Raw genomic sequence first — 72,089 nt, 5'->3', positions numbered from 1 at the left:
TGGAAACACCATCCCTATCATGACCAAGTCCAATATATATGTGTGTATTTAAAACTTGTATTTTTTAATTTACTAAAACAGTATCATAAGACAATATAACCTTAAAAACACAGTTTATGCTATAAAACATTACACCTCCACACAAGCAGGGTGAGGTACACTCGGACCCTCACCATGATGGATGTCACCCTAGCAAAATGGCTACCATCTTACCAAATGACCTATGACCTTACAAATGGTAACAAAATGGCTCCCATCTTACCAGATGACCTATGACCTTACAAATGGCTGACATCCAATATGGCCGATATCATCCAAGATGGCTGACAAGGGAGGGTAAAAGGGTAACCCTGGGGGTGATGGGAAGGAGAGAGAAGTTCCGGTTCAAAGGTGGGGGTAACCGGAAGGTGAGGTGGGCCTTCCGGTCTATGGTACGTAGGGAGGGCGGGACTTCCGGCTGTCAAAATTGTAAGTGATGCTGCCATCATACCGTTTGACATTGTCTCCAAGGTTCTCATCGTGAATAACAAACAAAATTCAAACTACCTTCTGGCCTGACCTTCTAGCTTGACCTAATCTTTCTTAAGTATACAAGAGAGAAAAACAGGTGTGAGAAAAGAATTTCTAACTTTCCTTCCATACATACATACATACATACATACATACATACATACATACATACGGAAAATAAATAATAGAATTTTGAATCACAATAAGATGTTATCAAGTACAGAAAAAGAAAATGTAATAAAATGTGATCTTAAATACATACAAATAAAGAAAATTGGTTTACTATTTCCAGATTCCTTTTTTGAAATACAATGACATGCATTACAAATGAGTATTTACATTATATTTACAGCCGGTGCTCGTGTGTCACTGTGTCCCTCAGGCTGTGGTAGGCGCTGACATATTGGGCAGCCAGGGTGGCTGTGTGTCCCTCCCCCAGGAGGACTGACCGTTTTTCTTTTTTCTAAGTTTTGTCACAGGTTGGGTGGGCATCCATTATGTTGTTACAGAATGTGTCCCTTATTTTGGGCTAAAGCTTTCCGTGGAGGGGAACGTGGATCAGTTTGTACCATTTTTGGGAAGATCTGCCTTGTTGGGGCGGAGCTGTGATCCAGGTGAACAGCAGATCGGGCATAGGTGGGCATGTGGGCAGAGGAGTAGGAAGGCCGGTCAAGCAAATAAGCTTGCTAAGGTACGCAGCAGCAGCAAGCAGCCCCCCCACCCAGCCAGCCAGCCAGTCTGGCTAGCAGTGACTGAGTGGTTGACAGACGGCAAGCAACGGAATGTACGTGCTCTGTGATGTCATAGCAGTCAGCTGAGAGAGGCTCGTGATGTCATCGCTGAGCTGTCTGTCTGTCTGTCTGTCTCTCTCTCTCTCTCTCTCTCTCTCTCTCTCTTCCTCTCAATTCAATTCATTTGTATTGTCAAAGCAATTGGACATACATACATACATACATATATATATATATATATATATATATATATATATATATATATATACATACATACATACATCCATACATGCTAGAAAGTCATTACTATGTTATCTTAAAGGCTAACTAAGCAGAACATATATCATTATAGAACAGAGTTCATAGGTCAACACATGGTTTTAGGGAACAGGCTCGTAGGTCATACCGTTTGACATTGTCTCCAAGGTTCTCATCGTAAATAACAAACAGAAATCAAACTATCTTCTGGGCTGACCTTCTAGTTTGACCGTATCTTTCTTAAGTATACAAGAGAGAAAAACAGGTGTAAGAAAATAATTTCTAATTTTCCTTCTACACATATATACATACATACATACATATGTAGCGTTATGTTGGGTGTATTTGGATAAGAGCATTTGGGCTCTGAGCTGAAGCACGGATCTTAAGAAGACCTCTCCCCCCCCCAAAGTTATCAGATTTCCTTAGCTCATCAGCTTGGAACTGGTTTGCATCAAAGTGACAGTTTTGGGGAGGATGGCACCGAGAAGAGGCCAAATAGTTTGGAATTCTGCTATGAGATGTCTGGAGAAAGGGGCCTGTAGGTGATAAAAACTCTTTGAAGTGGACGAGAGCCGAAATCCCGACATAGAGCTACGAACCCGGGCCAACCGGCATTTCCAAAAGATGGCATGGATTGACATCAGTCATAAATCAAGCCCCCCTCCAATAGGACACTGGGGGCTGAAACCGAAATCCAATCTCAAGAACTCAGGGACCAATCACCTACTGATCTGACAGACTTTAAGGAACAGCGGACAGTCTTTCTCTCTCTCTTTCTCTCACCTGAACCAGAAACTCGCTGCCACAGCTCAACCTGTAGCTCTGTTGCCAGAACCGGAATCAGAAACCAACCAAGTCTTTGCCGGCAACAGAAGAGTTAAACTGGGAGAAGGAGATTGAGCCGTACGAAGAATTCTTTTAAAGGACTTTATTAAATAAATAACTTTACAGACCCACCTGATCAGTGGAGTTTTACAGCTGGACAATTGACTAAGTCGACTGAATACGAAAGTGTCAGTCACTTAAATAGCTATTTGAGTCTTAAGAAACTTGACCCTTGGAATAAACAGGGCCCTGCTTTCCTCAAAGACTTTGTCTTCAAGTAACTACGGTGGAACCCTGCTTACAAAGAAGATTTTGTGCACAACCTTGGAGCATTCAAACCAGTGGAAAATCTGTTTGGAAAAGACTCTACATTCGCGAAACCCCAACTTCCAGGTGCATCGACTGAGTGGAAGTTCTTGGACAAAGCCGAACCAGACTGCCTTTGTTCCAAACCACACAGACCTCGTGCCGAGTGCTGTTATCTGAGCCCGAAGCCAGAGAGGCCTCTCTGCGACGAAGTTCACATAAGTTTAACAGTTTGGAGTTTGTGATTCATGACATTTGAGAAATCAATTAGAAATGTTAATCTGTGATTCATAACTCTAGAATGTGTAATATCATTTAGTTTTCTTAAATATAAATGTGTGTTGCATTAAACTGTTTTGTTGATAATTTTAGAAATAAAATCTGTCAACCCCGAGAAATATCTTCTCATTCCTGTTTAACTGTTTAGTCTGAAATTGACACAAGTGAATAGACATTAGATTATTGGTGGCCCTGCCTATCCTTAATCATTGAATAATAATCAGTTAAGGGAAATTGTGGTAACAAATAGGATCTTTCTCGGCACCTAAACGTAAATGAGACTGATATATATATAACGAGAAGTTACCCGACATAAATACTAACCTGCGTAGTTATTTAATGTCTGACTAATAATACTAACAATAGACTCACCTTCGTCTTACTAACCGGTATTGTAGTCAATGTGTTTATAACCTTTTTTGTTTAACGATTTGTTAAACGGAATGTATGTGCTCTGTGCTGTCATAGCAGTAAGCTGAGAGAGGCTCGTCATGTCATCGCTGAGCTGGCTGGCTGGCTGGCTGGCTCTCTGTGTGTGTGTGTGTGTGTGTGTGTGTATGTGTGTCTCTCTGTCTGTCTGTCTGTCTGTCTCTCTCTCTCTCTCTCTCTCTCCCTCTCAATTCAATTCATTTGTATTGTCAAAGCAATTGGACATGCATACATACATACATACATATATATGGAAAATAAACAATATGTGTACATCTCTTTCGGCATTAGTGGTGCCCTCACAGATGTGCAAGTTACATGACAGACAGACAGACAGACACACACACACTTTCACACACAGACAGACAGACAGACAGACAGACACACGCATATTATGGGTCTTTGTTGGGTAGTGAAATGGGTAGCATCAGTCGCAGTGTGGGTTATGTCAGGGAGCCAATCATAGTCCCCGTTATTTGCATATCGTGGCGCAAAGCATTCTGGGAAAAGCAACTAAACACGTTTAGTCATGTATTTGTCCATAGTTTACACATGAGATGAAAGAGACAGTATGACGTGTTGAGCACCTAGGATTCCTCATGTGTATGTGAGGGGCAGAGGAACCGGATCCCAAGTTTGCGTCCCAGGTGCTATAGGTTTCAAAGCATGCAGGGGAATAGGCACCCCACCCTGACACCTATAGAAGACTGGATAGGGAGATATAAATAGCAATGGGGAGACTCTTGACTTGGTGTGGCTCTATCCATATAGTGGGGCCAGCAGGTGCAGCAATAGAAGCTCAGCCTGGGGAGACTGGATTTAGCATTTCCTCTCCATTTTGATAACTATCCATAATCATTTCTGCAAAATACTTCTATGATACCTATGTATGTTTTTTACTTGTACTATATTATACTATCAAGTATCAGTGTACACATACAATGTGACCTGTTACATTAATACAGAGGCCACGGAAGGCCAGATCACTAATAGCCACTGTCCCCTGATATTACACTTTTTCACAATCACTTTGGCACTCATTTCAGAACCTTGATGTCATTTTTCAAAACTCTAGACACTAAACTCACACCCGATGATCAAAATGCACATTTTTCAAAACTCTAACACTTTTTTACAATTGCTTGGATACAATACACATCAACCTCAGATCATTTGTTCATTGAACTAAAATGACACAACTTAACATCAAAGTATTACCATTTCAAAATGCAATTCACACATTACATCTGAGATCACTGTCTATTCATTTCATTACAAAGATCTAATTATCAATTGATACAGCTGCTCAAAATGATAAGTGACTGTTGCATTACTCTTAATGCATAATTTTATGGAAACTGACAAACAATATTCCATGTTTCGATCATGAAAGTTTCAGGATAATGAGATCCATTGACACCAATAACCGAGGAGCATGAACCAGTTGGACTACATTATCTATGGATGTAATATTTCATCATCATTCATCATCATGTAGCACTTTTCCACACCATGTTTTCAGTGTGGAAGGAAAGTTAGAAATTCTTTCTCTAATACCTGTTTTTCTCTCTTGTATACTTAAGAAAGATAAGGTCAAGCTAGAAGGTCAGGCCAGAAGGTAGTTTGATTTCTGTTTGTTATTTACGATGAGAATCTTGGAGACAATGTCAAACAGTATGATTGAAGTGCCTGCTCCCTAATCCATGTGTTGATCTATGAACTCTGTCCTATAATGATATAAATTCTGCTTAGCTAACTTTTAAGATAACATAGTAATGACTTTCTGATTATAACCAGCTCTTTGATTTTTGTGTATAAAAGCTCTGACTGTTAAAATGAAGGCAGAGCGACTTTGGGATCTACTTGAGTCACTGTTCCTCTCCACGCTGCGTGTATTAAAGGCATTGCAACTAACGCTCCAACCTGGTTGAAGATGATTGTTCTTCCACATCAGATTTGACATTACTGTATGTATGCAGGCCCTTGTAATTGCTTTTCCAATACTGCCAACTGGTTATTGATGATTGATTTCACATTGTGGTACGAGTATCGAGTGAAATGAGTGCTATCCACCCCAGCAACACAGTGATAACATGGAGCCGGCAAGTCATCCAGGTCACAATAGAGGTCAAGCAGTGGGAGGAGGAAGACGTGGTGGTCAAAGGAATGGAAGGGGACATGCACCCCTTCTGAGAGGTGGTCGTGGGCCTCGTCATAGAGGAGGGCTTAGGCCTCACCAGAGAGGCAGCCATGGGCCTCATTTGAGAGGTGTTGGGGGAACGTGGTAGAGGACAAGGCCACGGACCAGACAGCGGCAGCAACAGCAAATAGTGTCCAGTGAAATCCGAGAAATAGTTGTAGAGCATGTTGTAAATCATGGCATGACCATGACTGAGGCAGCTACAATGATTCAATCAAACCTCAGAATCAACTCAGGATCAACTGTGGCCTCAATCATCAGAAATTTCCGTACTGAGAAGCGGCAAGTCTTCAGCATGCACTAAACATTAGGCTACTCTCAATTGTCAAATGACTGTATACTGCATACCAATGTGTAGCACAGAGTATAGTGTGCCTTTTGAAAGAAATGCAGACAGAGTGAAGCAGCTGATGACTGAGTATGTTCAGGTATGTTCAGTTTCAAGATGCCTCTTGTGAAAAATGGTTGTGAGAACCTGAACCTGAACACAGGGCTGATGGAAATTCAGAAGTACAGTAATCAATCCTTTGTTTTACACTAAGCCAGGTGAGGAACACTGCAGTTGACATTTTACTGTAGTTTTGTTCTTTTTTGTAGCTAATTATTGTTGCATGGCTTCAAAGAAACCTATGGTGTGATTTGATTGTATTGCATCAATACATTTCAGATTTTGTTCAATGATTCCACTGTGTCTGTAGTATTCTCTCTACTAGTCCTTTTACAGTGATGTATTTATGTGTAGTACCATAATGAAACATGTATCACATATTTTGTACTACAATATTTAATGATTGTACGAACAACTACACAGTGAAACTATCGGTATCTTCTGTGTGGGTGATCTAAATAAATTTTACTATGGTATTTCATGATAAATGAATTATTTGAACCAACAAGTCTGCAAGTGCTAGGTTTCTTTAAAGATATGAATGCACAATGCAATGTTTTGAACATTGGACAGCCTGTGTTACAAGTGATGACCGTTTTGAGTTTTGTGTCTAGTTTTGAAAAATGACATCAAGGTTCTGAAATTAGTGACAAAGTGATTGTAAAAAACTGTATATTCATCCTATTTAATGTGCTCTTTTAAAATGTACTTTTCTTTTTTATGTTGCCATTTCTGTTCTACCAATGTTTCAGTTGTTAGCCAAAGATTGACAGAGTACATCTCATACACACAGGCCAGACAGCAAGGATTTCTTTTTGAAATTCAATTACAAATGCTGCATGAATTCATCAATACGATTAGAGCTCCTGAAAACTCACTCTACAGCATCTCATTAGCAGTGAAAAGAAACCAAGAAAGTTGGGACAGTCGACTGTTTACCACTATGTAACATCACCTTTTCTTTTAATAACACTTATTAAGCACTTGGGCACTGAAGACACCACTTGGTTAAGTTTAGCAAGCGGGATTTTCCCCCATTCATCCATTATGCATTTCCTCAGCTGCGCAACTGCACAGGGCCTTCGTTGTCTTAATTTGCACTTCATAGTGCGCCACACATTCTCAATTCGGAGACAGGTCAGGACTGCAGGCAGGCCATGCTAGCACCCGCACTCTCTGCCTACGCAACCATGCGCTTGAAATCTGAGCAGAATGTGGTTTGGCGTTATCCTGCTGAAAAATGCAGGGACGTCCCTGGAAAAGATGATGTCTGGATGGCAGCATATGTTGCTCCAAAATGTGTACATCTCTTTCTGCAAAAATGGTGCCCTCACAGATGTGCGAGTTACATGACAGACAGACACTCATACACACTGTCACACCCACACACACACACACACTTTCACAGACAGGCACACACACACACACACACACACACACTTTCACAGACAGACACACGCACACACACACACACACACACACACACACACACACACACACACTTTCACACAGAGACAGACACACACACACTTACATACATACATACATACATACATACAGTGAGGGAAAAAAGTATTTGATCCCCTGCTGATTTTGTACGTTTGCCCACTGACAAAGAAATGATCAGTCTATAATTTTAATGGTAGGTGTATTTTAGCAGTGAGAGACAGAATAACAACAAGAAAATCCAGAAAAACGCATTTCAAAAAAGTTATAAATTGATTTGCATGTTAATGAGGGAAATAAGTATTTGATCCCCTATCAATCAGCAAGATTTCTGGCTCCCAGGTGTCTTTCATACAGGTAACGAGCTGAGATTAGGAGCACTCTCTTAAAGGGAGTGCTCCTAATCTCAGCTCATTACCTGTATAAAAGACACCTGTCCACAGAAGCAATCAATCAATCAGATTCCAAACTCTCCACCATGGCCAAGACCAAAGAGCTGTCCAAGGATGTCAGGGACAAGATTGTAGACCTACACAAGGCTGGAATGGGCTACAAGACCATCACCAAGCAGCTTGGTGAGAAGGTGACAACAGTTGGTGCGATTATTCGCAAATGGAAGAAACACAAAATAACTGTCAGTCTCCCTCAGTCTGGGGCTCCATGCAAGATCTCACCTCGTGGAGTTTCAATGATCATGAGAACGGTGAGGAATCAGCCCAGAACTACATGGGAGGATCTTGTTAATGATCTCAAGGTAGCTGGGACCATAGTCACCAAGAAAACAATTGGTAACACACTACGCCATGAAGGACTGAAATCCTGCAGCGCCCCCGCAAGGTCCCCCTGCTCAAGAAAGCACATGTACAGGCCCGTCTGAAGTTTGCCAATGAACATCTGAATGATTCAGAGGAGAACTGGGTGAAAGTGGTCTCAGATGAGACCAAAATCAAGCTGTTTGCCATCAACTCAACTCGCCGTGTTTGGAGGAGGAGGAATGACCCCAAGAACACCATTCCCACCATCAAACAAGGAGGTGGAAACATTATGCTTTGGGGCTGTTTTTCTGCTAAGGGGACAGGACAACTGCACCGCATCAAAGGGACGATGGACGGGGCCATGTACCGTCAAATCATGGGTGAGAACCTCCTTCCCTAAGCCAGGGCATTGAAAATGGGTCAAATACTTATTTCCCTCATTAACATGCAAATCAATGTATAACTTTTTTGAAATGCATTTTTCTGGATTTTTTGGCTGTTATTCTGTCTCTCACTGTTAAAATACACCTACCATTAAAATTATAGACTGATCATTTCTTTGTCAGTGGGCAAACGTACAAAATCAGCAGGGGATCAAATACTTTTTTCCCCCACTGTACATACATATATATGGAAAAGAAACATTACAAGTATAAATCACAATAAGATGTAATAAAGTACAGATAAACAAAATGTAATAAAATGTGATCTTTTTGAAAATGCAGGGACGTCACTGGAAAAGATGATGTCTGGATGGCAGCATATGTTGCTCCAAAATGTGTACATCTCTTCTGCAAAAATGGTGCCCTCACAGATGTGCGAGTTACATGACAGACAGACAGACAGACACTCACACCCACACACACACACTTTCACAGACAGACATACACACACACACACACACACACTCACTTTCACACAGAGACAGGCACACACACGTACAGACACACACACTCACTTTCACACAGAGACAGACACACACACACACACATACATACATACATACATATGGAAAAGAAACAATACATTTATAAATCACAATAAGATGTAATAAAGTACAGAAAAACTAAATGTAAGAAAATGTGATCTTTAATACACACAAATATGTATGGCTGGTCGGATGCGTCTTGGACTCGGGTTCCTCTTCATTACGTATAACGCTTTTGCCTTTTGCTAAAGCTTTCCGTGGAGGGGATCGTGGGTGAGTTTGTACCATTTTTGGGAGGATCTGCCTTGTTGGGGCGGAGCTGTGATCCAGGTGAACAGCAGATCGGGCATAGGTGGGCATGTGGGCAGAGGAGTAGGAAGGCCGGTCAAGCAAATAAGCTTGCTAAGGTACGCAGCAGCAGCAAGCAGCCCCCCCATCCAGCCAGCCAGCCAGTCTGGCTGGCAGTGACTGAGTGGTTGACAGACGGCAAGCAACGGAATGTACGTGCTCTGTGATGTCATAGCAGTCAGCTGAGAGAGGCTCGTGATGTCATCGCTGAGCTGGCTGGCTGGCTGGCTCTGTGTGTGTGTGTGTGTGTGTGTCTATGTCTGTCTGTTTTTCTGTTTGTCAGTCTGTCTGTCTGTCTCTCTCTCTCTCTCTCCCTCTCAATTCTATTCATTTGTATTGTCAAAGCAATTGGACATACATACATACATACATACATATATATATATATATATATATATATATATGTATGTAGCGTAAGGTACACTTTTAAATTTCAATTAAAGAAGTGAATTCATAGTATCACCTTATCACGAATCCTGGAGTCTTGTAGAACTCAATTTCTGTAATAATTGGACGCAGACACCAATTCCAAAGATATAAATTGTCAAATTTATTTAAAAACAAAGACTAAATGTAGCACTACACTAATTATACAAAAGGGAAAAACTAATTAAAATTCAACTCTAGATCAACAAATCAAAGACAAATCACTTCCGTGACCAAATCAAAGACCATGGGATCCCATAGGATAACACACAAATCGTTAAACAAAAAAGGTTATAAACACATTGACTACAATACCGGTTAGTAATTCTAGGAATCACTAAGAAACAGTTGAAAGTGCTAAATTGCAGTTTCAGAAGATGAAAAAAAACAGTAACTGATGGGATATGTAGTACTTTATACTCGAGTGGTCTATGCGATTACACCCTGTTGGTGTTATTAAGAACGCCAAGTACCAGAATGCAGAGCGGGACTGTTTTTTGTGCCGTGACTTGTCGGGGGAAAAACGCGCAGAAAAAACGGACGAGAAGGTGAAGGTAGTATGGCGGTGATGCACGCGTTGGTGAAGTGGGAAAGCGGGGTCGACAAAGACTCTTACAGCGTGATTCCCACTGCTTGCTTTCGCAATTTTGATTTATTCAGCATTGCTGATGATGACGAAGAGACGACTCGAAACTTCAGAGCAGAGTGGAGAGACACGAACAAACCTCCAAAAGGTGGATGGCCTGTCCATGAAGCGCAGATCATTATGACTGGTAACAATGTTTATTTAAAAAAAAAAAACATTAAAGTCTTTACATGCTATTTGATATATACAATCACAGTATATTTGAAATGAATGTTTAAGTTATTAATGTGTTGTACTTCTAACATACTCTTATAACATGGTAGGTGGTGGTGAGGGCGCTAAAACTCGTCATACTTGACTGGCATTTGTAAGAACGATTTATTGTGTGTTGTGCTTTACAATAAAATCCCCCAAATCACAAAATAAATTAAACCAGATATAATTTAACTTCAGTTTTGATTCAGTGTTGGCTGTTCATCTTAATTTGTATGGTCAAAGCACAGTATTTTTATGACAAATAAATATAATCCCCAAATATCTGTGGACATAATGCAGGGTTTTATTTATTTTATTTTTATTTTAGGAAAAGAAGGCGAACTAAGAAGAAAACTTAATGACCTAACAAAAATGCCCTGTCCTAAAATGAAGAGAGTACCTAAACCAAACAAAAAACTTCAAATTTCAGATGATAGTGACCTTGATGAACCACAGTTACCGGTGAGATAATTACTGCAAATATAAAATAAATGTATTGCAGGATTGTTTTTTTTAAATCATTTTCATTATATATATATATATATTCATTTTAAACTCTTTTTCTCTCTGAATACAGCACAAAATAAGAGAAAACCGATGGAGCTTCAAGAATTAGATCCCGTCATATTCTACAGACATTTAAAGAGTCCAGTGAAGTTGAGCTACAGCAAAAAGTTAAGCAGTTCGAAAAGGAAAACACAAGACTTAAAAATGAAAACCAATGTCTTCGAAACCGTATGATTGATGGTAAGTTTTTTTATTTATAGCAAATAATTCCTTACCTTGATAAATGTTATTCTTCAGTAATTTAGATTCCAGAGTAATGTATTATAGTTGATCATACTGAAGTAATCTAGAACCACAATACAGACTCTTAATGTGCACTGTCTAATAGTTTAATAATACTGATTATTAAATAAAGTTTTTCAACATAACTTCATAATCCTACATTAATGACTATATGCATTACATTAGACCTGGTAATTCTTGTATTTTATCTTTTTTATTTTTTTCGTAGCTAATGTTAATGACCCACAAAAAGGTCAGTTTGCCAATAACATAGAGCAAGTCTCTCAAGTATAATTGCAGGCATTGATGGTTTTGTTTTCACTTTGTATTAAATATATTACTAGAAATGATTATCATTTAATACTAAGGTTTTTTTCTCCAGAGATTCCAGACCTTTTGGACAATCTGAAAAAAATTGTAACAAAAGCCACATTTATCAGCAATGAAGACAAAAGTGTGTCACCATCAAGTGGTTCTGACAGCCCCACAGCAAATTGTTCTGAATCTGACAAAGAATCACCAAAACAGGTATAACACTCTTGGTCTACAATATTACAAAGACAAGGTAAAAATATATATATTGAAAACAAATATTGGTTGTAAACAATCTAATGATGCTACATTATCAGTTATATTCATAGTTATAGTTGATAATAAGAATGTAATTGAATTATGGGTGTCACAGATTCACTGACTTTATTATGTGTGTAAATTAATAAACTTAGAATTGAGACATACTGTGGTCTTTAATAACACATTTCTGTAACAAAATCACAGCCTTACTGATAATGTATTCCACTTAACATAATATAAGAATAGTTTGGGGATAAACTTGTTTTTTATTTACCATTGTCTTTTAGGTGGAAAAGTTCCCAGGCACTGGAGTTTACATTGACAAACTGTCCTGGATCCTTGCAGAGAGGTGCAGTACGAATACGTCATATGCAAGAACCCTGACGGTTGCTGTCTTTGACTTTCCAACATTACTAAAGAGCAATCTTCGTGGTGGTGGCAGCAAGAGAGATCCAACTTCGGAGACATTAAGATCCTCATTGATGTTATTGAGGATCATATACAGCTGCCTTCGGAAGGACACGACGTGTTTCAGTTGCGGGGCTTTGCAGCCCAGCGGGACCCTCTTAATGCCGGACATCAGCTGCCCGAGCCGGTGCGGATGAACGGAGGGACGTTAGACAGCGTTACCTTCCGGGCAGGAGCAGCGAGCGGCAACACCGGGGTGAAAGTGTCGTCTAACACTGTGCCATTAGCCACTAGCTGATTGAGCAGATCAGTGGTTTTTAAGAAGATAACAATGGCAGCAGACTTGATATTTTCACACCCTGCTACCTCCCCAAACGCTAACACACACTGCTCTAGGGGGCAGAACTGCACCGGAGCGATCTTGACTCCATGGCGTCGGGTCAGTTTTTCAAAAGACGCATTCAGGGGGTCCGACCCCCCGACCCGGGAAGAACTACCGGTACTCCCCCCTCCCCTCCCCTGTTCCCCCACAATAAGAAAAGCACTGAAAACAGAAGACAAAATAAACAAACTGAAAAAAGTAAAGCAACAAAAAAACGCAGCCAAAGGACAGAGCTCTCAGCAGCACTCCCGCTCACTGCAGACCCCTCCCACACACTCCCAGCTGAGAGAGAGAGAGAGAGAGAGAGAGTTAGTGTCTGTCTGTCTCTCTCTCTCTGTAGATGCATCATAGGGAACATATGTAACAATCTCTCTTTTTGTTTACCAAAAATGAGAATGAACGTATTTCAAGTGGGTGTTGCCTTGGTTGGAAACGTTTTAAGATTATTTATGAAGTGTAAAGTGGATTAGTCTCAGTTCTCCGTAGTTTTCAATGTATGTGCCATTCAGTAGCGTTCATGTTACAGATGTGCCCTATGCAGTGGTAGGGTCAATAAAATGTCAGTAAAACTTTATTTTACCAATTATGGAGGGGAAGAACTGCAAATAGAGGGTCCCCACTAATTATCTAACTTACCAACAACGTTTCAAATTAGGTCTTGCGAAGCTGCCAAATAATGCTGTATAATCGTATGTGTCTTCATACACCGGCTGCTATAGTCTGATAGCTTTGATTATATATATATATATATTTTCTCGTGAACCACAAATGCTATTTGCTTGATTTTTACAGAGTATGTTATAAATACCATTCTTATGAAGCCTGACAAATTGTATGCTGTAATTATGAATATTTTCAAATCATTTGTTTGTTTTTCCTAACATGTTACAAATGTTCCCTATGTGAAAGATGCATTATATCTTAATAACGTCTAAACAATTAAAGATATACAGATTATTATTTTTGGTAAAGTTATAATACATTGCTATTAACTATGTGTGTCAGTAAAAGTTTAAATTTCCTAAAGGATTTTTATTGATCTTGCAAAATAAGTGTTTAGGGAACATTTGTAACATAGAGGTGGGTTAGCCACCGGCTAAGGGCAGCGGCTCCGGCTCCAGCACCGTCACCATGTCGCTGGAAAAGCGCTAAGTGAGCTCACAGTGAGCTCAGTGTAATGTCTGCTCTGGTGAGCTCACAGTGTGACCTAGTCGTGAGTTCACGTCTTCACTGGGTAGTCCTTGACAACTTAATTGACTCAAATCTTGGGCTTAATTGGTCAAAATGACCATTGGTTGAAGGTACTCAGGGACTGATGTGTAGAGAGACTTATTAAACCTGCAGGATTGTGGTTTTCCCAGATCAGAATTAACCAGATCACCACAAAGGAACATGGTAGGTGCTATTGCAACACAGATTACACAAATACATTGAAATCCAAGTTTGCAGTGGTCCTTGGGCCATTGGGTGGTGATCCAGATCACTTCAGCAGGAATTTTGCAGTGGTCTGGACTACAACTCTCTCTCTCTCTCTCTCTCTCTCTCTCTCTCTCTCTCTCTCTCTCTCTCTCTCTCTCAATTCAGTGCATTTGAATTGTCAAAGCAATTGGACATGCATACATACATACATACATACATATACACTCACCTAAAGGATTATTAGGAACACCTGTTCAATTTCTCATTAATGCAATTATCTAACCAACCAATCACATGGCAGTTGCTTCAATGCATTTAGGGGTGTGGTCCTGGTCAAGACAATCTCCTGAACTCCAAACTGAATGTCTGAATGGGAATGAAAGGTGATTTAAGCAATTTTGAGCGTGGCATGGTTGTTGGTGCCAGACGGGCCGGTCTGAGTATTTCACAATCTGCTCAGTTACTGGGATTTTCACGCACAACCATTTCTAGGGTTTACAAAGAATGGTGTGAAAAGGGAAAAACATCCAGTATGCGGCAGTCCTGTGGGCGAAAATGCCTTGTTGATGCTAGAGCTCAGAGGAGAATGGGCCGACTCGATTCAAGCTGATAGAAGAGCAACTTTGACTGAAATAACCACTCGTTACAACCGAGGTATGCAGCAAAGCATTTGTGATGCCACAACACGTACAACCTTGAGGCGGATGGGCTACAACAGCAGAAGACCCCACTGGGTACCACTCATCTCCACTACAAATAGGAAAAAGAGGCTACAATTTGCACAAGCTCACCAAAATTGGACAGTTGAAGACTGGAAAAATGTTGCCTGGTCTGATGAGTCTCGATTTCAGAGTCAGAATTTGGCGTAAACAGAATGAGAACATGGATCCATCATGCCTTGTTACCACTGTGCAGGCTGGTGGTAGTGGATGTAATGGTGTGGGGGATGTTTTCTTGGCACACTTTAGGCCCCTTAGTGCCAATTGGGCATCGTTTAAATGCCACGGCCCGTTGTTTCTGACCATGTCCATCCCTTTATGACCACCATGTACCCATCCTCTGATGGCTACTTCCAGCAGGATAATGTACCATGTCACAAAGGTCGAATCATTTCAAATTGGTTTCTTGAACATGACAATGAGTTCACTGTACTAAACTGGCCCCCACAGTCACCAGATCTCAACCCAATAGAAAATCTTTGGGATGTGGTGTGTAGCGTTATGTTGGGTGTATTTGGATAAGAGTATTTGGGCTCTGAGCTGAAGCACGGATCTAAAGAAGACCTCTCCCCCCCAAAGTTATCAGATTTCCTTAGCTCATCAGCTTGGAACTGGTTTGCATCAAAGTGACAGTTTTGGGGAGGATGGCACCGAGAAGAGGCCAAATAGTTTGTTATTCTGCTATGAGATGTCTGGAGAAAGGGGCCTGTGGGTGATAAAAACTCTTTGAAGTGGATGAGAGCCGAAATCCCGACATAGAGCTACGAACCCAGGCCAACCGGCATTTCCAAAAGATGGCATGGATTGACATCAGTCATAAATCCAAAGTCACAAAAGATTAAGTCTGTTTTAGTTACTTGTGATAAATTGTTGATATCCTAAGCGTTGGCATTAGAGTCATTAGGTGATTAATCGAGTACTGTTCTGTTGGGTTGTTACTGAATAGCCAAAACAATGATTACCCAAATGTCCCCATGTGAAGCATTGATTGTTAAGGTACCAGGAACAGAGATTCCTGAATTCCTTGGACAACTAGGCAGTTTGGACTTTGAAGTAGAGTCGCGTCGAACTCAGTTGGTAAACGACACTACGACGCAACTCGAAAAAGAGTCGATAGAGGTGATGAAAGTTATGGCTAGCTTAGCACTTGCGAGCTCAAGGGTAGTGAACTGGATCATAAGCAAGTTTGAAAAACTGAAAAAGCTAGGAGAAAAGTATGCTAAAGCGAAAGAAGAAAGAGCCAAACGGCATGGAATGGTTTTAGAATTTGAAGGAAAGCTAGATACTTGTGGAAAACAAGTCATTGTGTTGAATGCTGAAAAAGAGGACTTAATTGAACAGAGAGAGCAATTAGGAAATGATTTAAGACAATGTCAAGTTGAATTGGAAACAACTCTGATCCAAGTAAAAGGTCTGCAAAATGACAGATGTAAAGCGGTTGAAAATGAAAGGATAGTTTTGAAGGACCGGGATGTTTTGGAAATGTGTCTTTGCAAAACAGTCAGGGAGAAAGATTTGGGCACTGTAAAAATGGAGATACTCGAAGGCGAGGTCATACATTTAAAAAGGGACAGTGAAGAAATGAGGAGAGTAAATCAGGTGCTTAGGGGAGAACTCAAATCAACTGAAGTTGAAAATGAGCGTCTCAAGCAACAAATAGGGGCCCTGAAAGCTGCCTCTTGGTGGGCTGCAAAGCTGACACCTGACAGCATAAAGGAACAGCCGGAACCGGCCAATGCACGGAGTCGCACACCGTCTCCACATTTAGGCCCCGGGTTGCCTCGTCCTGATCGTACCCCTCCCTGTAGTCTTTCTCCATCCAGGGTAAGAAGCTCGTCGCACAGACGAACTTCCTCTCCCGAGAGTCCAGACCGAAAGGTTAACATGCGCCAGTTGAGAGAACTGGCTAAAGATTGTGAAACCTTTAACCCAGCAGACAAGGAAGGAAATGTGGAAGCGTATATTAAGGACATTAAGTATGCTTTGAGTTTCTATCCTGAGGCTACGGAGAAGGAAAAGGTTCTCCTAATCCGCAAAACTACCTCTCGCCAAGTCCATTCTTGGATGGAGAGGCAAGGGTCCATGGTCTGCGATAGGTTTCAACGCTTGTGCAGAGCATTAGTTAGGGACTATTCCAGGTTCATTGATCCAGTGGCAGCAGTGACTGCCGCACACCAGATCAAACAGGGTAAGCATGAGTCCCCCCGTGATTACTATGAAAAGCTTAGGAAAACCTATTTTGCGGGTCAAGATCGACCCGGGGCCGAGGAAGAGGTGAGCTTTAAAGGGTTGTTTGTTGCTAATTTGTTCCCAACGATTAAGGAAATGATCATATTACATGCAGACGCAACGTATATGAACATAGCTGAAATTCGAAAAAATGGCACAGAAAGCTTGGGAAAGCAAGTACAATAGCACTTCTGATCGTAAAGATTCAAGCACCCAAGTACTGGCAAGGCGCTCTGAGAGCCCTATTTCTCCACTGGAGTTAGAGGGGACAGAGATTCAAAGAAGGAAAGAACCTCCCAAGGATGGAATCCAAGACACCCAGGCTTACAATAAAAAAAAGAAATCTGCTCCTAGCCTAGGTGGGTTAACTCAGTCTCTGAGCAATGTTGCAGTTTCTGAGCTACTGCTACGCTTAGCTCTGCTCCCTTTGCCCCCTCTTCCCAAACTGGAAGTTAGTAGCCAGGGTAAAGGGCCGGACTCGCCACCTAAGGAATGACTAGCTCTGGAACCACCCCCTGTCCCCGCCTCTGTGTTTTTGATTGGATGTGAGGAACAGCAGGGGGGTTTCTCTGACACATCAGCCCACTGGGACCTCCCAGTGGGGGAAGTTGCCTGCAGGCAAGCTGAACCTTTGGTGATGTTACTGGGTGATCTGACACAGAGAGGCAGAGCCAAGCAAGTTTACATAGAAGTGACCATTGAGAATGTGTGGGAGTGAGGAGCCTTGTTGGACACTGGGGCTGAAATTTGTTTAATGTCTGCCACCACAATGGGCAACCTGAAACAAATTATGGAAACCTCAGACCAACGACTGAAAGTGGAAGCTTGTAGTGTGAACATTACAAGTTACACAGAGACTAAGGCACAGCTCACTCAAAAGGCATTGTTAGAGTTCACCTTTGGGAAGATTAAGTTGGTTCATCCAGTTTATATTTCCAAATTTGAAACAGAGAAGTTGATCATTGGTCAGGATCTATTGAACAGGTTGTGGGCTCAAGTTGAATCACCAAAGCCTGTGGAATTGAATGACAGATATGATACAGCCACCAAGGTACAACTTCCCAATGAGACCATTTTTTGTGCATGTCCCTAAAGGGGGCACCGGCTTACCATGTAAGCCAACCATTCGAACCCAGGTCCCTACCAACTATTATAGACATAGTGAAGGTCAGGTGCCTGAATAACACCTGAATTCCCAGTCACCTCCCTCTGTTAATCAACTTCCACCTATTGGTTACCGTCAGTAACCATACTCAATACTGAGTAATACCAATTGTTTTTTTGTTTTAATGTACTTGTGTTTTAATATGTAACCTGTATATGTGCTAGTATAGGATTGTCAATTTGATTGGAATACATTCTGCTTAAATAATGAACTATTAGTTTGTTTTCTTTGATTTCTCGGGGTCATGAATGGTGAAGTCCACTGTTGAATTCTGTTACATAACTTTGAGATAAATGCTTAACGTCTTATTTTGTCTTGAAGGGGATAACGCCCTAGTCGACCTCAGTCCCATTCAAGAAAGGGGGTATGTAGCGTTATGTTGGGTGTATTCTGATAAGAGCATTTTAGCTCTGAGCTGAAGCACTGATCTAAAGAAGACCTCTCCCCCCCAAATTTATCAGATTTCCTTAACTCATCAGCATGTGAACTGGTTTACATCAAAGTGACAGTCTTGGGAGGATGGCACCAAGAATGGGCCAAATAGCTTGGAATCCCTGCTGTGAGATGTCTGGGGAAGGGGGCCTGTAGGAAATAAAAACTCTTTGAAATGGACGAGAGCCGAAATCCCGACACAGAGCTACGAACCCGTGCCAACCGGCATTTCCAAAAGATGGCATGGATTGACATCAGTCATAAATCAAGCCCCCCTCCAATAGGACACTGGGGGCTGAAGCCGAAATCCAATCTCACAAACTAAAGAACCAATCACCTATTGATCTGACAGGCGTATAAAGGGTAACGCACGGCATCTCTCTCTCTCTCTCACCTAAACCAGTAACTCGCTGCCACAGCTCAACTTGTATCTCTGTTGCCAGAACCGGAACCAGAAACCAACTAAGTCTTTACCAGCAACAGAAGGGTTAAACTGGGAGAAGGAGATTGAGCCGTACGAAGAATTCTTTTAAAGGACTTTATTAAATAAAGAACTTTACAGACTGCGCTGCCCGCCTGTGCCCAGCCATCCAGCTGGACAATTGACTAAGTCGACTGAATACGAAAGTCATTTAAATAGCTATTTGAGTCTTAAGAAACTTGACCCTTGGAACGAACAGGGCCCTGCTTTCCTCAAAGACTTTGTCTTCAAGTAACTACGGTGGAACCCTGCTTACAAAGAAGATTTTGTGCACAACCTTGGAGCCTTCAAACCAGTGGAAAATCTGTTTGGAAAAGACTCTACATTCGCGAAACCCCAACTTCCAGGTGCATCGACTGAGTGGAAGTTCTTGGACAAAGCCGAACCGGACTGCCTTTGTTCCAAACCACACGGACCTCGTGCCGTGTGCTGTTATCTGAGCCCGAAGCCAGAGAGGCCTCTCTGCGACGAAGTTCACATAAGTTTAACAGTTTGGAGTTTGTGATTCATGACATTTGAGAAATCAATTAGAAATGTTAATCTGTGATTCATAACTCTAGAATGTGTAATATCATTTAGTTTTCTTAAATATAAATGTGTGTTGCATTCAACTGTTTTGTTGATAATTTTAGAAATAAAATCTGTCAACGCCGAGAAATATCTTCTCATTCCTGTTTAACTGTTTAGTCTGAAATTGACACAAGTTAATAGACACCAGATTATAGGTGGCCCTGCCTATCCTTAATCATTGAATAATAATCAGTTAAGGGAAATTGTGGTAACAAGTAATGATAGGATCTTTCTCTCCACCTAAACGTTAATGAGACTGATATATATATAACGAGAAGTTACCTGACATAAATACTAACCTGCATAGTTATTGAATGTCTGACTAACAATACTAATGAGAGACTCACCTTCGTCTTACTAACCGGTATTGTAGTCAATGTGTTTATAACCTTTTTTGTTTAATGATTTGTGTGTTATCATATGCGATCCCATGGTCTTTGATTTGGTCACGGAAGTGATTTGTCTTTGATTTGTTGATCTAGAGTTGAATTTTAATTAGTTTTTCCCTTTTGTATAATTAGTGTAGTGCTACATTTAGTCTTTGTTTTTGAATAAATTTGACAATTTATATCTTTGGAATTGGTGTCTGCATCCAATTATTACAGAAAATGAGTTCTACAAGATTCCAGGATTCGTGATAAGGTGATACTATAAATTCACTTCTTTAATTGAATTTTATAAGTGTACCTTACGCTACACCTTTGACCACCACGTCTTCCTCCTCCCACTGCTTGACCTCTATTGTGACCTGGATCACCTGCCGGCTCCATGTTATCGCTGTGTTGTTGAGGTGGATAGCACGCATTTCACTCGATACTCGTACCACAATGTGAAATCAATCATCAATAACCTGTTGGCAGTATTGGAAAAGCAATTACAAGGGCCTGCATACATACAGTAATGTCAAATCTGATGTGGAAGAACAATTCCTTTATCCCTCTGTTCTCCACCAGGGTTGTGCTGATCGCCTCGATTGGCAAGTTTGCAGTGTGAGGAGTGGATCCATGTCGTCGTTCCTAGGCACTTCACAGCTGTGTGGGTGGTCAGGAGCACCTGGTAGGGCCCTGTCCACCTGGGCTGTTGGGAGGACTTTCTCTTGTGTGCTTTGATATACACAGTCATCTTGCTGGAAGGGGTGGTAAACCTGCTGGGATGGTTCAGTCTGGGCGGCTTTCATCTGTGAATGGACAGCTTCGAAAGCACGTGTTAGTCCCATACAAAAAGACAACATAGCATCATCCATCAAGTGGATGTCCATTTCCCTTACAGACAATGGAGGAGTGATGGAGAGTCTCATAAGTCATCCCATAATAATCTCACACGGAGAAAGACCTGTTTTTCTCAATTTGCTGACGATTTCATTGTCATTAGGACTATAGGAAGGGGATCTGGACGTTTGAGTCCTGTTTGTTTGCATATATTAGACAGCTTATTCTTTAATATCCCATTTTGTTTCTCCACTGCTCCAGCTGACTGAGCCTGATGGGGCAGTGAAAATGTTGTTTACCTCGCAGGGCTTTGCATAGTTCCTGCACTATTGTCCCAGTGAAGTGAGTGTTCCTATCACTGGAAATTTCCCTGGAATGCGAAATCTACATATAACATCCCTTAACTGTATTTTTGCTACTTTTACTACTTCAGCCTCAGTTTTGATTTATAAACATTATACATTGTACAAATCTTAAGTGAAGGGCAATGGACTGATTCTGACTTCATGGCTGTCATTCTATTCATTTGAATAATGTGACATCTCCACTAATAGTACATTATAAATTAAACTATCAATAGAAGAATATGTGCTACTGCGGACGTCATCTGAGCAGTTTCACAATATATTGTAGATTCCTATAATCTGGAAAACCTTTAATTATAGTATTTTAACTTATTTCTCCACTGAGTCAAGCATCACTTCAGCGTAGTGGACCTCAGCATTGGTCTGTTCAAGTTGCTGTGAGGCTGTCTTTAAAGCCGCGCCCTCGGCCTACTGTGTCTCAACAAGAACACCAGCATCTTCTCCATATGGGTCAGACATCGGTTCCTTCAGGACACGATTCATAATATGCATATCTGCCATGTGGAATAAATCAGTCTGAAGACACAATGTGTGGTTCACACAACATCAGAGATCGTCCTTATAAAAGGCATCTCTATCACATTAGTTGACATTCGCACAATCTATAAGGTTTCTAGTAAAGGGACAATTCAAAATAATAATAATCTTGATTCCAATTTATCTCATTTATCAAATTATTTCAGTACAGCACTCAGCTGTCGTCAGCAGCATCATATCTTCTGTGTTTATTGAATCAGCTTTACTTCCTAGTGTAGATACTCTTTTTGTGTGGAGTTGTCAAAGTTTCAAAACAATGTGCTTATCTTTGTCCTTTTATCTAACTTAAATACCTGAGAACATTACAATAACTATTACAGCAGCTCCTTCAACACCATAGTTAATAGTAGTTGGGTAAATGATGGCAGTTATTAATCTTTGTTTCTCAATTCATTTTTTACCAATAAACCATAATTTGAAATTATTTCCATACTCCTATTATTCCTATTTTCATTATTATTAGTTTTATGCGGTTGTCATCTAGTATGTGACGTATTCGTCTGTATCAACATCAATATTATTATCATTATTAATACAAGCAGTGTAAATTACCATTCATTACACTCTTGCTCTGTTTGTAATAAGTTATGAACCCTTACACGTACTTACAGTCTCTGCCTTGTCTCTGACTTCTCTCTCTCTCTCTCTCTCTCTCTCTCTCTCTCTCTCTCTCTCTCTCTCTCTCTCTCTCTCTCTCTCTCTCTCTCTCTCTCTCTCTCTCTCTCTCTCTCTCATCTCAGGCTGCTTGTCTGCTCAGGCGAACAGGGGGAGCAGAGGAGCACATACGGCCCTTGCCCCCTGCCCCCCTCTTCCTAATTGATAGGGTATTTCTGTTTGTGAAAGGACTATTTCCAAACAGTTTTATAACTTGCCATGACTATGTTTCATTAAATTAGTTATGTTACACCTTTAGTTATACCTGTAGTAACTTCATTATTTTCCCTCATATTCCAGTCAATCACCATCAGAGTCTCTCGTGGCAGTACATTTGTCTCACACAGAACAAACTCTCCTTTCTCAACCGCTTTCAATTTTGGATAACATCGCACTGCATCCCAACAGCTGTTCTTTCTCCTATTCCTAATTTCTTACAAGAAAATGCAAGTTATATTTGATCGATTTGTATTATTACTATTTATATACATTTCACTACATTATTGTAGTTAATGAATGTATTTAATCTTTGGAAAATAAGCCTTTTCATTGATCTGAATAATGATGTCCAGGTACTTCAGGAAAGCACATTTTCAAAAAATGTGTCCAGTCAATGATTTCCCCAACTAAGAACCTGCGTGGGCACTAAGACTGTCCTCCTGCGCGGCTCATGTCTTTATTGTGTCACTTCCTCCTATTGAAGTCCAATCTACACCAGTACAGGTTCAGAAGAACTGTTCCCGAATCCAGATTGAACTGATCAATAGTTAATTTCTTACCTACACATTGTATTTAGGGATCTATTACTAGGGATTTAAAAACTCTTCATTGTGGAACTCATAGCTTCCAAATGAGCACATCGTTAATTTCCTGGAGTATCTGGTTATCTATTTATCAATATGTAAGAAACCTTCACCGAATGTTTGTGGTTGCCTCGGATTCCTATTTCTAAATTTGGCTCTAATTCCATTTCTAACATGTTACTTTTAACTTCTGTATTCGTAAGACCTATTTAAATAACTTAATTTTGTATTATTATTTCTGTTTGCAATAGCATTCTGTGTACAGTTAAATGCTGACTTTCTTGTAGGTCTGTTATTACAACATATTTAACTGGCGTTTTTTAGCTATCATTCTGTAACTATTTGTGACTTATGACTCTCTTAGTCATATTCTGGACTATACAGTACATGAAAAAGTCAAAATATGGACATTTACCTTGCGCAAACTGAAAACGTACAAACATACAAAGAGACACATATTAATTTGTATCCATAGTAAATTCAGATACCATGGTTTTGGTTGGCATGTTATATTGACCTGCAGTGTCTCAAACTACCCTTATTTATTACTTATCTAGTAATTTTCCTTCAGTATCTTGAGGACTGTCATTTATACTGAAAAACATATATATATATTTTTAATTTGTCTTCGGGGCATTCAGATTGAATTATGCCTGTTGTCTTTTCTTTCTTTTCTCTAACAAATGTTTTAAGATAGCTAGCTTTGGTTTCTCATTTCTTAATGCTTTGTATTCCTATTTTGCAAAACCGTTTTTAGGTGCTCAAGTCTATCTGAATCAAAAGTCCCATCTTCTGGAAACCTTAATTTTCTGTCACCTATTGTCCAGTCAAACGCACCGCTTCACTCCATAGTTATCATACATGTACCTTACATGTGTACCTTTAAGTGGCGGGTCGCCCGTCTTACTAGAGCTGTTCCCACACAGTAACACGTTTTCCCATTTTCTATGTATCGTTTTGTACACAACAACCAAGGCGTGCAAGCCCGCAAAATAACAATAAACGACAGGGGAGAAAACATAGCAAAAAACAAGAAAACACAAATAATACTAAATCCTATATAGGAATAACAACAAACATGCTTTTCAATGTTTGCATTTATAGAACTTGTATATAACTTAATGACTTTTCTTCATTTACCATAAACACTATAAACTTCTATAAACTATAAACACGTTATTTTATATTATCACCGGCGTATCAGATATTGAACAATTAATTAGCGCTCCTTTTTTTTTTTTTTTCTAATAGTAGGTCAAACCCACTTAAGCCTGCGGGAACCCAGACAGGAAAACACAGTCCTGTTCCTTCACAAACAAGAAGACACAGTCAAGTCTATGGTAACCCTAAGAAACCATGCTCCTCGGTTATTGGTGTCAATGGATCTCATTATCCTGAAACTTTCATGATCGAAACATGGAATACTGTTTGTCAGTTTCCATAAAACTATGCATTAAGAGTAATGCAACAGTCACTTATCATTTTGAGCAGCTGTATCAATTGATAGTTAGATCTTTGTAATGAAATGAATAGACAGTGATCTCAGATGTAATGTGTGAATTGCATTTTGAAATGGTAATACTTTGATGTTAAGTTGTGTCATTTTAGTTCAATGAACAAATGATCTGAGGTTGATGTGTATTGTATCCAAGCAATTGTAAAAAAGTGTTAGAGTTTTGAAAAATGTGCATTTTGATCATCGGGTGTGAGTTTAGTGTCTAGAGTTTTGAAAAATGACATCAAGGTTCTGAAATGAGTGCCAAAGTGATTGTAAAAAAGTGTAATATCAGGGGACAGTGGCTATTAGTGATCTGGCCTTCCGTGGCCTCTGTATTAATGTAACAGGTCACATTGTATGTGTACACTGATACTTGATAGTATAATATAGTACAAGTAAAAAACATACATAGGTATCATAGAAGTATTTTGCAGAAATGATTATGGATAGTTATCAAAATGGAGAGGAAATGCTAAATCCAGTCTCCCCAGGCTGAGCTTCTATTGCTGCACCTGCTGGCCCCACTATATGGATAGAGCCACACCAAGTACAAGAGTCTCCCCATTGCTATTTATATCTCCCTATCCAATCTTATATACGTGTCAGGGTGGGGTGCCTATTCCCCTGCATGCTTTGAAACCTATAGCACCTGGGACGCACACTTGGGATCCGGTTCCTCTGCCCCTCACATACACATGAGGAATCCCAGGTGCTCAATACGTCATACTGTCTCGTTCATCTCATGTGTAAACTATGGACAAATACATGACTAAACGTGTTTAGTTGCTTTTCCCAGAATGCTTTGCGCCACGATATGCAAATAACGGGGACTATGATTGGCTCCCTGACATTACCCACACTGCGACTGATGCTACCCATTTCACTACCCAACAAAGACCCATAATATGCGTGTGTCTGTCTGTCTGTCTGTCTGTCAAAGTATGTGTCTGTGTCTGTTTGTGTGTGTTTGTGTGTCTGTCTCTGTGTGAAAATGTGCCTGTCTCTGTGTGAAAGTGAGTGTGTCTGTGTCTGTGTCTGTCTGTCTGTGAAAGTGAGTGTGTGAAAGTGTGTGTGAGTGTCTGTCTGTCTGTCTGTCTTTGAAAGTGTGTGTGAGTGTCTGTCTGTCATGTAACTTGCACATCTGTTAGGGCACCATATGCAGAGATGTACACATATTGTTCCTTTTCCATATACACTCACCTAAAGGATTATTAGGAACACCATACTAATACTGTGTTTGACCCCCTTTCGCCTTCAGAACTGCCTTAATTCTACGTGGCATTGATTCAACAAGGTGCTGAAAGCATTCTTTAGAAATGTTGGCCCATATTGATAGGATAGCATCTTGCAGTTGATGGAGATTTGTGGGATGCACATCCAGGGCACGAAGCTCCCGTTCCACCTGTAGCGTAAGGTACACTTATAAATTTCAATTAAAGAAGTGAATTTATAGTATCACCTTATCACGAATCCTGGAATCTTGTAGAACTCAATTTCTGTAATAATTGGACGCAGACACCAATTCCAAAGATATAAATTGTCAAATTTATTCAAAACAAAGACTAAATGTAGCACTACACTAATTATACAAAAGGGAAAAACTAATTAAAATTCAACTCTATATCAACAAATCAAAGACAAATCACTTCCGTGACCAAATCAAAGACCATGGGATCGCATATGATAACACAAATCGTTAAACAAAAGAGGTTATAAACACATTGACTACAATACCAGTTAGTAAGATGAAGGTGAGTCTCTTGTTAGTATTATTAGTCAGACATTAAATAACTACGCAGGTTAGTATTTATGTCAGGTAACTTCTCGTTATATATATATATCAGTCTCATTAACGTTTAGGTGGAGAGAAAGATCCTATCATTACTTGTTACCACAATTTCCCTTAACTGATTATTATTCAATGATTAAGGATAGGCAGGGCCACCTATAATCTGGTGTCTATTAACTTGTGTCAATTTCAGACTAAACAGTTAAACAGGAATGAGAAGATATTTCTCGGCGTAGACAGATTTTATTTCTAAAATTATCAACAAAACAGTTGAATGCAACACACATTTATATTTAAGAAAACTAAATGATATTACACATTCTAGAGTTATGAATCACAGATTAACATTTCTAATTGATTTCTCAAATGTCATGAATCATGAACTCCAAACTGTTAAACTTATCTGAACTTCGTCGCAGAGAGGCCTCTCTGCCTTCGGGCTCAGATAACAGCACACGGCACGAGGTCCGTGTGGTTTGGAACAAAGGCAGTCCGGTTCGGCTTTGTCCAAGAACTTCCACTCAGTCGATGCACCTGGAAGTTGGGGTTTCGCGAAAGTAGAGTCGTTTCCAAACAGATTTTCCACTGGTTTGAAGGCTCCAAGGTTGTGCACAAAATCTTCTTTGTAAGCAGGGTTCCACCGTAGTTACTTGAAGACAAAGTCTTTGAGGAAAGCAGGGCCCTGTTTGTTCCAAGGGTCAAGTTTCTTAAAACTCAAATAGCTATTTAAATGACTGACACTTTCGTATTCAGTCGACTTAGTCATTTGTCCAGCTGTAAAACTCCACTGATCAGGTGGGCACAGGCGGGCAGCGCAGTCTGTAAAGTTCTTTATTTAATAAAGTCCTTTAAAAGAATTCTTTGTACGGCTCAATCTCCTTCTCCCAGTTTAACTCTTCTGTTGCCGGCAAAGACTTGGTTGGTTTCTGGTTCCGGTTCGGGCAACAGAGCTACAGGTTGAGCTGTGGCAGCGAGTTACTGGTTCAGGTGAGAGAGAGAGAGAAAGAAAGGCCGTGTTTGTCCTTTATAGTCTATCAGATCAATAGGTGATTGGTTCCTGAGTTCTTGAGATTGGATTTCGGTTTCAGCCCCCAGTGTCCTATTGCAGGGGGGCTTGATTTATGACTGATGTCAATCCATGCCATCTTTTGGAAATGCCGGTTGGCACGGGTTCGTAGCTCTGTGTCGGGATTTCGGCTCTCGTCCATTTCAAAGAGTTTTTATTTCCTACAGGCCCCCTTCCCCAGACATCTCACAGCAGGGATTCCAAGCTATTTGGCCCATTCTCGGTGCCATCCTCCCAAGACTGTCACTTTGATGTAAACCAGTTCACATGCTGATGAGTTAAGGAAATCTGATAAATTTGGGGGGGAGAGGTCTTCTTTAGATCAGTGCTTCAGCTCAGAGCTAAAATGCTCTTATCAGAATACACCCAACATAACGCTACACTGGTTAATTCTGTTCTGGGAAAACCACAATCCTGCAGGTTTAATAAGTCTCTCTACACATCAGTCCCTGAGTACCTTCAACCAATGGTCATTTTGACCAATTAAGCCCAAGAATTGAGTCAATTAAGTTGTCATGGACTACCCAGTGAAGACGTGAACTCACGACTAGGTCACACTGTGAGCTCACCAGAGCAGACATTACACTGAGCTCACTGTGAGCTCACTTAGCGCTTTTCCAGCGACATGGTGCCGGTGCTGGAGCCGGAGCTGCTGCTCGGCCTGGGATCCAGCTGATCTTTTTTGAACCGGCCCGCTTTTCCACCGGTTTTGACGTCACTGGATGTGGGCGTTCCCAAGCATGGAGTAGAAGTGGAGAAACACAGCAATAGTAATCAGCACCGAGGCGACTGCGTCTTTAAACCCCATTTAACATCACAATCAAACTCATTCCGCGTCTATGGCAAATCGTAACCCTAATGTTACAAATGTTCCCTAAACACCTATTTTGCAGGATCAATAAAAAATTATTAGGATTTTTTAAACTTTTACTGACACACATAGTTAATAGCAATGTGTTATAACTTTACCGAAAATAATAATCTGTATATCTTTAATTGTTTAGACGTTATTAAGATATAATGCATCTTTCACATAGGGAACATTTGTAACATGTTAGGAAAAACAAACAAATGATTTGAAAATATTCATAATTACAGCATACAATTTGTCAGGCTTCATAAGAATGGTATTTATAACATACTCTGTAAAAATCAAGCAAATAGCATTTGTGGTTCACGAGAAAATATATATATATAATCAAAGCTATCAGACTATAGCAGCCGGTGTATGAAGACACATACGATTATACAGCATTATTTGGCAGCTTCGCAAGACCTAATTTGAAACGTTGTTGGTAAGTTAGATAATTAGTGGGGACCCGCTATTTGCAGTTCTTCCCCTCCATAATTGCTAAAATAAAGTTTTACTGACATTTTATTGACCCTACCACTGCATAGGGCACATCTGTAACATGAACGCTACTGAATGGCACATACATTGAAAACTACGGAGAACTGAGACAAATCCACTTTACACTTCATAAATAATCTTAAAACGTTTCCAACCAAGGCAACACCCACTTGAAATACGTTCATTCTCATTTTTGGTAAACAAAAAGAGAGATTGTTACATATGTTCCCTATGATGCATCTACAGAGAGAGAGAGAGAGACAGACACTAACACTCTCTCTCTCTCTCTCAGCTGGGAGTGTGTGGGAGGGGTCTGCAGTGAGCGGGAGTGCTGCTGAGAGCTCTGTCCTTTGGCTGCGTTTTTTTGTTGCTTTACTTTTTTCAGTTTGTTTATTTTGTCTTCTGTTTTCAGTGCTTTTCTTATTGTGGGGGAACAGGGGAGGGGAGGGGGGAGTACCGGTAGTTCTTCCCGGGTCGGGGGGTCGGACCCCCTGAATGCGTCTTTTGAAAAACTGACCCGACGCCATGGAGTCAAGATCGCTCCGGTGCAGTTCTGCCCCCTAGAGCAGTGTGTGTTAGCGGTTGGGGAGGTAGCAGGGTGTGAAAATATCAAGTCTGCTGCCATTGTTATCTTCTTAAAAACCACTGATCTGCTCAATCAGCTAGTGGCTAATGGCACAGTGTTAGACGACACTTTCACCCCGGTGTTGCCGCTCGCTGCTCCTGCCCGGAAGGTAACGCTGTCTAACGTCCCTCCGTTCATCCGCACCGGCTCGGGCAGCTGATGTCCGGCATTAAGAGGGTCCCGCTGGGCTGCAAAGCCCCGCAACTGAAACACGTCGTGTCCTTCCGAAGGCAGCTGTATATGATCCTCAATAACATCAATGAGGATCTTAATGTCTCCGAAGTTGGATCTCTCTTGCTGCCACCACCACGAAGATTGCTCTTTAGTAATGTTGGAAAGTCAAAGACAGCAACCGTCAGGGTTCTTGCATATGACGTATTCGTGCTGCACCTCTCTGCAAGGATCCAGGACAGTTTGTCAATGTAAACTCCAGTGCCTGGGAACTTTTCCACCTAAAAGACAATGGTAAATAAAAAACAAGTTTATCCCCAAACTATTCTTATATTATGTTAAGTGGAATACATTATCAGTAAGGCTGTGATTTTGTTACAGAAATGTGTTATTAAAGACCACAGTATGTCTCAATTCTAAGTTTATTAATTTACAGACATAATAAAGTCAGTGAATCTGTGACACCCATAATTCAATTACATTCTTATTATTAACTTTAACTATGAATATAACTGATAATGTAGCATCATTAGATTGTTTACAACCAATATTTGTTTTCAATATATATATTTTTACCTTGTCTTTGTAATATTGTAGACCAAGAGTGTTATACCTGTTTTGGTGATTCTTTGTCAGATTCAGAACAATTTGCTGTGGGGCTGTCAGAACCACTTGATGGTGACACACTTTTGTCTTCATTGCTGATAAATGTGGCTTTTGTTACAATTTTTTTCAGATTGTCCAAAAGGTCTGGAATCTCTGGAGAAAAAAACCTTAGTATTAAATGATAATCATTTCTAGTAATATATTTAATACAAAGTGAAAACAAAACCATCAATGCCTGCAATTATACTTGAGAGACTTGCTCTATGTTATTGGCAAACTGACCTTTTTGTGGGTCATTAACATTAGCTACGAAAAAAATAAAAAAGATAAAATACAAGAATTACCAGGTCTAATGTAATGCATATAGTCATTAATGTAGGATTATGAAGTTATGTTGAAAAACTTTATTTAATAATCAGTATTATTAAACTATTAGACAGTGCACATTAAGAGTCTGTATTGTGGTTCTAGATTACTTCAGTATGATCAACTATAATACATTACTCTGGAATCTAAATTACTGAAGAATAACATTTATCAAGGTAAGGAATTATTTGCTATAAATAAAAAAACTTACCATCAACCATACGGTTTCGAAGACATTGGTTTTCATTTTTAAGTCTTGTGTTTTCCTTTTCGAGCTGCTTAACGTTTTGCTGTAGCTCAACTTCACTGGACTCTTTAAATGTCTGTAGAATATGACGGGATCTAATTCTTGAAGCTCCATCGGTTTTCTTTCTTATTCTGTGCTGTATTCAGAGAGGAAAAGAGTTTAAAATGAAAATATATATATATATGAATATGATTAAAAAAAAACAATCCTGCAATACATTTATTTAATATTTGCAGTAATTATCTCACCGGTAACTGTGGTTCATCAAGGTCACTATCATCTGAAATTTGAAGTTTTTTGTTTGGTTTAGGTACTCTCTTCATTTTAGGACAGGGCATTTTTGTTAGGTCATTAAGTTTTCTTCTTAGTTCGCCTTCTTTTCCTAAAATAAAAATAAAATAAATAAAACCCTGCATTATGTCCACAGATATTTGGGGATTATATTTATTTGTCATAAAAATACTGTGCTTTGACCATACAAATTAAGATGAACAGCCAACACTGAATCAAAACTGAAGTTAAATTATATCTGGTTTAATTTATTTTGTGATTTGGGGGATTTTATTGTAAAGCACAACACACAATAAATCGTTCTTACAAATGCCAGTCAAGTATGACGAGTTTTTAGCGCCCTCACCACCACCTACCATGTTATAAGAGTATGTTAGACGTACAACACATTAATAACTTAAACATTCATTTCAAATATACTGTGATTGTATATATCAAATAGCATGTAAAGACTTTAATGTTTTTTTTTTTTAAATAAACATTGTTACCAGTCATAATGATCTGCGCTTCATGGACAGGCCATCCACCTTTTGGAGGTTTGTTCGTGTCTCTCCACTCTGCTCTGAAGTTTCGAGTCGTCTCTTCGTCATCATCAGCAATGCTGAATAAATCAAAATTGCGAAAGCAAGCAGTGGGAATCACGCTGTAAGAGTCTTTGTCGACCCCGCTTTCCCACTTCACCAACGCGTGCATCACCGCCATACTACCTTCACCTTCTCGTCCGTTTTTTCTGCGCCTTTTTCCCCCGACAAGTCACGGCACAAAAAACAGTCCCGCTCTGCATTCTGGTACTTGGCGTTCTTAATAACACCGGCAGGGTGTAATCGCATAGACCACTCGAGTATAAAGTACTACATATCCCATCTGTTACAGTTTTTTTTCTTCTTCTGAAACTGCAAGCGCACTACATAAAGTTTGGCAAATGAAGAAATTTGGATGATGAGTTTACAATCTTATAAACAGTATTTAAGTAAACCTAGATATGCAATTCCAAAAAGAACAGCATCGAGATGGAGAAACAGGATACAAAAATAATAATACAATGTTTATACTTTTTGTATTTTAATTACAGTATGTAATTATTGCCTTTTGATTTACATTTACAGAAAAAGAACGGCGGCAAACGTGGACTACCCAACAAGAAGCAACAAAGTTACTAAAATATCAGATTCTCAGGTAAGCTTCATGCAGCCATACATGTATAATTATAAAATCAATCCAAAAAATAGACCTTGTTTACCCTACAACTGATTTGAGTGTTAATTCTATTTAAGATATAAAAAAATATTTTGTTTTCTGAACTAATAATCTGTGAACATTCTATTATCTCTATAATTTTAATTAATACATTTATTTTATTATTGGTGGAACATTATATTTTTCAGCTCAGATGATTTCACGTACCATCAATTTTTCTGTTAATAAATGTGCAAAAACAAATCAGATGGATAGGCCCCTACATATGAACATTAAGTTAAAGGCCTAGAGTGAGTGTTCTTCACTTCCAGTCATGGCGGGCCACAATCCAGCTCTTTGTAACTCATCAACAACCAAAGACCTGGGAAAAGGGTTAAATGGCTTCAGTTAAGCCAATTAGGTAATTAAGAGCTCAACTGGAAAAAAAACAGCAGGCATAGGGGTACTTTAGGACCACAGTCACTGATATAACCTACAATGTTGTTGTAATGAAAATCAGCAGACAGTGGGCCTCCTCCAGGACTAAGGTTGAGAAGCACTGGTCTTGAAGACCACAATAACAATCGACCTCAAGGGCTAGGGATATTCGAGGTGATGCTAAACCAGTCCTGAATGTTTAAATATAATGTTATTTTCTTGTAGTGTGCCGTTGCTGTTAATGCAACCAGTTATATTGAGCCATCAAATACAGAAGCTGACGAAAGACATCAACATGTAAATTTAGTTGTAAATTTAAAGTGTGTGTGAAAAGTATTTTGTATATGGAGATTAACCCATAGTTTCACAGATAAATTGTGGACCAGTGATATTCAGGATCTTCAAAACAAGTCCTGAATGCTCAAACTTAACACTTCTTTTTTTAGAGTGTCGTTGCTGTCAATCCAGCCAGTGATGTGGAGCCATCAGATACAGAAGCTGATGAAAAACAACATGTAAATTTCCTAAATTAATATGGTGCATCAAAATACTTATTTAACACTTTCAACTGTTTCTTTGTGATTCCTAAAATTACTTTACAGGCTGGGGCTGGGGGAAGACACTGCGCCCGCCTGGAGAAGCCTGTACAAGCCCCCCTCAATAAGAGAGCTGGCAATCTGCAGTGGAGGGTGTTACACACCATTATTGCTGTCAATTCTTTTATTACTGTTCTTAACCCTGCTGTGTCCGACGCCTGCCCATTCTGTGCTCAGAGAGAGACCGTGTTTCACTGTTTCAGCACTTGTTCTCGGTTGTCACCCATTTTTAGTCTTTTAACTCGTCTTTTTACTGATCTTAACCTGATTTTTAACACAAAGGTTTTTATTTTAGGGGCGCGATACACCAGAAGGACCAAACATGTGGACCAGCTGGTAAACTTCTTGCTGGGCCAGGCTAAAATGGCCGTCTATAAGACTAGGAAGAACAGAGTGTGTGGGGAGGGCAGTGAGGATGCAGTGAGAGTGTTTGCCATGCTGGTCAAGTGCAGAGTCAGACTAGAGTTTAACTATTACAGGCTGATGAATGATTTGGAGAGTTTTGAACAGGTCTGGTGTATTAATGATGCCCTTTGTGAATTGTATGACGGGGAGTTGGTTTTTATTATGTAATTCATTTATAGGGTTTAGTATTTGATGGTTGTTTTGTTGTGTGTATTGGGTTGCTTTCTTTAAAAGTGTACAGATCAGTGGCGGAGTTAATGCTTGTTGGGGGGAGACAAACAAAGGGGAACACTATTTTTTATTTATTTATTTATTTTCTTTTGTATGAATTATTGCGTGTTGCAAACAGGCAATGAAGTCTGATAAAAGTCAAAAAGTCTCTCTCTCTCTCACACACACACACACAGCCAGCAAGACACACAGAGCCAGCCAGCTCAGCGATGACATCACAAACATCTCTCTCAGGTGACTCCTATGACATCACAGAGCACGTACATTCCGTTGCTTGCCGTCTGTCAACCACTCAGTCACTGCCAGCCAGACTGGCTGGCTGACTGGATGGTGGGGCTGCTTGCTGCTGCTGCGTACCTTAGCAAGCTTATTTGCTTGACCGGCCTTCCTCCTCCGCCCACATGCCCACCTATGTCCGATCTGCTGTTCACCTGGATCACAGCTCCGCCCCAACAAGGCAGAGCCTCCCAAGAATGGTACAAACTCACCCACGATCCCCTCCACGGAAAGCTATAGCAAAAGGCAAAAGCATTATACGTAATGAAGAGGAACCCGAGTCCAAGACGCATCCGACCAGCCATACATATTTGTGTGTATTAAAGATCACATTTTATTACATTTAGATTTTCTGTACTTTATTACATCTTTTTGTGATTTTTAAATGTATTGTTTCTTTTCCTTATATATGTATGTATGTATGTATGTATGTGTGTGTGTGTCTGTGTGAAAGTGTATGTGTTTGTGTGTCTCTGTGTGAAAGTGAGTGTGTGTGTGTCTGTCTCTGTGTTTGTGTGTCTGTCTCTGTGTGAAAGTGAGTGTGTGTGCGTGTGTCTGTCTGTGAAAGTGTGTGTGTGTGTGTGGGTGTGACAGTGTGTATGAGTGTCTGTCTGTCATGTAACTCGCACATCTGTGAGGGCACCATTTTTGCAGAAAGAGATGTACACATTTTGGAGCAACATATGCTGCCATCCAGACATCGTCTTTTCCAGGGACATCCCTGCATTTTTCAGCAGGATAACGCCAAACCACATTCTGCCCAGATTTCAAGCGCATGGTTGCATAGGCAGAGAGTGCGGGTGCTAGCATGGCCTGCCTGCAGTCCTGACCTGTCTCCGAATTGAGAATGTGTGGCGCACTATGAAGTGCAAATTAAGACAACGAAGGCCCTGTGCAGTTGCGCAGCTGAGGAAATGCATAATGGATGAATGGGGGGAAATCCCACTTGCTAAACTTAACCAAGTGGTGTCTTCAGTGCCCAAGTGCTTAATAAGTGTTATTAAAAGAAAAGGTGATGTTACATAGTGGTAAACAGTCGACTGTCCCAACTTTCTTGGTTTCTTTTCACTGCTAATGAGATGCTGTAGAGTGAGTTAGTTATATTGCTTTCAGGAGCTCTAATCGTATTGATGAGTTCATGCAGCATTTGTAATTGAATTTCAAAAAGAAATCCTTGCTGTCTGGCCTGTGTGTATGAGATGTACTCTGTCAATCTTTGGCTAACAACTGAAACATTGGTAGAACAGAAATGGCAACATAAAAAAGAAAAGTACATTTTAAAAGAGCACATTAAATAGGATGAATATACAGTTTTTTACAATCACTTTGTCACTAATTTCAGAACCTTGATGTCATTTTTCAAAACTCTAGACACAAAACTCAAAACGGTCATCACTTGTAACACAGGCTGTCCAATGTTCAAAACATTGCATTGTGCATTCATATCTTTAAAGAAACCTTGCACTTGCAGACTTGTTGGTTCAAATAATTCATTTATCATGAAATACCATAGTAACATTTATTTAGATCACCCACACAGAAGATACCGATAGTTTCACTGTGTAGTTGTTCGTACAATCATTAAATATTGTAGTACAAAATATGTGATACATGTTTCATTATGGTACTACATATAAATACATCACTGTAAAAGGACTAGTAGAGAGAATACTACAGACACAGTGGAATCATTGAACAAAATCTGAAATGTATTGATGCAATACAATCAAATCACACCATAGGTTTCTTTGAAGCCATGCAACAATAATTAGCTACAAAAAAGAACAAAACTACAGTAAAATGTCAACTGCAGTGTTCCTCACCTGGCTTAGTGTAAAACAAAGGATTGATTACTGTACTTCTGAATTTCCATCAGCCCTGTGTTCAGGTTCAGGTTCTCACAACCATTTTTCACAAGAGGCATCTTGAAACTGAACATACCTGAACATACTCAGTCATCAGCTGCTTCACTCTGTCTGCATTTCTTTCAAAAGGCACACTATACTCTGTGCTACACATTGGTATGCAGTATACAGTCATTTGACAATTGAGAGTAGCCTAATGTTTAGTGCATGCTGAAGACTTGCCGCTTCTCAGTACGGAAATTTCTGATGATTGAGGCCACAGTTGATCCTGAGTTGATTCTGAGGTTTGATTGAATCATTGTAGCTGCCTCAGTCATGGTCATGCCATGATTTACAACATGCTCTACAACTATTTCTCGGATTTCACTGGACACTATTTGCTGTTGCTGCCGCTGTCTGGTCCGTGGCCTTGTCCTCTACCACGTTCCCCCAACACCTCTCAAATGAGGCCCATGGCTGCCTCTCTGGTGAGGCCTAAGCCCTCCTCTATGACGAGGCCCACGACCACCTCTCAGAAGGGGTGCATGTCCCCTTCCATTCCTTTGACCACCACGTCTTCCTCCTCCCACTGCTTGACCTCTATTGTGACCTGGATGACTTGCCGGCTCCATGTTATCACTGTGTTGCTGGGGTGGATAGCACTCATTTCACTCGATACTCGTACCACAATGTGAAATCAATCATCAATAACCAGTTGGCAGTATTGGAAAAGCAATTACAAGGGCCTGCATACATACAGTAATGTCAAATCTGATGTGGAAGAACAATCATCTTCAACCAGGTTGGAGCGTTAGTTGCAATGCCTTTAATACACGCAGCGTGGAGAGGAACAGTGACTCAAGTAGATCCCAAAGTCGCTCTGCCTTCATTTTAACAGTCAGAGCTTTTATACACAAAAATCAAAGAGCTGGTTATAATCAGAAAGTCATTACTATGTTATCTTAAAAGTTAGCTAAGCAGAATTTATATCATTATAGGACAGAGTTCATAGATCAACACATGGATTAGGGAGCAGGCACTTCAATCATACTGTTTGACATTGTCTCCAAGATTCTCATCGTAAATAACAAACAGAAATCAAACTACCTTCTGGCCTGACCTTCTAGCTTGACCTTATCTTTCTTAAGTATACAAGAGAGAAAAACAGGTATTAGAGAAAAAATTTCTAACTTTCCTTCCACACTGCAAACATGGTGTGGAAAAGTGCTACATGATGATGAATGATGATGAAATATTACATCCATAGATAATGTAGTCCAACTGGTTCATGCTCCTCGTTTATTGATGTCAATGGATCTCATTATCCTGAAACTTTCATGATCGAAACATGGAATATTGTTTGTCAGTTTCCATAAAATTATGCATTAAGAGTAATGCAACAGTCACTTATCATTTTGAGCAGCTGTATCAATTGATAGTTAGATCTTTGTAATGAAATGAATAGACAGTGATCTCAGATGTAATGTGTGAATTGCATTTTGAAATGGTAATACTTTGATGTTAAGTTGTGTCATTTTAGTTCAATGAACAAATGATCTGAGGTTGATGTGTATTGTATCCAAGCAATTGTAAAAAAGTGTTAGAGTTTTGAAAAATGTGCATTTTGATCATCGGGTGTGAGTTTAGTGTCTAGAGTTTTGAAAAATGACATCAAGGTTCTGAAATGAGTGCCAAAGTGATTGTAAAAAAGTGTAATATCAGGGGACAGTGGCTATTAGTGATCTGGCCTTCCGTGGCCTCTGTATTAATGTAACAGGTCACATTGTATGTGTACACTGATACTTGATAGTATAATATAGTACAAGTAAAAAACATACATAGGTATCATAGAAGTATTTTGCAGAAATGATTATGGATAGTTATCAAAATGGAGAGGAAATGCTAAATCCATCTCCCCAGGCTGAGCTTCTATTGCTGCACCTGCTGGCCCCACTATATGGATAGAGCCACACCAAGTACAAGAGTCTCCCCATTGCTATTTATATCTCCCTATCCAGTCTTCTTGGTGTCAGGGTGGGGTGCCTATTCCCCTGCATGCTTTGAAACCTATAGCACCTGGGACGCACACTTGGGATCCGGTTCCTCTGCCCCTCACATACACATGAGGAATCCCAGGTGCTCAATACGTCATACTGTCTCGTTCATCTCATGTGTAAACTATGGACAAATACATGACTAAACGTGTTTAGTTGCTTTTCCCAGAATGCTTTGCGCCACGATATGCAAATAACGGGGACTATGATTGGCTCCCTGACATTACCCACACTGCGACTGATGCTACCCATTTCACTACCCAACAAAGACCCATAATATGCGTGTGTCTGTCTGTCTGTCTGTCAAAGTATGTGTGTGTGTGTCTGTGTGTGTCTGTGTCTGTCTGTCTGTGTGTGAAAGTGTGTGTTTGTCTGTCTGTCTGTCTGTCATGTAACTTGCACATCTGTGAGGGCACCACTAATGCAGAAAGAGATGTACACATATTGTTTATTTTCCATATATATGTATGTATGTATGTATGCATGTCCAATTGCTTTGACAATACAAATGAATTGAATTGAGAGGGAGAGAGAGAGAGTAAGAGAGAGAGAGACAGACAGACAGACAGACAGACAGAGAGACACACACACACACACACACACACACACACACAGAGAGCCAGCCAGCCAGCTCAGCGATGACATGACGAGCCTCTCTCAGCTTACTGCTATGACATCACAGAGCACGTACATTCCGTTTAACAAATCGTTAAACAAAAAAGGTTATAAACACATTGACTACAATACCGGTTAGTAAGACGAAGGTGAGTCTCTCGTTAGTATTATTAGTCAGACATTAAATAACTACGCAGGTTAGTATTTATGTCAGGTAACTTCTCGTTATATATATATCAGTCTCATTTACGTTTAGGTGCCGAGAAAGATCCTATTTGTTACCACAATTTCCCTTAACTGATTATTATTCAATGATTAAGGATAGGCAGGGCCACCAATAATCTAATGTCTATTAACTTGTGTCAATTTCAGACTAAACAGTTAAACAGGAATGAGAAGATATTTCTCGGCGTTGACAGATTTTATTTCTAAAATTATCAACAAAACAGTTTAATGCAACTCACATTTATATTTAAGAAAACTAAATGATATTACACATTCTAGAGTTATGAATCACAGATTAACATTTCTAATTGATTTCTCAAATGTCATGAATCACAAACTCCAAACTGTTAAACTTATGTGAACTTCGTCGCAGAGAGGCCTCTCTGGCTTCGGGCTCAGATAACAGCACACGGCACGAGGTCCGTGTGGTTTGGAACAAAGGCAGTCCGGTTCGGCTTTGTCCAAGAACTTCCACTCAGTCGATGCACCTGGAAGTTGGGGTTTCGCGAATGTAGAGTCTTTTCCAAACAGATTTTCCATTGGTTTGAAGGCTCCAAGGTTGTGCACAAAATCTTCTTTGTAAGCATGGTTCCACCGTAGTTACTTGAAGACGAAGTCTTTGAGGAAAGCAGGGCCCTGTTTGTTCCAAGGGTCAAGTTTCTTAAGACTCAAATAGCTATTTAAGTGACTGACACTTTCGTATTCAGTCGACTTAGTCAATTGTCCAGCTGTAAAACTCCACTGATCAGGTGGGTCTGTGAAGTTATTTATTTAATAAAGTCCTTTAAAATAATTCTTCGCTCAATCTCCTTCTCCCAGTTTAACTCTTCTGTTGCCGGCAAAGACTTGGTTGGTTTCTGATTCCGGTTCTGGCAACAGAGCTACAGGTTGAGCTGTGGCAGCGAGTTTCTGGTTCAGGTGAGAGAGAGAGAGAGAGAAAGACTGTCCGCTGTTCCTTATAGTCTGTCAGATCAGTAGGTGATTGGTCCCTGAGTTCTTGAGATTGGATTTCGGTTTCAGCCCCTAGTGTCCTATTGGAGGGAGGCTTTATTTATGACTGATGTCAATCCATGCCATCTTTTGGAAATGCCGGTTGGCCTGGGTTCGTAGCTCTATGTCGGGATTTCGGCTCTCATCCACTTCAAAGAGTTTTTATCACCTACAGGCCCCTTTCTCCAGACATCTCATAGCAGAATTCCAAACTATTTGGCCTCTTCTCGGTGCCATCCTCCCCAAAACTGTCACTTTGATGCAAACCAGTTCCAAGCTGATGAGCTAAGGAAATCTGATAACTTTGGGGGGGGAGAGGTCTTCTTTAGATCAGTGCTTCAGCTCAGAGCCCAAATGCTCTTATCCAAATACACCCAACATAACGCTACATATGTATGTATGTATGTATATATGTGTAGAAGGAAAATTAGAAATTATTTTCTTACACCTGTTTTTCTCTCTTGTATACTTAAGAAAGATACGGTCAAGCTAGAAGGTCAGCCCAGAAGATAGTTGGATTTCTGTTTGTTATTTACGATGAGAACCTTGGAGACATTGTCAAACGGTATGACCTACGTGCCTGTTCCCTAAAACCATGTGTTGACCTATGAACTCTGTTCTATAATGATATATGTTCTGCTTAGTTAGCCTTTAAGATAACATTATAATGACTTTCTAGCATGTATGGATGTATGTATGTATGTATATACACTCACCTAAAGGATTATTAGGAACACCTGTTCAATTTCTCATTAATGCAATTATCTAACCAACCAATCACATGGCAGTTGTTTCAATGCATTTAGGGGTGTGGTCCTGGTCAAGACAATCTCCTGAACTCCAAACTGAATGTCTGAATGGGAAAGAAAGGTGATTTAAGCAATTTTGAGCATGGCATGTTTGTTGGTGCCAGACAGGCCGGTCTGAGTATTTCACAATCTGCTCAGTTACTGGGATTTTCACGCACAACCATTTCTAGGGTTTACAAAGAATGGTGTGAAAAGGGAAAAACATCCAGTATGCGGCAGTCCTGTGGGTGAAAATGCCTTGTTGATGCTAGAGGTCAGAGGAGAATGGGCCGACTGATTCAAGCTGATAGAAGAGCAACTTTGACTGAAATAACCACTCGTTACAACCGAGGTATGCAGCAAAGCATTTGTGAAGCCACAACACGTACAACCTTGAGGCTGATGGGCTACAACAGCAGAAGACCTCACCGGGTACCACTCATCTCCACTACAAATAGGAAAAAGAGGCTACAATTTTCACAAGCTCACCAAAATTGGACAGTTGAAGACTGGAAAAATGTTGCCTGGTCTGATGAGTCTCGATTTCTGTTGAGACATTCAGATGGTAGAGTTAGAATTTGGCGTAAACAGAATGAGAACATGGATCCATCATGCCTTGTTACCACTGTGCAGGCTGGTGGTGGTGGTGTAATGGTGTGGGGGATGTTTTCTTGGCACACTTTAGGCCCCTTAGTGCCAATTGGGCATCGTTTAAATGCCACGGCCTACCTGAGCATTGTTTCTGACCATGTCCATCCCTTTATGACCACCATGTACCCATCCTCTGATGGCTACTTCCAGCAGGATAATGCACCATGTCACAAAGGTCGAATCATTTCAAATTGGTTTCTTGAACATGACAATGAGTTCACTGTACTAAACTGGCCCCCACAGTCCCCAGATCTCAACCCAATAGAGCATCTTTGGGATGTGGTGGAACGGGAGCTTCGTGCCCTGGATGTGCATCCCACAAATCTCCATCAACTGCAATATGCTATCCTATCAATATGGGCCAACATTTCTAAAGAATGCTTTCAGCACCTTGTTGAATCAATGCCATGTAGAATTAAGGCAAGAGGGGGTGAAACACAGTATTAGTATGGTGTTCCTAATAATCCTTTAGGTGAGTGTATATATATATATATATATATATGTATGTATGTATGTCCAATTGCTTTGACAATACAAATGAATTGAATTGAGAGGAAGAGAGAGAGAGAGAGAGAGAGAGAAAGAGAGAGAGAGAGACAGACAGACAGACAGACAGACAGCTCAGCGATGACATCACGAGCCTCTCTCAGCTGACTGCTATGACATCACAGAGCACGAACATTCCGTTGCTTGTCGTCTGTCAACCACTCAGTCACTGCTAGCCAGACTGTCCCTAAGACAAAGTGTACAATACTTCAATTATATCTCCTCCAGACAGATAAAGAGTATTAAGAGCTACGATGAAGTTACCCAGGAGACGTAAAAAGCTTGCATCACCTGGTATTTCCTGGAGGTCACCCATCCAAGTACTAACCAGGCCCTGGCCCGTTTAGTTTCCAAGGTCTGACGAGATCGGGCACGTTCAGGACGGTGTGGCCGCAAGCCGAGATGCCTGGCTGCATGATGTCTCTTAAAGGCTGGCTGGTATTGACGGAATTTCCAGCAAAAAATAAAAAATAAAAAAATAAAAAAATGGAGGGAAAAATAACAGTGCAGGAAAGGGTGTTGAAAGTAGCCGGGAACGTGTACAATTCTTCAATTATATCTCCTCCAGACAGAAAGAGAGTATTAAGAGCTACGATGAAGTTACCCAGGAGACGTAAAAAGCTTGCAGCACCTGGTATTTCTAGGAGATCTCCCATCCAAGTACTGACCAGGCCATGCCCCGTTTAGCTTCCGAGATCTGACGAGACGGGGTGCGTCCAGGACGGTGTGGCCGCAAGCCAAAAAGCCTGGCTGCATGATGTCTCTTAAAGGCTGGCGGGTATTGACGGAACTTCCAGCAAAAAAAAGAAAAATGGAGGGAAAAATACCAGTGGAGCAAATGGTGTTGAAAGTAGCCGGGTACGTGGACAAATCCTCAATTATAACACCTCCAGACAGAAAGAGAGTATTAAGAGCTACAATGAAGTTACTCAGGAGACTAAAACGCTTGCAGCACCAGGTATTTCCAGGAGGTCTCCCATCCAAGTATTGACCAGGCCCTGCCCCGTTTAGCTTCCAAGATCTGACAAGATCGGGCACGTTCAGGTCAGTGTGGCCGCAAGCCTAGAGAGCTGGCTGCATGATGTCTCTTAAAGGCTGGAGGGTATTGACGGAACTTCCGGCAAAAAAAAAAAGAAAAAAGAAAAATGGAGGGAAAAATATCAGTGCAGCAAAGGATGTTGAAAGTAGCCAGGAACGTGTACAATACTTCAATTATATCTCCTCCAGACAGAAAGAGAGTATTAAGAGCTACGATAAAGTTACACAGGATACGTAAAAAGCTTGCAGAACCAGGTATTTCCAGGAGGTCCCACATTCAAGTACTAACCAGGCCCTGGCCCGTTTAGTTTCCAAGGTCTGACGAGTTCGGGCGCGTTCAGGACGGTGTGGCCGCAAGCCAAGAGGCCTGGCTGCATGATGTCTCTAAATGGCTGGAGGGTATTGACAGAACTTCCAGCAAAAAAAAATGAAAAAAGAAAAATGGAGGGAAAAATATCAGTGCAGCAAAGGGTGTTAAAAGTAGCCGGGTACGTGTACAATACTTCAATTATATCTCCTCCAGACAGAAAGAGAGTATAAAGAGCTACGATGAAGTTACCCAGGAGACGTAAAAGCTTGCAGCACCAGGTTTTTCTAGGAGGTCTCACATTCAAGTACTGACCAGGTCCTGCCCCGTTTAGCTTCCGAGATCTGATGAGTTCGGGCGCGTTCAGGACAATGTGTCCGCATGCCAAGAGGCCTGGCTGCATGATGTCTCTTAAAGGCTGGAGGGTATTGACGGAACTTCCAGCAAAATTAAAAAAGAAAAAAGAAAAATGGAGGGAAAAATACCACTGCAGCAAAGGGTGTTGAAAGTAGCCGGGTACGTGTACAATTCTTCAATTATATCTCCTCCAGACAGAAAAAGAGAATGAAGAGCTATGATAAAGTTACCCAGGAGACGTAAAAAGCTTGCAGCACCAGGTATTTCCACGAGTTCTCACATTCAAGTACTGACCAGGCCCTGCCCCGTTTAGCTTCCGAGATCTGATGAGATCGGGCGCATTCAGGACAATGTGTCCGCATGCCAAGAGGCCTGGCTGCATGATGTCTCTTAAAGGCTGGAGGATATTGACGGAACTTCCAGCAAAATAATGAAGAAAAAAGAAAAATGGAGGGAAAAATATCAGTGCAGCAAAGGGTGTTGAAAGTAACCGGGTACGTGTACAATACTTCAATTATATCTCCTCCAGACTGAAAGAGAGTATCAAGAGCTACGATAAAGTTACCCAGCAGACGTAAAAAGCTGGCAGCACCTGGTATTTCCAGGAGATCTCCCATCCAAGTACTGACCAGGTCCTGCCCCGTTTCGTTTCCGAGATCTGACGAGATCGGGCGCGTTCAGGTCTGTGTGTCCGCAAGCCGAGATGCCTGGTTGCATGATGTCTCTTAAAGGCTGGCGGATATTGATGGAACTTCCAGAAAAAATAAAAAATAAAAATAAAAATGGCGGGAAAAATATCAGTGCAGCAAAGGGTGTTGAAAGTAGCCGGGTACGTGTACAATTCTTCAATTATATCTCCTCCAGACAGAAATAGAGTATTAAGAGCTACGATGAAGTTACCCAGGAGACGAAAAAGCTTGCAGCACCTGGTATTTCCAGGAGGTCACCCATCCAAGTACTGACGAGGCCCTGCACCGTTTAGCTTCCGAGATCTGATGAGATCGACCGCGTTCAGGACGGTGTGGCCGCAAGCCAAGCAGCCTGGCTGCATGATGTCTCGTAAAGGCTGGAGGGTATTGACGGAACTTCCAGCAAAAAAAAAAAAGAAAAAAGAAAAATGGAGGGAAAAATATCTGTGCAGTAAAGGGTGTTGAAAGTAGCCGGGTACGTGTACAATTCTTCAATTAAATCTCCTCCAGACAGAAAGAGAGTATTAAAAGCTACGACGAAGTTCCCCAGGTGACGTAAAAAGCTTGCAGCACCTGGTACTTCCAGGAGGTCTCCCATCCAAGTACTGACCAGGTCCTGCCCCGTTTAGTTTCCGAGATCTGACGAGATCGGGCGCGTTCAGGACGGTGTGGCCACAAGCCGAGACGCCTGGCTGCATGATGTCTCTTAAAGGCTGGCGGGTATTGACGGAATTTCCAGCATTAAAAAAAAAAAAAAAAATAGAAAAATGGAGGGAAAAATATCAGTGCAGGAAAGGGTGTTGAAAGTAGCCGGGTACGTGTACAATTCTTCAATTATATCTCCTCCAGACTGAAAGAGAGTATTAAGAGCTACGATAAAGTTACCCAGGAGAAGTAAAAAGCTTGCAGCACCAGGTTTTTCTAGGAGGTCTCACATTCAAGTACTGACCAGGTCCTGCCCCGTTTAGCTTCCGAGATCTGATGAGTTCGGGCGCGTTCAGGACAATGTGTCCGCATGCCAAGAGGCCTGGCTGCATGATGTCTCTTAAAGGCTGGAGGGTATTGACGGAACTTCCAGCAAAATAAAAAAGAAAAAAGAAAAATGGAGGGAAAAATACCACTGCTGCAAAGGGTGTTGAAAGTAGCCGGGTACGTGTACAATGCTTCAATTATATCTCCTCCAGACAGAAAAAGAGAATGAAGAGCTATGATAAAGTTACCCAGGAGACGTAAAAAGCTTGCAGCACCAGGTATTTCCACGAGTTCTCACATTCAAGTACTGACCAGGCCCTGCCCCGTTTAGCTTCCGAGATCTGATGAGATCGGGCGCATTCAGGACAATGTGTCCGCATGCCAAGAGGCCTGGCTGCATGATGTCTCTTAAAGGCTGGAGGATATTGACGGAACTTCCAGCAAAATAATGAAGAAAAAAGAAAAATGGAGGGAAAAATATCAGTGCAGAAAAGGGTGTTGAAAGTAGCCGGGTACGTGTACAATTCTTCAATTATATCTCCTGGAGACAGAAAGAGAGTATTAAGAGCTACGATGAAGTTTCCCAGGAGACGTAAAAAGCTGGCAGCACCTGGTATTTCCAGGAGGTCTCACATTTAAGTACTGACCAGGTCCTGCCCCATTTAGCTTCCGAGATCTGACGAGATCGGGCGCATTCAGGACGGTGTGGCCACAAGCCGAAAGGCCTGGCTGCATGATGTCTCTTAAAGGTTGGCGGGTATTGACGGAACTTCCAGCAAAAAAAAAAAAAAAAAAAAAAGGAAAATGGAGGGAAAAATATCAGTGCAGCAAAGGCTGTTGAAAGTAGCCGGGTACGTGTACAATACTTCAATTATATCTCCTCCAGACAGATAGAGAGTATTAAGAGCTACGATGAAGTTTCCCAGGAGACGTAAAAGGCTTGCAGCACCAGGTATTTCCAGGAGGTCTCCCATCCAAGTACTGACGAGGCCCTGCCCCGTTTAGCTTCCGAGATCTGATGAGATCGGACATGTTCAGGACGGTGTGGCCGCAAGCCAAGAGGCCGGGCTGCATGATGTCTCTTAAAGGCTGGCGGGTATTGACGGAACTTCCAGCAAAAAATAAAAAATAAATAAATAGAAAAATGGAGGGAAAAATATCAGTGCAGGACAGGGTGTTGAAAGTAGCCGGGTACATGTACAATTCTTCAATTATATCTCCTGGAGACAGAAAGAGAGTATTAAGAGCTACGATGAAGTTACCCAGGAGACGTAAAAAGCTTGCAGCACCTGGTATTTCTAGGAGGTCTCCCATCCAAGTACTGACCAGGCCCTGCCCCGTTTAGCTTCCGAGATCTGACGAGATCGGGCGCATTCAGGACGGTGTGGCCACAAGCCGAAAGGCCTGGCTGCATGATGTCTCTTAAAGGTTGGCGGGTATTGACGGAACTTCCAGCAAAAAAAAAAAAAAAAAAATGGATGGATGGAAAAATATCAGTGCAGCAAAGGGTGTTGACAGTAGCTGGGTGCGTGTACAATACTTCAATTAAATCTCCTCCAGACAGATAGAGAGTATTAAGAGCTACGATAAAGTTACCCAGGAGACGTAAAAGCTTGCAGCACAAGGTATTTCCAGGAGGTCTCACATTCATGTACTGACCAGGTCCTGCCCCGTTTAGCTTCCGAGATCTGACGAGATCGGGCGCGTTCAGGATGGTGTGGCCGCAAGCCGAGATGCCTGGCTGCATGATGTCTCTTAAAGGCTGGCGGGTATTGACGGAACTGCCAGCAAAACAAAAAAAGAAAAATAGAGGGAAAAATACCAGTGCAGCAAAGGGTGTTGAAAGTAGACGGGTACGTGTACAATTCTTCAATTATATCTTCTCCAGACAGAAAGAGAGTATTAAGAGCTACGATAAAGTTACCCAGGAGACGTAAAAGCTTGCAGCACTAGGTAATTCCAGGAGGTCTCACTTTCATGTACTGACCAGGTCCTGCCCCGTTTAGCTTCCGAGATCTGACGAGATCGGCCGCGTTCAGGATGGTGTGGCCGCAAGCCAAGATGCCTGGCTGCATGATGTCTCTTAAAGGCTGGCGGGTATTGACGGAACTGCCAGCAAAAAAAAAAAAAAAAATAGAGGGAAATATACCAGTGCAGCAAAGGGTGTTGAAAGTAGCCGGGTACGTGTACAATTCTTCAATTATATCTCCTCCAGACAGAAAGAGAGTATTAAGAGCTACGATGAAGTTACCCAGGAGACGTAAAAGGCTTGCAGCACCTGGTATTACTAGGAGGTCTCCCATCCAACTACTGACCAGGCCCTGCCCCGTTTAGCTTCCGAGATCTGACGAGATCGGGCGCATTCAGGACGGTGTGGCCGCAAGCCAAGAGGCCTGGCTGCATGATGTCTCTTAAAGGTTGGCGGGTATTGACGGAACTTCCAGCAAAAAAAAAAAAAAAAAAAAGAAAAATGGATGGAAAAATATCATGCAGCAAAGGGTGTTGACAGTAGCTGGGTACGTGTACAATACTTCAATTATATCTCCTCCAGACAGATAGAGAGTATTAAGAGCTACGATAAAGTTACCCAGGAGACGTAAAAGCTTGCAGCACCAGGTATTTCTAGGAGGTCTGTCATTCATGTACCGACCAGGTCCTGCCCCGTTTAGCTTCCAAGATCTGACGAGATCGGGCGAGTTCAGGATGGTGTGGCCGCAAGCCAAGATGCCTGGCTGCATGATGTCTCTTAAAGGCTGGCGGGTATTGACGGAACTGCCAGCAAAAAAAAAAAAGAAAAATAGAGGGAAATATACCAGTGCAGCAAAGGGTGTTGAAAGTAGCCGGGTACGTGTACAATTCTTCAATTATATCTCCTGGAGACAGAAAGAGAGTATTAAGAGCTACGATGAAGTTACCCAGGAGACGTAAAAAGCTTGTAGCACCTGGTATTTCTAGGAGGTCTCCCATCCAAGTACTGACCAGGCCCTGCCCCGTTTAGCTTCCGAGATCTGACGAGATCGGGCGCATTCAGGACGGTGTGGCCACAAGCCGAAAGGCCTGGCTGCATGATGTCTCTTAAAGGTTGGCGGGTATTGACGGAACTTCCAGCAAAAAGAAAAAAAAAAAAAATAGAAAAATGGAGGGAAAAATATCAGTGCAGGAAAGGGTGTTGAAAGTAGCCGGGTACGTGTACAATTCTTCAATTATATCTCCTGCAGACTGAAAGAGAGTATTAAGAGCTACGATAAAGTTACCCAGGAGACGTAAAAGCTTGCAGCACCTGGTATTTCCAGGAGGTCTCACATTCAAGTACTGACCAGGTCCTGCCCCATTTAGCTTCCGAGATCTGACGAGATCGGGCGCGTTCAGGATGGTGTGGCCGCAAGCCGAGATGCCTGGCTGCATGATGTCTCTTAGAGGCTGGCGGGTATTGACGGAACTGCCAGCAAAAAAAAAAAAGAAAAATAGAGGGAAATATACCAGTGCAGCAAAGGGTGTTGAAAGTAGCCGGGTACGTGTACAATTCTTCAATTATATCTCCTGGAGACAGAAAGAGAGTATTAAGAGCTACGATGAAGTTACCCAGGAGACGTAAAAAGCTTGCAGCACCTGGTATTTCTAGGAAGTCTCCCATCCAAGTACTGACCAGGCCCTGCCCCGTTTAGCTTCCGAGATCTGACGAGATCGGGCGCGTTCAGGATGGTGTGGGCGCAAGCCAAGATGCCTGGCTGCATGATGTCTCTTAAAGGCTGGCGGGTATTGACGGAACTGCCAGCAAAAAAAAAAAGAAAAATAGAGGGAAATATACCAGTGCAGCAAAGGGTGTTGAAAGTAGCCGGGTACGTGTACAATTCTTCAATTATATCTCCTGGAGACAGAAAGAGAGTATTAAGAGCTACGATGAAGTTACCCAGGAGACGTAAAAGCTTGCAGCACCAGGTATTTCCAGGAGGTCTCACATTCAAGTACTGACCAGGTCCTGCCCCGTTTAGCTTCCGAGATCTGACGAGATCGGGCGCATTCAGGACGGTGTGGCCGCAAGCCGAGATGTCTGGCTGCATGATGTCTCTTAAAGGCTGGCGGGTATTGACGGAATTTCCAGCAAAAAAAAAAAAAAATATATAGAATAATGGAGGAAAAAATATCAGTGCAGGAAAGGGTGTTGACAGTAGCTGGGTGCGTGTACAATACTTCAATTAAATCTCCTCCAGACAGATAGAGAGTATTAAGAGCTACGATGAACTCACCTAAAGGATTATTAGGAACACCATACTAATACTGTGTTTTACCCCCTTTCGCCTTCAGAACTGCTTTAATTCTACGTGGCATTGATTCAACAAGGTGCTGAAAGCATTCTTTAGAAATGTTGGCCCATATTGATAGGATAGCATCTTGCAGTTGATGGAGATTTGTGGGATGCACATCCAGGGCACGAAGCTCCCGTTCCACCACATCCCAAAGATGCTCTATTGGGTTGAGATCTGGTGACGGTGGGGGCCAGTTTAGTACAGTGAACTCATTTTCATGTTCAAGAAACCAATTTGAAATGATTCCACCTTTGTGACATGGTGCATTATCCTGCTGGAAGTAGCCATCAGAGGATGGGTACATGGTGGTCAAAAAGGGATGGACGTGGTCAGAAACAATGCTCAGGTAGGCCGTAGCATTTAAACGATGCCCAATTGGCACTAAGGGGCCTAAAGTGTGCCAAGAAGACATCCCCCACACCATTACACCACCACCACCAGCCTGCACAGTGGTAACAAGACTTGATGGATCCATGTTCTCATTCTGTTTACGCCAAATTCTGACTCTACCATCTGAATGTCTCACCTCTTTTTCCTATTTGTAGTGGAGATGAGTGGTACCCAGTGGGGTCTTCTGCTGTTGTAGCCCATCCGCCTCAAGGTTGTACGTGTTGTGGCATCACAAATGCTTTGCTGCATACCTCGGTTGTAGCGAGTGGTTATTTCAGTCAAAGTTGCTCTTCTATCAGCTTGAATCGAGTCGGCCCATTCTCCTCTGAGCTCTAGCATCAACAAGGCATTTTCGCCCACAGGACTGCCGCATACTGGATGTTTTTCCCTTTTCACACCATTCTTTGTAAACCCTAGAAATGGTTGTGCGTGAAAATCCCAGTAACTGAGCAGATTGTGAAATACTCAGACCGGCCCGTCTGGCACCAACAACCATGCCACGCTCAAAATTGCTTAAATCACCTTTCATTCCCATTCAGACATTCAGTTTGGAGTTCAGGAGATTGTCTTGACCAGGACCACACCCCTAAATGCATTGAAGCAACTGCCATGTGATTGGTTGATTAGATAATTGCATTAATGAGAAATTGAACAGGTGTTCCTAATAATCCTTTAGGTGAGTGTATATGTATGTATGTGTATGTATGTCCAATTGCTTTGACAATACAAATGAAATTAATTGAGAGAGAGAGAGAGAGAGAGAGAGAGAGAGGGAGGAAAATGAGCTCCTAAAAAACATTTGTTTTTATACATAAGCGGATTTAATTTGTCATTTACAAATGAATATATAGCACTATAAACATACACAGAAGACATGGAATAGAAATTCAGAAGAAAAAGTATTCAAAAAATAATAATTTTAAGAGAAACACAAAAAGAAGAAAGCAGAGAGACAGTTCAGGAAGAAAAGTCAGAAAAGAAAAGCTGAAGACAAGAATTGGAGGTAAGAGACAAATAATTACACAAAAAAATATGTATTAATAAAATAAATAAGCATTCTCAGTAGTTGACTCAGCCAATGAAAATGCAGAGCTCCGATTTGAATAGAGTGACAGTAGGAGAGAGCCCAACTGCCACTGAGACTGATAGAAATCTATCAAACAGCAGTCTGACTGCAGAGCTGCCTTTTGAAATCCGATACCCTGAAGACATTCGCTCTGCACAGGCTAAGAAGGACTACAAACAAGCTGTGATGAGAGCATCTCCTGAGACCCTCATCCTAGACTACACCGGTAAAGGAGAAAACAGGGTCAAGAACAATCTACTGTTCTACACCGCCTTTCACAAAACCCTGTGCCAGACATACCCCAATAACAACAAGAGGGGCATTAGCAGAGGCAGGCAGATCTCAGTGCTGGTAGAGAAAGACACAGACAGTGTGATGCTCACTTTTAATGTATACCACAACGGGACCATCATGGTGCAGGGCAGCGAGAGCAGCCTGGACCAATTAGCTCTCGGCTTCCACACCTCAAAGCAGCAGACTGAGGTAGAGAAACAAGAGCCAGAGCCGGCCACCCTGCAGTCTGCCCCCAGCCACACGGAGCCAGACAGTGCCCCATCTCCCACAGACTGCCCCCCTGTCTCCCCAAAACTCTCCAGCAACATTAAAACACTAAAGGAATGCCTATCAGTGCTGGAGCTGGAGTTTGCGGAGTTCAGGGAGCAGACCTTGAGCACCCTGGCCCAGACCTCCTTGTGCGATCAGCTCCGGGATGAGATGCACAGACTAAAGATGCAGCACAAGGCTGAGATCCATGAGCTGAGAGCAGCAGTGAGAGACCTGGAGGAGCAGAGCCAAACCCTGAGGACGGAGCTGCGCAGAGCGAGGGAGGAGCTGACCAGGACACCCCAGCACAGCCAGCTAAGGAGCCTGCAGAGCCAGCTGGAGGAGCTAAGAGAGGAGCTACACATCACTGGAGCACAGAGACTGCACTGCACTGACCCCACAACACCTCCAACCCCTGACGCACCCACTGATCCACCCACACTCCCCACCACTCCTGACACACCCACTATCACCAGACCTGCCACTAATACACAACCCCCTGAAACGCCACTCCCCCAAAACACACCCGCTGCCCCCACCACTCCCGACGCAAACCCGGAGTGGCAGGTCAACGCAGAGGTGGTCATTCTGAGCGAATCCAATGGGAAGTTCCTGGTTGAGAGGCGCCTCTTCCCTGGGCGAAAAGTGAAAAAGCTTTGGTGCTCCACAGCACAGAGAGCCCTGGAGCTGCTCTCCAAGAGGAGGCTTTGCCAAGTCAAACACATCCTCATCCACACCGGCACTAACGACCTGAGTGCCCGCAGGGGCGATGTGGCCTCAGCCCTGAGACAGGTAGCAACGAAAGCCACAGAGGAATTCCCAACTGCCAAAATTTCCATCTCCACACTGCTGCCCCGCACAGACGTGCCCCTGCACATCATCCAGGCCATCAACGCAGAAGTGTCCCGAAGATGTGCCCTCCTCCCCAACGTCCACCTGGCACACCACTGAGACATCCAGCCACATCACCTGTATGACCACGTCCACCTCAACAAGACGGGTGTGAGGATCATCTCAAAGGTCCTCAAGGACACAACCCTGGGCCGAAACCCCACACACCCCCACCTCGAGACCAGGAGCAAACCCCCCAGCCCCCGGCCACATCCCCAGCCACCGGCTCCACCCCAGCCCCAGCCCCTGAGACCCCGCGGCCCCATTCCCCACCCCCCCATCCCCAGAGGGCCCGTCCAGCACAGCAGAGCGGACAGCCGGGGACCAGCACAGCCACACAGCCACGCAGCAGCGGCTTCCAGAGCCTGGAGGCCCGATGCTGCCCAGCTGGCCCAGATAAGGCAACTCCTCAGTGTCATCTGTTCCACACTGCTGAGTTAACTGAGCCTCAACACACATATATATGGTTGTGGAGATGGAGAGTAAGAAAAAATGTGATTTAATTATTCTGATATTTTGATGCAAAGATAAAATCTTTGAGTGATTATTATGTATATCCATATATAATTATTAATAGTAATATAATATCAGTTGTAGACCACAAATTAAACTTTCTTATGTAGAAGAGACAAGTATAATAAAATATATGAACATGTCCTTTAAAATAAGCAGTTGGAATATGCAGGGTTTACACTCCTCAACTTTTGGAATGAAGAGCACAGGCCCTGAACTGATCAACACTGTAAATAGTTCAGATGTTTTCATTCTTGTAGAGACTTGGTGCTGTGCAGATATGTCTATACACTGGATGGATACAATGGATACAGGGAGCTGATTGTGCCCTCCTATAAAAAACCCAAAGTCAGGTGTGGCAGGGCCTCGTGGGGGATTATCGTGTGGTACAGGGAGGAGCTCCGAGCAGCCCTATGCCCAGTACAGAGAGGAGACACACACCTGTGGATGAAAATCAGAAAAGACACCCTACAAAATAACACAGATATATACCTATGTGCAATTTATATGCCACCCGCAGACTCCCCCTACTATAATGAGGAAGGCTTTCATGAGCTTCAAAACGAAATCTGCCACTTCCAGACCCTGGGCTCTGTACTGCTGTGTGGCGATCTCAATGCCAGGACTGGCAGAGAGATGGACTACATCAATACAGAGGGGAACACACACCTGTTCGGAGACACTGACACAGCCACGACAGCGTGGTAAACAAGAGCAGGAAGCAGGTAGTGCGCCTATGTAAAAGCCTGGGTCTACATATCATCAATGGCAGGACCAGGGGGTACTCTCTGGGGAGATTCACATACTGCTCGGCTCTGGGCAGCAGTGTGGTGGACTACGCCATAACTGACCTGGACCCACAAGCCAACAATGCGTTTATAGTCAGACAACAATCTCCACTATCAGACCACAGCCAAATAGCACTTTACCTAAAAAGATCAGCGCAGCCACAAGTCAGAGCCAAACTTCCCACAAAACTGGTCTCCCTGCCACCCAGTTAGAGATGGTCAGAGCCCAGCACAGAGAACTACACAAGAGCCCTGAATAGTGATGAGATTGAAAACATGTTAGACAGATATCAATCCTCACACTATCAAATAAACCAAAACGGAATAAACTCAGCCACCAAAACACTGAATGAAATATTTGAGAGACTGGCTTTAAAATCAAACATTAAAACAATTAAAAACCAAAATATGAAATCGTCTAAAAGAAAAAAAGAACAGTGGTGTGACCAGGAGTGTGAAACTTCTAGGAAACACCTGAGACATCTCTCCAACACTAAACACAGAGAGCCCGACAACCAGGAGGCTCGCCTCAGCTACTGCCAGGCCCTGCGGCACTACAAGCAACTCCTCAGTAAGAAAAAAGACCACTATATGGGCAGAATAAATACCCCAAAAACAAAAAATGAAATACCAATTCAAAATGGAGAAATCTGGAAAACACACTTTGAAAAATTTTACCAAAATGTTGAAAACAATCCAAAGCCAGAACAGGTTAAAATATTAAAAAACCTAAATAAATTGGAAGAAATCATTAAGAATAACCAAAATCCCTTAGATAACCCATTTACAATACAGGAACTAAAACATCAACTCAAAATCCTCAAACCCAGGAAAGCCAGCGGCCCCGACAGCATCAGCCCTGAGATGCTGAAGCACAGCAGCCCGCAGCTGCAGGAGGCTCTGCTCAAACTCTTTAACCTGGTGCTGAGAGCCGGGTGTTTCCCTGAGGTCGGGAATCAAGGATTGATCACCCCGATTTTTAAAAGTGGAGACAAATTAGACCCCAATAACTACTGGGGCAGCTGTGTGAGCAGTAACCTGGGGAAGGTGTTCTGCAGTATCATCAACGCCCAGATACTGGCCTTCCTTACCAAGCACAGTGTCCTGAATAAGAGTCAGATTGGCTTCCTACCAAAACACCGCACAACCGATCATATTTACACTCTACACACCCTCATAAATAAATATACCCAAAACAATAAAGGAAAAATATTTGCCTGTTTTGTAGACTTTAGAAAGGCATTTGACTCAATCTGGCACAAGGGATTATTTTATAAACTTCTACAGAGTGGTGTAGGGGGTAAAGTTTATGACATCATTAAATCAATGTATTCTGAAAACAAATGCGGAGTTCAAATTGGCAACTCAAGAACAGAGTTCTTCACTCAGGGGCGGGGAGTGAGACAGGGCTGCAGTCTGAGTCCAACACTGTTCAACATCTACATCATCGAGTTGGCCACAGTGTTGGAGCAGTCTGACGCCCGCAGCCTAACTCTCCATGACACAGAGATCAAGTTCCTGCTCTATGCAGACGACCTGGTGCTGCTGTCGCCCACAGAGCAGGGGCTTCAGCAGAACCTGGCGCTGCTAGAGCAGTACTGTCAGAAATGGGCCCTGGCAGTCAATCTGGACAAGACCAGAGTTATGGTTTTCCAGAAAAAAGCCCCATCTCAGGGAAACAGGTACCGCTTCACTCTGGGCAGCACTGGATTAGAGCACTGCACCAGATACAACTACCTTGGCCTGACCATCAGTGCGTCAGGGAGCTTCAGCCTGGCTATAAACGCATTAAAAGACAAGGCACGCCGGGCATTTTATGCCATAAAGACACAATTTGGGAAAACAACAATACCAATAAGTATTTGGATTAAAATATTAAACTCCATCATCCAACCAATCCTGCTATATGGGAGCGAAGTGTGGGGTCCCCTCATGAACCTCAATAACAACAATTGGGACAAAAGCCCCATGGAAATATTCCACCTAGAATTTAATAAAAACATCTTACACGTACACAGAAACGCCCCCACGGCTCTGAGGCTCACAGAGCCCGAACACACAATGACCAAAACAACAACAATTGGGAAAATTGACATGTACCTGAAAAGCAAATACACAAAAGATTAGAGACACGAATTAGAATTACAAAACAAATTGGAATGCTACCAGGCCCTGAATAGAAACATTACATTGGCTGAATACTTAAAAATCCAAAATATAAAAGAGAGACAAAATCTAACTAAATACAGGCTCAGTGACCACAGCCTCGCCATTGAAAAAGGCCGCTACAGAAAATTCTGGGTTGCCAGAGAAGAGCGGCTGTGCAGCCAGTGTGACCTAGGGGAGGTCGAAACACAGGCGCATTTCCTGCTGTCCTGCCCTAAATACACAAAAATCAGGGAGACATACTTTAAAATATTAAAAATGCATATCCCTGAGTTCAGCATGATCCCCGATTGCTGCAAACTCCCCGTCCTGCTGGGAGAGGAGGAGCGCACTGCCTTCTTAGCAGCGCAATATGTATCCACCTGCCACAGCCTGCGAGACAGTGTGTAGACACCAGCCTGTGGCACTCCATTTGCAAAACAAAATAAAAACAGTGATTTTTCTGATGTCATGACACAAATTTTGATACAAACAACAAATATGGTTTATATCCTACTTAATTTTATTTCAATGTGTACTATATTTGTTCCACTGAATCTTGTATTGCAATGTTTTGTCTTGATTGATAGAACATTTGTATCTGCTTTGGCAATATTGTGATAGATCATGCCAATAAAGCACCTTTGAATTGAATTGAAATGAATTGACAGACAGACAGACACACGCACACACACACACACACACACACACACACACACACACAGAGCCAGCCAGCCAGACAGCCAGCCAGCTCAGCCATGACATCACGAGCCTCTCTCAGCTGACTGCTATGACATCACAGAGCACGTACATTCCGTTGCTTGCCGTCTGTCAACCACTCAGTCACTGCCAGCCAGACTGGCTGGCTGGCTGGATGGGGGGGCTGCTTGCTGCTGCTGCGTACCTTAGCAAGCTTATTTGCTTGACCGGCCTTCCTACTCCTCTGCCCACATGCCCACCTATGCCCGATCTGCTGTTCACCTGGATCACAGCTCCGCCCCAACAAGGCAGAGCCCCCCAAGAATGGTACAAACTCACCCACGTTCCCCTCCACAGAAAGCTTTAGCCCAAAATAAGGGACACATTCTGCCCAATATGTCAGCGCCAACCACAGCCTGAGGGACACAGTGACACACGAGCACCGGCTGTAAATATAATGTAAATACTCGTTTGTAATGCATGTCATTGTATTTCAAAAAAGGAATCTGGAAATGGTATACCTATTTTCTTTATTTGTATGTATTAAAGATCACATTTTATTACATTTTCTTTTTCTGTACTTCATTACATCTTATTGTGATTCATAATTCTATTATTTATTTTCCGTGTATATGTATGTATGTATGTATTGTGACAAACCAAGGGGCAGGGTCATACATGGCAGATATGTCAGGCCAGGTCTGCTGCAAGGTGTGTACTCTAGGGTAGAATACCGACCCTAGGCAACTACACTCCCCAGAAACCCTCAGGCAGCCATTCTAGCACCTAATGTGGTCACTTGGTGTTACTTCCTCAATTATTCACCAGGTATATAAGGCGGGCCTGAGAGAGAGAGAAGTGAGAGACAATAGGGTGAGTTATCTGGAAAACAGAGGTAGCTCATAAGGAGAAAGCCAAGACTTATTTATTCCAGACTTTGTTTAAAATAGAATGATTATGTAAGATTAGTTACAACTCCAGTGTGAGTTAGGTTTTGTTTTCAGATTTGTTTTGTTTGAAGTAAACATACAGGCACAGCCCTGTATTTGCAACCTCCTCCCTGGGTCATGACTGGTTTTTACTCCTAAGAAGATCACAGAGAAGACCCGCACATGTGTACAGCCAAGGCGTTTTGTCACATTTGGTGTAGAATGCGGGCAGCACCTCATGAAACCCAGACTGGCTGAGTGAATTTTTTTATCCAAAAAAAAAAAACTACAGGCTGTAATAGCCCAACAGGAAGCGACCAGGGTGCAGCAGGTGGCTCACCAGGATGCTATGCGGATGCATCAGGAAGCACAGCAGGTCCAGCATGATACAAATAAAATGTTTAGAGAAGAGCAGGAAAAGGTGACTAAAGAGCTGAAAGAGAGTGTTGAAGCACTTGCAACCAGGATTGGGCCACAGGGGGCTGCAACCCATTCCACTCCCCGCACCAATCACTTTCTGCAGAAAATGACAAAACAGGACGATGTTGAGGCCTTCCTTATGACCTTTGAGAGGACAGCAGAGAGAGGGATGGCCAAAAGATTCCTGGGCAGGGCTTGTGGCACCTTATCTGGCAGGGGATGCACAGAAAGCGTACTTTGATCTGGAGCTGAAGGACGCCCAGGACTATGATAAATTGAAAGCGGAGATAATGACCCGATTGGGCGTGACCACCGCAGTGAGGGCACATCGGTTTCAGCAGTGGGCCTACCAACCAGGACAACCAATCCGAACGCAGATGTTTGATCTGATCCATCTGGCCAGGAAATGGCTACAGCCAGAGGTCCATTCATCAGCCGAGGTGGTGGAGGCCATAGTCCTTGACAACTACCAACGCTGTTTGCCCAAGGACGTTCGACGCTGGGTTGGCCAGAATGAGGTGCTGTCCGCTGACACCTTGGTGGCCATTGTAGAGCGGTTCTATACAGCCGGAGCAGCAGAGCATGTACCGGAGGTTAAAAACTCGTTCCCCAGGCCATGACGAACCAGCGGACCGGGTAAGATGGTTCCAAAGTACTCTGGGAAACATGACGCGCTGGGTTGGAAGAAAAGAGCAAGACTGGGGGGGGCAAAGGTGGGGCCTAAAGCCGAGACTAAGGGTTATAGGGGGTCACCATCACAACCAATTGTCTGCTACAATTGTGACAAAGTAGGACATATTGCGGCCCACTGCCCAGGTAGAGAGGAACCAATGCAATGTAATGTGTGTGATATGGGGAAAGAGAAACCGGTATTTTATGCCTGCCCTGTTGGGACGGATGTTTTCATAGGCGGAGTACCTAATCCAAAACACATGTGTACAGTGATAGTCGATGAGAAAGAAGTGGCTGCTCTACTCGACTCTGGCAGTATGGTTACACTGGTCACAGAAAAATTAGTAGCGACCAACAAGCTGGATAGACATCAGGAGCTCAGTATCACATGCACACATGGTGACACACGCCCCTATCCCACAGCCCTTGTAAACATACAGACAGAGGCCGGGAAACTAGATTACGAAGTCGGTGTGGTACCCAACATGCCATATGATGTGATACTGGGACGATATTTTCCTAATTTTGGAAAACTAGATAGAAAACATAGTAAATTGGAAATGCACACTGAAAACTGTAAGCCAGAAGTTGCCTTGATCCCACAACTAGAGCTAAAAGTAGACCTGGTTCCAGTTGAGTCGACAGTGAAGGTTTTGGTTGGGGAAAATTAAACTGAAAACATAGGGGTGGAATGTAGTGACGTAGATGACCCTATGGAGGGTGAGGAACCCAGCACTAGCAGGGTGGGTGAGAATCCATTCATAGAGACCCCTGAAGCTGACAATGTAGAAGTGTCAGTGTTAGAGGGACTCCCCACTGATTTTGGCAGCGCACAGGTGCGAGATCTCACTCTACACTATGCTAAAGAAAATGTGAAGGTAGTAAATGGGACCCCTATGACTACTGCAGACCCGCCAACAGCTTATCCTTATTTTATGGTAAAAAATGACCTATTGTACCGTGTAAATAAGATAGGGGTGGACATTGTGGAGCAATTGCTAGTTCCCACCCCATTCAGACGAACAGTTCTCAATCTGGCACATGGGCATATCCTGGGGGGACATCTGGGGATGGACAAAACCAAGGATAGACTCCTGAGGAGGTTTTACTGGCCAGGCGTACATGCAGACGTGACAGAACATTGTAGCTCATGTCCTGAATGTCAACTACATGCTCCTAAACCAGCCTTCAGAAGCCCACTGGTCCCTTTGCCCATCATAGAGACCCCCTTTGCTAGGATAGCTATGGATGTGGTGGGACCTCTCCCGAAATCAGCCAGAGGGCATCAGTATATACTGGTTATTTTGGATTATGCCACCAGGTACCCAGAAGCCATTCCACTGCGGACCATGGCTTCAAAAGGTATTGCAAAAGAGCTAATGTTGATGTGTAGTAGGGTGGGGATACCGAGGGAGATATTAACAGATCAGGGCACACCCTTTATGTCTAAGGTTATGACCGATCTGTGTAAATTGTTGCAGGTTAAGCAGTTGAGAACATCAGTCTACCACCCACAAACAGATGGGTTGGTTGAGAGATTTAATAGGACCCTGAAGTCCATGCTAAGAAAGGTAATCGATAAGGATGGGAAAAATTGGGAATTCATGCTGCCCTACTTGATGTCTGCCATTAGGGAAGTCCCACAGGCTTCCCTGGGCTTTTCGCCTTTTGAACTGTTATATGGGAGGCACCCCAGGGGGATATTAGACATAGCCCGTGAAACGTGGGAACACGAGTCCACTCCTTTCCGGAGTGTAGTCGAGCACATCAATGCTATGCAAGAGAGAATAGCCACAGTCACTCCCATTGTGAGAGAGCACCTAAGGCAGGCACAGGAACACCAACAATTCGCCTATAATCGTCAGGCTACACTGAGGGTGTTCCAGCCTGGTGATAGGGTGTTGGTGTTGGTTCCCACTGTAGAATGTAAATTTCTGGCTACGTGGATTGGACCTTATGAGATTATAGAGCGAATACGGGAAGTGAACTATAAGGTTCAGCAACCCGGCCGCCGACCCCCAGAACAAATATATCATGTCAACTTAATAAAAGCCTGGAAGGACAGGGAAGTGTTGATGTTGACTTACCCCCCTCAGCCACTAGGGACACCGAAGGTGAATATTGCAGCTGCCTTGTCACCTGACCAGTTGAAGGAGGTGAACGACTTGATAATACATAATAGGGAAGTTTTCTCAGGCATACCGGGGCGTACCCATTTAGTCTCTCACAACATTGTGTCTCTCCCAGGAAAGAAGGTAAATATGAGGCCTTACAGGGTACCAGAAGCTCGCAGGAACACTATTAGAAATGAGGTTAAGGAAATGCTGGAGGCAGGGGTTATTGAAGAATCCCACAGTGAGTGGTCCAGCCCTATAGTCATGGTTTCCAAACCTGATGGCTCCTGGAGATTCTGTAATGATTTTAGAAAGGTTAATGAAATTTCAAAGTTTGATGCATACCCAATGCCCCGAGTAGATGAATTGTTAGAGAATATTGGGAATGCTCGCTATATTTCAACTATTGACTTAGCCAAGGGCTACTGGCAGATTCCCTTGACCCCGGGTGCCAAAGAAAAAACAGCCTTTGCAACCCCAGATGGTCTGTTTCACTACACAGTGATGCCCTTTGGCCTGCATGGTGCTCCTGCCACCTTTCAAAGGTTGATGGACCACATACTTAGACCACACAGGACGTATGCGGCAGCATATTTAGATGATGTGGTCATTCACAGTCCAGATTGGGAATCACATTTGTCTCAGCTCCAAGCGGTATTGGATTCAATACATGCAGCAGGCCTGATGGCTAATCCAACCAAATGCAATTTGGGGTTGGAAGAGGCCAAATACTTGGGCTATACAGTAGGGAGGGGTATGGTGAAACCCCAAATATCCAAGGTTGAAGCCATAAACTCTTGGCCTAGGCCTGTCAATAAAAAGCAGGTTAGGGCATTTTTAGGGTTAACTGGGTATTACCGGAGGTTTATTCCCAACTATGCTACCTTAGCGGCCCCTCTGACTGATATGACTAAGGCTACAGAACCCAATATGGTTAGATGGGGTGATACAGCAAACCGGGCTTTCCGGAGCCTACAGGAGGCGCTCTGCCGCAACCCCGTTTTAATGGTACCTGACTTTCAGAAAGAATTTATAGTCCGGACGGACGCCTCTGAGGTGGGGATCGGAGTGGTTTTGTCCCAAAGAATGGGTGATCACGAACACCCGGTGTTGTTCCTTAGCAGAAAGTTGGAATCCAATGAAATAAATTATTTGGTAGTTGAAGAAGAATGTTTGGCAGTGAAGTGGGCTTTGGACAGTCTTCGATACTATTTGTTGGGCAGGCACTTCACCCTGATCACTGACCATGCCCCCCTCACTTGGATGCATCGTTCGAAAGACAGGAATGCCCGTGTGATGAGGTGGTTTTTGAGTCTCCAACATTTTCATTTCACCCTGCAGCACAGGCCAGGGAAGGCCATGGGGAATGTTGATGGGCTGTCCCGGGTGCATGCTTTTTTGCGGCTGTCGCTCGACCTATGGGGTCGCAGCTGGGGGGGAGGATGTGGGACAAACCAAGGGGCAGGGTCATACATGGCAGACATGTCAGGCCAGGTCTGCTGCAAGGTCTGCACTCTAGGGAAGAAAACCGACCCTAGACAACTACACTCCCCAGAAACCCTCAGGCAGCCTAATGTGGTCACTTGGTGCTACTTCCTCAATTATTCACCAAGTATATAAGGCGGAAAGATAGAGTCAAGCTAGAAGGTCAGGCCAGAAGCTAGTTTGATTTCTGTTTGTTATTTACGATGAGAACCTTGGAAACAATGTCAAACGGTATGACCTACGTGCCTGTTCCCTAAAACCATGTGTAGACCTATGGACTCTGTTCTATAATGATATATGTTCTGCTTAGTTAGCCTTTAAGATAACATAGTAATGACTTTCTAGCATGTATGCATGTATGTATGTCCAATTGCTTTGACAATACAAATGAATTGAATTGAGAGGGAGAGAGAGAGAGAGAGAGAGAGAGAGAGAGAGAGAGACAGACAGACTGAAAAACAGACAAACAGACACACACACACACACACAGACATACACACACACACACAGAGCCAGCCAGCCAGCCAGCTCAGCGATGACATCACGAGCCTCTCTCAGCTGACTGCTATGACATCACAGAGCACGTACATTCCGTTGCTTGCCGTCTGACAACCACTCAGTCACTGCTAGCCAGACTGGCTGGCTGGCTGGATGTGGGGGATGCTTGCTGCTGCTGCGTACCTTAGCAAGCTTATTTGCTTGACCGGCCTTCCAACTCCTCTGCCCACATGCCCACCTATGCCCGATCTGCTGTTCACCTGGTCACAGCTCCGCCCCAACAAGGCAGATTCTCCCAAAAATGGTACAAACTGATCCACGTTCCCCTCCACGGAAAGCTTTAGCCCAAAATAAGGGACAAATTCTGTAACAACATAATGGATGCCCACCCAACCTGTGACAAAACTGAGAAAAAAGAAAAACGCCAGTCCTCCTGGGGGAGGGACACACAGCCACCCTGGCTGCCCAATATGTCAGCGCCTACCACAGCCTGAGGGACACAGTGACACACGAGCACCGGCTGTAAATATAATGTAAATACTTGTTTGTTATGCATGTCATTGTATTTCAAAAAAGGAATCTGGAAATAGTAAACCTATTTTCTTTATTTGTATGTATTAAAGATCACATTTTTTTACATTTTCATTTTCTGTACTTCATTACATCTTATTGTGATTCATAATTCTATTATTTATTTTCCGTGTAGATGTATGTATGTATGTATGTATGTATGTATGTATATGTATGTATGTCCAATTGCTTTGACAATACAAATGAATTGAATTGAGAGGGAGAGAGAGAAAGAGAGAGAGAGAGAGAGAGAGAGAGAGAGAGAGGAATATGAGCTCCTAAAAAACATTTGTTTTTATACATAAGCGGATTTAATTTGTCATTTACAAATGAATATATAGCACTATAAACATACACAGAAGACATGGAATAGAAATTCAGAAGAAAAAGTATTCAAAAAATAATAATTTTAAGAGAAACACAAAAAGAAGAAAGCAGAGAGACAGTTCAGGAAGAAAAGTCAGAAAAGAAAAGCTGAAGACAAGAATTGGAGGTAAGACCTTTCACCTATAGAGACAAATAATTAAACAAAAAAATATGTATTAATAAAATAAATAAGCATTCTCAGTAGTTGACTCAGCCAATGAAAATGCAGAGCTCCAATTTGAATAGAGTGACAGTAGGAGAGAGCCCAACTGCCACTGAGACTGATACAAATCTATCGAACAGCAGTCTGACTGCAGAGCTGCCTTTTGAAATCCGATACCCTGAAGACATTCGCTCTGCACAGGCTATAAGGACTACAAACAAGCTGTGATGAGAGCATCTCCTGAGACCCTCATCCTAGACTACACCGGTAAAGGAGAAAACAGGGTCAAGAACAATCTACTGTTCTACACTCAGTACCCCACCGCCTTTCACAAAACCCTGTGCCAGACATACCCCAATAACAACAAGAGGGGCATTAGCAGAGGCAGGCAGATCTCAGTGCTGGTAGAGAAAGACACAGACAGTGTGATGCTCACTTTTAATGTATACCACAACGGGACCATCATGGTGCAGGACAGCGAGAGCAGCCTGGACCAATTATCTCTCGGCTTCCACACCTCAAAGCAGCAGACTGAGGTAGAGAAACACGAGCCAGAGCCGGCCACCCTGCAGTCTGCCCCCAGCCACACGGAGCCAGACAGTGCCCCATCTCCCACAGACTGCCCCCCTGTCTCCCCAAAACTCTCCAGCAACATTAAAACACTAAAGGAATGCCTATCAGTGCTGGAGCTGAAGTTTGCGGAGTTCAGGGACTAAAGATGCACCACAAGGCTGAGATCCATAAGCTGAGAGCAGCAGTGAGAGACCAGGAGGAGCAGAGCCAAACCCTGAGGACGGAGCTGCACAGAGCGAGGGAGGAGCTGACCAGGACACCCCAGCACAGCCAGCTGAGGAGCCTGCAGAGCCAGCTGGAGAAGCTAAGAGAGGAGCACAGAGACTGCACTGCACTGACCCCACAACACCTACAACCCCTGACGCACCCACTGACGCACCCACTGATCCACCCACACTCCCCACCACTCCTGACACCCCCACTATCACCAGACCTGCCACTAATACACAAACCCCTGAAACGCCACTCCCCTAAAACACACCCGCTGCCCCCACCACTCCCGACGCAAAACCCGGAGTGGCAGGTCAACACAGAGGTGGTCATTCTGAGCGACTCCAATGGGAAGTTCCTGGATGAGAGGCGCCTCTTCCCTGGGCGAAAAGTGAAAAAGCTTTGGTGCCCGACAGCACAGAGAGCCCTGGAGCTGCTCTCCAAGAGGAGGCTGTGCCAGGTCAAACACATCCTCATCCACACCGGCACTAACGACCTGAGTGCCCGCAGGGGCGATGTGGCCTCAGCCCTGAGACAGGTGGCAAAGAAAGCCACAGAGGAATTCCAAACTGCCAAAATCACCATCTCCACACTGCTGCCCCGCACAGACGTGCCCCTGCACATCATCCAGGCCATCAACGCAGAAGTATCCCGAAGATGTGCCCTCCTCCCCAACGTCCACCTGGCACACCACTGAGACATCCAGCCACATCACCTGTATGACCACGTCCACCTCAACAAGACGGGTGTGAGGAAGGTCCGTTTTTAGTGTTTCTCTGAACACATCCAAGCTTACCTAGGCGCTACATATTATTTTCAATTACCCGTAATTCTGATCTGTATTTTGGCTTGTTAATAGAAGTTATTGAAGTTGGACTCCTAATTCAAAATAACCAATATGTATCTCAACGTAATTTACTGACAGACATCACTCTTTATCACTTTCACTTTTGAAGGAACTGCTTTGTATTCTGTGTATTGTTTTATTGTAGTGCTGCTTCCTTTCTTGGCCAGGTTTTACTTGCAAAAGTGATTTTATTCTCAATGTAAGCTCAAAGTCAAATAGTTTAAATAAGAAAACAATGTATTGAAATGAGAACATCATGAACCTGTGTAATTGTGCTGAAGGACAAGCACTGAAAGCAGAGAGAATTTTGTGTTTGGCATTGAATAGCCTTAAAGAAAACTATGCCGTTTTTGGAAACTTTCATATTTAAGTTGAATGTAGGCAAAAACATTCCAGTCACTCTGAAGAGAGAATACAGTTTACTGTTCGAATAAGTAGCCCCTGAATTGAAGATAAAAATCAAAAGTGCTGTTCGTAATTAGTTTACACTTTTACATCAGATGTCTTGTTTTTGCTTTCCAAATTGAGGAGTTGTGGCATATAATGTAAATGAAGTTACTTCACTAGTAGTGCGATTTTTTCGTTGTGTATGTGTGTTTGTATATATGAACTCATACATTTTTTAAAGATTGTATTTGGAAAACAAATTCAGGTATAGCACGTGTCCCCCTTTTGAATGGGTTCTATATATAACATTTTAAAACGAATGGTTCTGTGTAGAACGCTATGTTTGGGGGTTCTTCATGTAACCCCTTTGAAGGGGTTCTACATAGAACCATAAAGGGATCCACCAGAGCGATTACTCGAGGAACCCTTTATGGTTCTGTGCAGAACAATTTCTTCTAAGAGTGTGGAGTGTCGCCACACAATTTCTCTCAGAGGGCTTTTGACCAATGGCAATCCAATCCTGAATGACGTCACCACTATCCTGTTGTACTTTATGGGAGAGATGTATTAAGTAGTTTATAATGAGAAGAATAACAATAATCGCCTGTTTTTCATAGTTGCCTATAGGTTTTGTATCCATTGTCTCCTTCATATTAGGAAAGGAAGTTGATCCATAGCCTACTCAGAGACAACTGAGAGTTGGTCTCTGAGCAGCAGCACAAAGGGGTCGAGTCTCTCAATGTCCGTGTGTTGGAGATATTCCACCATATTGGTCCCAGCCTTTAAAACAATGTTAAAGAAGATGTTAAAGATATTGTAGAAATATATTGCAGAAGAGCAGAACTACAATCACACTTTTTCAATGCTATTGCTGTTTTCTACCTCCCTGGTGAGGTACCAATGCGGGAAGTTTGAGAGAGTATTTCTAAAATGTGTATGATCCAATACACACAGTTATTTAAAAAGCTGACGTCTTGTACATGCTCACCAGAACCAAGCCTAATTAAATAACACATTTAATATTAAATAAGTACATGTGCAGTAGCCACTTGGACAATTACAGATCCCCAGGTCAAAACACAACAGAAAGACATGGAAGATCGTATTTTCAAATCACATCTGTGGCCCCCATAACTGTAATTTGGTATTAGTGGGTCAAAGGATTTATTTGGTTCAAGTGATAATAAGATCATATTTTGAAAACAAACACTACAGGATGTCATATTTAAAATGACTGTGAGTACCTTTCTTTAGTGACGGTTCTGAGGGGGGCAGGGATTAGTTGAGTGTGCTAATTGGAGCTGTGAAGTGTGCAGAGAAAATACAAATGTTTTCTTTTAATATGAAAACAAAGAACTTTTTTTTAACACCGACCTGGGATTGTGTTTCTTTCCAAGTTTCCTTATTGTTTCTGAGAAGAGACTGTTCACTTGCAAAGTGAACTGGACCTGTGTGACTCGCAGGTAAGGAGAGCCCGTGTTGAACTAAGATGGCTACAGTGAGTTTTCCTGGACAAAGCTCGGGCAAAGGATAGCGCAGAGTGCACCTGCACCTGAGATTGTGTTGAGAAGCTTTGTGATAAGAGCAGGTAAAGAGGGAAAAGAAACACAAGTATTTTCTTTGTTTGAAGAACACATTTTGTTTTAACTGAAACGGGACTACAACTTTTGAAAGGAAATAGTTGCTAGTGCACTGTATTTTTATTGAGTTTATTAGAAGAAAAAAGCTTATATTTTGGACAGAACGAACTCGTTTGGCATGCAACTAGCAGCAAACGATGTGAAGCAAACAAAACAGTTAGCAAGTTAGCAAGTTACAGTCTGTCCTAGGTCCGGGGGTGCTTATGGTTGTTTATGGGTTCCCTTACCTTAGCCAGTGTCATGTACGGGTGTCCGTACCTTACTGGAGTGTTTGTTTTTATTATAATATATATACATAATATAATATATAATAATGTAATATTTCAGATAAATCGTCACAGTGAGTGACACCAGCATTATTGTTTTTTTGAGAAATAAAAAAACAGAATGTAGAGAAGAAAATGTTGGAAGGAAGTTGGGAGAAAGACTGGTCTCCGAAGGAGCACCGGGACTGGTGGAAGCAACAACAACCAGATAAGACAGAGAAAGGAATTGTGATATTGTGTCAGGTTGGTGAGAATCAAGAAAAGAAAATAACAGAAATGGAAGATCATCATAAACAGTAATGTGAATTGAGAGAAGAAGTTGTGAAAAATACGATAGAATTAATAGAACTACAAGGCAAATTAGAAGGGCAAGAAAAGTGGTCAGAAAAGGTGAAGGTGTAGGTGCGCGATGTGCTGCCGTGTTAGGAGCGTGTCGCGACACAGATCACTCCGAGGACGACAGGCCCGATTGGGATGATTTAGATCGCAAAGCATGGGAATATGAAAAAGGAGGTTTTGCTAGCGCTCCTCCCCCATATAATCCGGAATATAAATCAATCACTGATTTTGGTTATAATAATACATTGTATCCAGATATGACCGCTCTGAAAACGGTCCCAGCTGCACCCATGCAAGTCAAAACTAGACAGAGTAAAGAGGAAGGTCAATCAATAGTCTATACGACTAAAACCCATGTCCCCTTCTCCCCAGGAGAAAAAGAAATGATATGGGCGTCCCTCCCAAAATTAAAACCAAACCAGGGTAACACAACTTTTTGGGATATTCTAGATGAAAAGATGGTTATTCACCTCCTTCACCCGCACGATGTACACATCATCGTGAAGGCTAAATGTCCGCCCAACATTTGGATACAGTTACTACGAGAATATCAGACCGGGGAGTGGGCTAATGTAGCCTCTACAGATGAGGAGGAAATAACAGAACTTTTTCACAATGGATCAAGAAAACTGAGATAGTGAAATAATGAAATAATCGAGTGGGATTATTTGACATTTTATTCTAAATAATCATAAGCTTAAATAATAAGTTATAAGGGCTGTTTGAGACACTGCAGGGTCAATAAAACATGCCACAGATCGGATATCTGAATTATCTTTAGATATCAATGTGTATGTGCTTTGTGTGTTTATGTATATGTATAGTTTGAAGGTGATATAAGGTAAATGTCTATGTTTTGGCAATCATTTTAGAATTATATTTAAAAATGTAACAACAGATTTATCATATTCATGAGGATCTTTGGCTCTATACAGAGTGCCTCAAGCATCAGAAATCAGAAAGAAAGACTATTATAAGAAAAGTAATCCAAAATATACATTGAATAAACAGATGGATAATAATAGTAATACATAAATAGTCATGGTGTCTCCACAAGAAGAACCAGAATTTGTTTGTTAAACATCATGTTATGGACAAGCTCTGTCAAAAGTCAAATTCAAGGAAACGAAAGGCTAGAAGAGAGCCTGGTGCAGCCCTGACAGCCTGTGAAAGCAGGAGAATGTAAACAGTCTGGTGACATGTTACAGTCTTTCAGAAAATGTTTGGTTATTGGTGCCTAGCATATAATACCTGAAATGAAAGTCAAAGTAGACCATGGTTTTAAGATGAGTGATGTAGGAAAAGGGTAAGATACCGCAGAAGTATAAGATTACAACTATAGAATAAGTAAGCTCAAGTAATATAAAATGCTTTACAGGAGAAAAGTAAGAATGGAAAGGGAGAGTAAAAGAGAAGGTGTCCTAGGATTATGGGAATCATTATTGAGATCAATGGCCTATTGGCTAATATTTTGTTAGGTACATATATGACTTCAATAAACGAATAATGGAGTGACATCTGTATAAATATAAATAAAACATATTGATAAAAAAACCTGAATACATTTCTTGTAAGAAATTAAGAATAGGAGAAAGAATAGCTGTTAGAATGCAGAGCAATGTTAACCAAAGTTGAAGAGGGTTTGAGTAAGTTGACGAGGGTCTGAGTAAGTTGATAAGGCTTGGGAAGCAGGAAAAGGTGAGTTTGATGTGTGTGAGACAAATGTGCTGCCACTTTTAGCACAGAGAGCTTCTGATGGTGATTGAATGAAACGTGGGAAAATAAATAAACTTGATGTAGGATAAATGAATAAATAATTGAATGAGATATGAGCCGCAGAGACCTCCCACATTGGAAAGTGGACTACAGCAGATAATCCTCTCCTCTCCCAGGGCAGGGTGATTAAGTGGGGATGCGTGTGAAGAGTGCAGGTGGACCCAGGTGAGTTGTGAAAGAAAGAAGAAACAAAAATAATAAGGCACGCGTGCAAACAATCAAAATAATACTAAGTGAATAACAAATTAAACAATAAAGTGAAAGATAATCAACACACAAAATAATGGCAATATAGAACCAAACAAAATACACAAGCCATATTGCATAAAGTGAAGTGAAATATAAATATAATAAGTAATGGTGATTAAGGAGCTAATTAACACCGTCCGTGACATTTACATTGGTTGGGTGTGTGTTTTATTGAAATACAAAATAATTCTATTTTTCCGAAGTGCTGAACTTTAATACAGTCTAGAAAGATTAATATTTTTTGTCTTGGGCTATATTATTATTACCATAGTTTTTCTATTGTATAAGTATCTTGGAGTAGAGGCATAGGTGGGCATGTGGGCAGAGGAGTAGGAAGGCCGGTCAAGCAAATAAGCTTGCTAAGGTACGCAGCAGCAGCAAGCAGCCCCCACATCCAGCCAGCCAGCCAGTCTGGCTGGCAGTGACTGAGTGGTTGACAGACGGCAAGCAACGGAATGTACGTGCTCTGTGATGTCATAGCAGTCAGCTGAGAGAGGCTCGTGATGTCATCGCTGAGCTGGCTGGCTGGCTGGCGGGCTGGCTGGCTCTGTGTGTGTGTGTTTTTCTGTTTGTCAGTCTGTCTGTCTGTCTCTCTCTCTCTCTCTCTCCCTCTCAATTCATTTGTATTGTCAAAAGCAATTGGACATACATACATTCATACATATATATATATATATATATATATATATATATATACATACATACATACATGCTAGAAAGTCATTACTATGTTATCTTAAAGGCTAACTAAGCAGAACATATATCATTATCGAACAGAGTTCATAGGTCTATACATGGTATTAGGGAACAGGCACGTAGGTCATTCTGTTTGACATTGTCTCCAAGGTTCTCATTGTAAATAACAAAGACAAATCAAACTACCTTATGGCCTCCTGACCTTCTAGCTTGACCTTATCTTTCTTAAGTATACAAGAGAGAAAAACAGTTGTGAGAAAAGAATTTCTAACTTTCCTTCCACACATACATACATACATACATACATACATACATACAAACCAGAGGCATGCAAAAAAATATAAAGAGGAAGAAAATGTTGTATAGCACATACAAAAGGGATGGTGATGAAACAAAATACATAGAATATGTTGAGCTGCAAAGAGATCTTAAGAAAGGGATCAGGAAAGCAAAGAGGGAAATAGAAAGAAACATAGCTCTTGGAGCTACAACCAATGCAATGAGCTTTTTTCAAAATTACAACAGCAAGCGGTCAATTAAGGAGGAGGTGAAACAGATAAAGGGCAAAAATTGAGGTATCTTGGAAAACGAACAAGATGTGGCAAATATTCTAAATGAGTATTTCACAGAGGTTTTTACAAAAGAAAAAACAGATGACATGCCACAGGTTGACAATCAATCCAGTCAAACCCTAAGAGAGATGAGGATAAATAAGGAGGAGGTACTAAAGGGACTAGCAGAATTAAAATCAAACAAATCACCTGGGCCAGATGGGATATTTCCAACAGTTCTTAAAGAAATGAGGGAAATTATGTATAGGCCGCTAACTCGATTATTCCAAATGACACTTAGAACAGGGGATGTTCCCACTGACTGGAAGACAGCAAATTTCATACCAATCCACAAGAAAGGGGACAAAACTGAGCCAGGAA

At 42.1% G+C, this 72,089-nt stretch overlaps 5 non-coding genes and 19 pseudogenes across 5 annotated transcripts; 1 reads left to right on the top strand and 23 right to left on the bottom strand.

The window, feature by feature from the left end:
- The first annotated feature begins 9,259 nt into the window (after window positions 1-9,259).
- On the top strand, window positions 9,260-9,374 carry LOC136732696 (U5 spliceosomal RNA). The gene has a single exon (XR_010809980.1). It is a non-coding gene; the product is annotated as a U5 spliceosomal RNA (small nuclear RNA).
- A 25,334-nt stretch (window positions 9,375-34,708) lies between these two features.
- Window positions 34,709-34,823, bottom strand: LOC136732702 (U5 spliceosomal RNA). Its single transcript, XR_010809985.1, has one exon. It is a non-coding gene; the product is annotated as a U5 spliceosomal RNA (small nuclear RNA).
- Window positions 34,824-42,531: 7,708 nt separating this feature from the next.
- LOC136732880 (uncharacterized) lies at window positions 42,532-42,650 on the bottom strand (annotated as a pseudogene).
- Window positions 42,651-42,871: 221 nt separating this feature from the next.
- LOC136733046 (uncharacterized) lies at window positions 42,872-42,990 on the bottom strand (annotated as a pseudogene).
- Window positions 42,991-43,195: 205 nt separating this feature from the next.
- Window positions 43,196-43,314, bottom strand: LOC136733056 (uncharacterized; annotated as a pseudogene).
- Window positions 43,315-43,530: 216 nt separating this feature from the next.
- LOC136733125 (uncharacterized) lies at window positions 43,531-43,649 on the bottom strand (annotated as a pseudogene).
- Window positions 43,650-43,863: 214 nt separating this feature from the next.
- Window positions 43,864-43,982, bottom strand: LOC136733154 (uncharacterized; annotated as a pseudogene).
- A 217-nt stretch (window positions 43,983-44,199) lies between these two features.
- Window positions 44,200-44,318, bottom strand: LOC136732955 (uncharacterized; annotated as a pseudogene).
- Window positions 44,319-44,534: 216 nt separating this feature from the next.
- Window positions 44,535-44,653, bottom strand: LOC136733143 (uncharacterized; annotated as a pseudogene).
- Window positions 44,654-44,868: 215 nt separating this feature from the next.
- LOC136732937 (uncharacterized) lies at window positions 44,869-44,987 on the bottom strand (annotated as a pseudogene).
- A 217-nt stretch (window positions 44,988-45,204) lies between these two features.
- LOC136732809 (uncharacterized) lies at window positions 45,205-45,323 on the bottom strand (annotated as a pseudogene).
- Window positions 45,324-45,543: 220 nt separating this feature from the next.
- Window positions 45,544-45,662, bottom strand: LOC136733153 (uncharacterized; annotated as a pseudogene).
- Window positions 45,663-45,878: 216 nt separating this feature from the next.
- LOC136732954 (uncharacterized) lies at window positions 45,879-45,997 on the bottom strand (annotated as a pseudogene).
- A 216-nt stretch (window positions 45,998-46,213) lies between these two features.
- LOC136733011 (uncharacterized) lies at window positions 46,214-46,332 on the bottom strand (annotated as a pseudogene).
- Window positions 46,333-46,552: 220 nt separating this feature from the next.
- LOC136732848 (uncharacterized) lies at window positions 46,553-46,671 on the bottom strand (annotated as a pseudogene).
- Window positions 46,672-46,892: 221 nt separating this feature from the next.
- LOC136732708 (5S ribosomal RNA) lies at window positions 46,893-47,011 on the bottom strand. The gene has a single exon (XR_010809991.1). It is a non-coding gene; the product is annotated as a 5S ribosomal RNA (ribosomal RNA).
- Window positions 47,012-47,225: 214 nt separating this feature from the next.
- Window positions 47,226-47,344, bottom strand: LOC136733023 (uncharacterized; annotated as a pseudogene).
- A 209-nt stretch (window positions 47,345-47,553) lies between these two features.
- Window positions 47,554-47,672, bottom strand: LOC136733181 (uncharacterized; annotated as a pseudogene).
- A 209-nt stretch (window positions 47,673-47,881) lies between these two features.
- Window positions 47,882-48,000, bottom strand: LOC136732757 (5S ribosomal RNA). Its single transcript, XR_010810037.1, has one exon. It is a non-coding gene; the product is annotated as a 5S ribosomal RNA (ribosomal RNA).
- Window positions 48,001-48,216: 216 nt separating this feature from the next.
- Window positions 48,217-48,335, bottom strand: LOC136733159 (uncharacterized; annotated as a pseudogene).
- A 210-nt stretch (window positions 48,336-48,545) lies between these two features.
- Window positions 48,546-48,664, bottom strand: LOC136732711 (5S ribosomal RNA). Its single transcript, XR_010809994.1, has one exon. It is a non-coding gene; the product is annotated as a 5S ribosomal RNA (ribosomal RNA).
- A 219-nt stretch (window positions 48,665-48,883) lies between these two features.
- LOC136732876 (uncharacterized) lies at window positions 48,884-49,002 on the bottom strand (annotated as a pseudogene).
- Window positions 49,003-49,212: 210 nt separating this feature from the next.
- On the bottom strand, window positions 49,213-49,331 carry LOC136732834 (uncharacterized; annotated as a pseudogene).
- A 208-nt stretch (window positions 49,332-49,539) lies between these two features.
- Window positions 49,540-49,658, bottom strand: LOC136732805 (uncharacterized; annotated as a pseudogene).
- Window positions 49,659-72,089: the final 22,431 nt, after the last annotated feature.

This window comes from Amia ocellicauda, unplaced genomic scaffold (genome assembly GCF_036373705.1).
Source record: "Amia ocellicauda isolate fAmiCal2 unplaced genomic scaffold, fAmiCal2.hap1 HAP1_SCAFFOLD_35, whole genome shotgun sequence".
Lineage (NCBI taxonomy): Eukaryota > Metazoa > Chordata > Actinopteri > Amiiformes > Amiidae > Amia > Amia ocellicauda.
Note: the sequence above shows the minus strand (reverse complement) of the source record. Positions and strands in the feature narration are given on the sequence as shown.